The sequence below is a fragment of the Bactrocera neohumeralis genome, chromosome 6, assembly GCF_024586455.1.
Source record: "Bactrocera neohumeralis isolate Rockhampton chromosome 6, APGP_CSIRO_Bneo_wtdbg2-racon-allhic-juicebox.fasta_v2, whole genome shotgun sequence".
NCBI classification, from domain to species: Eukaryota; Metazoa; Arthropoda; class Insecta; order Diptera; family Tephritidae; genus Bactrocera; species Bactrocera neohumeralis.
This window is the reverse complement of record NC_065923.1, coordinates 51,144,041-51,216,129: the sequence shown is the minus strand read 5'-3', so window position 1 is coordinate 51,216,129 and position 72,089 is coordinate 51,144,041. Positions and strand designations below refer to the sequence as shown.

Sequence of the window (72,089 nt, the reverse complement as noted above, 5' to 3'; positions counted from 1 at the left end):
TAAAAGTGGGCGGTGCCACTCCCATCGTAAATTTTTATATCGGCTTCTATAAAGGTTTTTCATACTGTCTCAGGTGTAAAATTGTATGTCCCTGTCGTATTTAGTTATTGATTTATCGCACTGTTAACAGTACCGTTGTAAGGGGAGTGGACGGAGTTGTCTTCCAATTTCATCCATTTTAACTGTGTCGGTGGGGATGCTTAAGAGACTTGTTCAGATCGAATTTGGTTATTGTGGTAAGGAACATGTGTACCAAGTTTCATTACGATATCTCAATTTTTACTCAGGTTACAGCTTGCTTTTATAGGCTGTAGCAACATGTTGCAAGAGTTTAAAAACAACCACCAGTACGTACATATTTCGTTGAGCGTTTTCAATATATAAGTAAGAACAAGTAAGGAAGCAGTAAGTTCGGGTATAACAGAACATTTCATACTTTTGCAACTTACGAGAACCAAAGCCGGGTAATACCGTCAGGTGTTAGTAAAACATTCATTGTTCGAGTAAATCGAATGATTTACAATCAAACAGTTTTATGGAAAGTAACCAGTGTAATTATCCGAATTGACCCATTTTCACAGGCGGGGTAGGGATACCAAAAAGATTTGCTCTGAGTGAATTTGGTTAATATAGCTTGAAGTTTGGGAGATACATATGCACACAAAACTCTTTAGAGAGTGGGCCACTTCAACTTAAATCTTTTCAATCATAGGTGTCCTTCTGCAATTCGTTGTACTAAATATCAGCCTTATGTCTTATTGGGGGCTTAGTTATAGTGCGATTGTTCTGTTTTCATGGCTATGATCCGATCTGAAATACCAACCCTCTTGGGCGCCAATGAAAATGTGTATCAAAGTTCATCTAGATATCTAAATTTTTACTAAAGTTATCGCTTGTACGGACAGATGGACAAATAGTCAATCATATATATAGTGTCTACCAATAGGGATGACATGATTTTGACAACTCGTGGCGGCCACGTTTATTCACCGATTGTGTAGTTTGTTAGTGTGTTTAGTAAGGTTTGCTATTTCATAAAGCCAAACCTAGTTAGATTAAATTTTTGTGTTTTATTTTATTTTAGCAACTTTAATGGGCAGGTTCTGGAATCCGAGTGAAAGTGGAATCTAAAATGAATACAAAAACTAATGAATACGGTTTTGGTGCTCCGTAAAACGGGAAATTTGTTCATTTTCGTTTCTTTTCTGTCTCACAATTGAATGAAAGTTTTTAAATTATTAAAAAAATAAAATACATCAAAATAATAATAACAAACGAGTGCGTTAAGTATGCACATATGCAACGATTGTTAAGGACGATGAAGTGGATGCAGAAAAATGATTGGTTTCGGTTCATTTGAATTTGTTAAATGGCTCACCACACATTTATTTGCGCCTCGCGCACTGCGTCGAAAATCGCCCAACAAATCGGTAATTGGAGAAACTATGGATCGTTTTCGCAACAAGCTTACACTAGCGGAGAATCCGTAACCTCAGAGGCGTGGTAAAGTGCGCACCGAAGACGCTTTGCCACTATGGAACACAGTATCGATTTAGACCTGAATGAGTTAATTCGCCATTGCGCGCAACAACTGGACTGTGCCCATCTGCATTGTAGATTGCTCTGGTTTGCTAGATAACCGATGTAGTTTTTAAACATAATAGCAAACGTCTATCTTTATAACAAAGCTACATTTTTAATTATAAAAACGTTTTATTTCTGTTTGAAAACCACTTTTTTATTTTTGTCATCCTTCACAAAGCTTCGGGCCATGTCTCTATGAGTATTGAATATTTTCTTGAAAATTTGTTTTTCAGAATACTCATTTCACTCTCGAAATTCATTTTGAAAAAAATGTGGAAACTTTATAGTGAAATATAAAACTCCGCATGTCGGAATGAAAGTGGATTTGCTTAAAATTCACTCGGAGGAGTATTACAGAACCTATCTGTATATAATCCTATATCTATCTCGATTAGTGGAAACATGTTGAAGGGGTATCAAAATATACAAATAAGCATCGATGTACTCTTTGTTGCAGCGCATCGCTGCAGTTCTCTAACTCATATTTACCGTCGATATAACAACCTAGAGTAAATGAGTTGCTTTTTGACTACCCAGAAGTGGTAAAGAGTACCCAACTTATGTCAATGTGAGAGCGTCTAAAATTTCTTTATATAACTACTAATTTTTGGGAATTTAATTTAAAACACCCAATATTAAATAGGATAGTATTAAAAATTATTATGTATTGAACGATTAATGTATGAAGTAGCTATTGAAATCTTTTATTTTTTTTTAATTTAATGGTATATTAAACCAACTAATTTTTCAACTATAAGTGGAATAAAGTGAATTAAACTCATTAGTTGCCAAATAGTATCGTTTTCAATTGAATATTAAATTAGAAGCATCAGGTCGCAAAACAATTCATCAACCACTTTGAAATTTCGTGTTTCATTGGTTTTAATGGTGATCTTGAACGGCGGTTACAAATCTCTTTGTTCACAATTTTTTTGGCAGAATTTTAATAATGTCTTGCCAACCGTTCTAATTGCATCCAACTTACCCGAGTCAGTCAAAGTTGGATAGGCGATTTGCGCTCTCAATTTTAAGAGACATTACATCAGTTGGCCATCTCTTTATCTCCGTTACACAGCGAGCAAGACGTATACTTATGTGCATGTCTGTATATATACAGGGTTTGTCCGGAAAGCAATAGGACTGATTTTCACCCGCCGCGACTGTACTTCGGAGCCCTACCAAGGTGGTTAGTGTGTCCTTACCGCACTGCCAATTGGTACTGAAAACTTACCCAATTTTCAGGGCGCTGATCGACGCATTGTATTGATCCGTTGTGCTTTTGAGCACCGTGGAGTTAAGCTTTACATAAGTTAAAACACGTTTGAAGTTGTACTTCGGAGCGTGCGCGCATTGACTGTATTCGGTAGAGGGCGTTCCTAGCTAACGAACAAGCGGCTGGTTAGTTGTCTCCGAGCACCTGGAGAATCAGGACAAATATTTTCGCGCGACTGGTTTCTGTGAGTGGTGCAAGCCGAAATGCAGCATTTGTTAAATGTACGCGATGTGTGTGTTTTAGCACCAGGCCTTTTTGGAGAGTCGAGGAAGAGGTCGCTGATGAAGATCGTGTTGGGAGACCTGAGGACTTCGACAAACACCGACAATGTGACTGGTGTGCGAATCAACTTTTTCCATGAAGTAAAAATTAGTCAAAAGAATATAATTTGAGCTGTACCGAAATGTACTCTTTATTAAAACTCTTGAGACTAACTTATTACATGGTTCTTACTTTTATTTATATTTATTTGTTTAGGTTTGTTTATATAAGTTAACTTACTTTGGTTTAATTTTACTTTTTATTTCATTTTACTTTTTATCTTTTTGGAGTAATATCCAACTAGCCGAGTGAACAGCCGAATTAAAAAAATCTAAGCTTATATTATCACCAAATTAACATTTTGGAGCGAACGATGGCAGCGACGCAAAATGGCGTGTTAGTAGCGTCATTAAATTCAATGTTGGGTTTTGAGCAAATTGATAATCAATTTACAAGACATCTTATTAAAAGCCATATAAAAAACGCATTTTCGCCTTATATCTAGTACACTTTTGACACAATTCGCAGGAATTTTAGAGTCCTCTTTTGAACTGGAGTTATTAAAAATACCATATTGCCGCCCCCAAGACGTTGCGTCCGGGGCGTCGGCCCCTTTTGCAATTGGATCAGTTTCAAATCATTTCAATGAAGTGATTTGGAACTGTCATTTTTGTATGGCGAAATCTTGATAAATTTTTAAGATTAGTGGGATAATCCATTCAACAGCCGAAATCGTGTGATTAAGTGTCGGTCTGAACATGGTATTAGTTTTATTTTTGATAGCAAAGTTATCTTCTATTTATTTTAACGTTTTTTTCTAATTTGGATGCATATGATTTTTGTAGTTTTCGTTAATTTTATCTTTTTATTTAAAGTAAAAAATTAAATTTTTATGGACAGTGTTACCTGATTTGGTGAGGACAGTATTGTTAAAGCTTTTTGCAACTATTTCTTCTTTATATCGTGAAGTTAGGTTATTTCCTAATCTTTTATTTATATTTACATAAATTGTGTCACCTACATATGTCGTAATTCTTCATGCGCGTTTTGTTTTGGTTAGTAGCCTCTTCACGTTTTCTTGCCTATTTATTTCTATTTGTTTGGGATCGATTATTGTTCATTGGCCAAAGAAAAGCTCGAGAGGGTTTTTACCGGTTGTTGAATGGATTGAGTTGTTGTACTCAAAATTTATCTAGGAGTTCCTCAAACGATTCATGCGTATTTTCTGATTTGAGGCAACGTATTATTTCGGTAAGAGTAAGGTGAAATCTCTCAACTTGACCGTTCGAACAGCTTTTGTAGGGTGGAGCTTTGTGAATCTCTATATTGAATTGATTAGTCAGCATGAATGTGATTGGACTGGAATTAAATGATTTTTCATTGTCGAATATAATAACTTTTGGTGTTCCTAATAAAATTATGATATCTTTAAGAGGTTGTTTCAAATCCTCTGCCGCTCGTGATTTAATTAGTTTTATAAGAGCATATTTCGAAAATTTATCAATGGCGGTAAGAATGAGCTGTTTGTTTGTGTGGTAAATATCGATATGGACAATATGTCCGGGGTACTCAGGTATTGGTGTGCTTTGAATGGCGTGTTTAAGAGGATGACGGTCGTATTTATGTATTAAGTTTACATGTTCTGCGTTGTTTTACGATTTTTTTAACCTTGGCTCTCATTTGTGGAAAACAGAACTTTTCTAGAATTTGCAACTTGTTTTCTTCGCTATTTCGGTGGGCACGATTATGTTCATTAATAATTTCTTTATTTTGATCGGCTGAATTTGTTAAATCTCTTACTAATTTTCTAGTGATCAGTATTTGGGCATAAATCTTATGTATTATACCTAGTGTTCGTTCGTCTTTTATGAGGCCATTAGTGACCCATTGCTTCAAATATGATTTAAAGATATTGGCTAATTTTCCTTCGTTGAAAGTTACGTCAGTTGCTGGTGACGGTGATTAGGTGGGGAAAAAAATTTCAAAATTTAGTAAAGTAAATATATTTCCTATTACAATGAACTACGATTTTTGAATAATATCCAAAATTCGGTAGTTTTCAAAAAAAAAAATGTTATTAAATTCTGTGAGGAGCTTTCGTCGCTGTTCTTCAACGTCATTTTGATATGCGAATTGCGAGGGGGCAAAGATAAAGCATCTGCAACTTTAATTGATTTTCGGCCAATTTTGTACTGTAGTTCGTAATGTTATTTTCTAAAATTGCTTCATTTTAAATTAAATTTTGTTAGATATAGGCGTTATATGGCTGATGGTCTGTAAAACTCTTTAACTTTGTCACGTACCGATTTCAAAGCATATTTTTGAATATATAGAGCCCAAATAATAGCAAAAAAAAAATTTCTCTCTCGTTTTTTGCATATGCTTGCTCTGTTTTAGCCCCTTAATTCGACCGTCATGGATATATTCAAAGCATATCTTCCTGTGTTAATACTGCACCAATAGCGTATTTTGACAAACTCGTCGTCACACAATTCTTACCGCCATTCCAATTTTCCAATATTATAATATGATAAGATATTGCTAATTTCTGACAATAGTGTGACGATGATAGGTATAAGAATGGAATTTCAAACTTATAGTCAGTATTATTTCCTACATTGAGAATGATTTGGTTTTTGAATACGTTAAGCGGTACATTGGCAAATGGTATTAAATTCTGTGAGGAGCTTTCGTCGCTGTTCTGCGTCAATGTCATAGAGTTGATATGCGAATTGCGAGGGGGACGAGATAAAGCATCTGCAACTTTATTGATAGTTCCGGGTTTGTACTGTAGTTCGTAACGGTATTCTTCTAAAATTGATTTCCATCGCTTCATTTTAGAATTAGAATTTTTGTTAGATAAGGCGTATGTTAATGGCTGATGGTCTGTAAAGATCTTTACTTTGTCTGTACCTATAAGCAGTTTCGAAGACATTTCAGAGCCCAAATAATAGCTAGCATTTCTCTCTCGTTTGTGGCATATGCTTGCTCTGTTTTACTAAGGGTTCTCGAAATGGATATAATGGGTATATCTTCCTGTGTTAATACTGCACCAATAGCGTATTTTGATGCGCTCGTCGTTAAGTGAAATTCCTTATTATAATCGGGATAAGATATGCTAACGTCTTCTGACAATAGAGAATTTTTTACCTTTTGGAATATATCGATTTTTTCTCGGAAAGGTTAAGGTATTTCCTTCTCGAAAGTCTTTTGGATATACAAGTACATATGTCCTTCTTCCCCTTAAAAGGGATGTTAAGGGTGAGTTCGTCATTTTGGCGCAATCTTTTATGAAACGACGATATAAACCAAACAGTCCAGGTGTTAAAAATGACCTGAGGTATCTTTTATGGTTCTTGTACACGGGAAGTGTTTTTATTGCCTAATATAGTTTTTTGGGTTGGAACATTAAAAAAGTAACACTGAAGAAGTGACGTTTACGTAATACCATTTTGCGATACAATAAACCAAGGAATTCGACTTCTGTTTTCAAGAATTCACATTTGTCGATTTGCACCATATCATATCAGTGTTTTGTAAAGTTCGAAATATAGTTTCGATATTTTAGGATTTGCAATAACTATCAGGAATGTTGACGGTAATGAGTTTCCTATAATCGATAACGAGTCGATACGTTGAAAAATTGATGGTCATTTTTCCGAATGATAGTTTCGTAAATTTTCTTTACGGAGAAACCAGTCTTTCTTTATCGTTCTCTTTAAGGAGTTATTTGATGAAATCCACTTTTAAGGTATATCACGGAAAATAATTTACTTTTTCCTAGTTCTGAAAGTACGTTACTGATGTCGGGTATGGGATAACGATCAGGAATGTTGATAATATGCCGATATGGCTTTTCTAATTAATTCTAATTTCATCTTTTACGATGGTTGTGAATGTAAGCTTTTCGTTTGGGTCAGCAAATAATTTTATAGTTATTGCAAATAGTCATATAATTTTATTTCGTATGAATGATGGCGGATAGTTCCTTTAGGCTATCATTCCGTCGTCGAAAAATTTTAAAGGTGGCAATAAAAATAATTTTATATTGAAATCGTTTTGTTTAAATAAATTTACCATTGTATGGTAAGTTATCTTAATATTACCTGCTATTAAATTTACGTAGAATATATTTTTATTAGGAATGGGTTTTTGAACATGTTTTGGTTCTACATATGTACTTACTGTTCGAGCCAGTATCGATAAGGAATTTGAGCAATTCACATAGTGATGAATTGCTTAGTTTAAAAAAGTGTATGTCTGTAAAGTCTTCAGATTCGTTAGGAAATATCTCGTTTATAAATTTTGTTTTGTTCGTGTATTCAATTAATGTCTGTTCATAATTATCTTCTTCGTTTTCGATTTCTGAATTATTGATGCGGAAATTTAGGATCATTATTTCCGTAACGGTATTGGTTGTAAGGTCTATTTGGTTGGAATATCCTTTGAGGTATTTATGGCGAGTAAAATGGTTGAGAATTATCTCGATATTGGTTAAATGTTTTGGGGTGTGAACTACAGGAGAAAAGTGGTGGTAAGCTTGTGTTTAGCCTTTTTCCAATCTTGCTGCTATGTCTGGCCTAATCACGGTATGCGCCTATTAGGACGTTCACGGATTCACTGCCGATATCCATACACGAAATTTTATTCAAAATAAGAGACAAATGTTCATACGAGGCTTGATAGAATTGTTCCACCGTTTGGTACTTAAGTGTGCTGAGATCTCGCTTATCTGCATAATGCAGAGTCAAACAACGTGAAATTCTGTTCCAGTTTAGTTATTTTATTTCTTATAGAATTTATAGTACCAAAATATTTAGCTGTTCCTCTGATAGGTTCAAATAACTTTAAAATTCTATCACCACTCTTCTTCCAAGAGCTGTATTCGATTGGATTTCCCGAAAATTCTCTGAGGCAGGCGAACTACGTTAGGAATCTTGTCTAGTTCATCAATATTTTGCCTATATTCGCTATTAATTACTTCATCTGTTCAGTTGAGTTCGTTATGTTTAGTTTGCCTGATGTCCTCGGTGAGGCATACATTTCTCACTATTCTTCTAATCAGAGCTTCTATTATAATTCTGGTGTTGCATTTACTTGCTCTATAATTAGTGTATTAGCAGAATGGGGTACGGATGGGATATTTATTATTGGTGGACGAATAAGATTACTTGGGTTAGTCATTTTGATTATCTATTTTATTATATATTATATTCTTATTTTATTATTCTTTTTGTTTTTTGGTATATTGGTTGGAAGGTGGTGAATCGCAGAGATTTTTAGTTTGAATTTTATTATAAGGACTAGAATTTTTTTTTTTGTGGTTTTATTTTCTATTGATTTTCAACATAATATTATAATTTTAATTTATAACTGTATTTTATTTTGTTATAAGGATTATTTTGTAGAATTTTATTATAGCTCGTCAGCTAAATTTGCTTTTATTTTATATTGAATCTTGAACTTTCCCCCCCTTTTTTGGAATATACTTTTACATCATTTTTCATTTTTATTTTTTTTTTGTGTTCAACTAAGATTTTCCGTATACACTTTTTTGTGAAATGAACAACTTATTCGACAAATTTTTCGTTACTGATAAAAGACGATATTTTTTAACACTTTTCACTTAATTAGTTAATTGAATAATGCAAAATCAAAATTATAATTTTTAAAATTATATCTTACATTAAAACGTGTATGACTGGAAGAAGTGTCCCGTTTAATCCGTTTCGTCATTACTAAGGTTCCCCCGATGGGCACTTTCTCGCACGCTTCTCTTTCTCATGAATGGGTAAGAGATCAGATGGACAGTTAATTCGGCTATGTGATTGAAAAAAATCCACTGCAGGCTCCTTCTCCAATTCGTTGGGCGCCAGTTAACTTACATTGTTTTAATTTTACTTTTTATCTTTTTGAAGTAATATCCAACTAGCAGAGTGAACAGCTGAATTAAAGGTGAAACTTAAATCTAAGCTTATATTATTACCAAATTAATATTTTAAGCGCCGGCGGAGTGAGACGTCGGCTGCGACGCATATTGTTAGTGGCGTGTTGGTAGCGTCATTAAATTCTTTAATTGTAGTTTGACGTTCTTGTAGTGGGTAGCGGTAAAGATGACGTGATGCATTTGCCAAATTTTGAACCAGCATTCCTGAGCATTCTTAAGCTTAGTACAGTACACTGTATAACAAAATATTTATTTTGTTAACTTATATATGTATATTGTTTGTTAGATACATTTCCTTTGTTTTGATGTTTGTTTGTTTAGGATTGTTTCTTTTAGTGATAGGGCATTTCTATTGTTCCAAGTTTAGGTTGGGAGGGGACAGTGGGGATCTTAGCAGCGTGCACTTGAAAGTTTTTAAAGAATTGTCACGATTGGTTTAATATTTTTTTTTTAAATCGACGCAGTCCTATTACTTTCCGGACAAACCCTGTATATTCTTGGTGGACATTCCATAATTAAATAAACCGCAATTTTCTTTTACATATCATATATTTTTTTATAATTCTCGGAAATTATAAATAATTGTGTTGTTAATGGGACAATTGTCGCAGATACATGGATACATAGATGGCCCATTCACATAGAACTTTCTTGGGTTTTGTTTTACGATTCATATTTTATTAAAGAAACGAAGAAAGCAAAGGCTAAGCCAGAATGAACGCTTTGCTTTCAGTGTTTCTTTCTAAAAAAAATGGCGACTGTTGCTTGGCAAAGATGAGAGTTCCTCAATATTTTGCTTCGCATTGCTGTTTTTATGTTAATAAGCCATATTTCTCCAAATATATGTAATTCGTTTGAATGTGTCCAGTATTTAATTAAAATGTTAATTAAATTATTTTTTAATGCCTTTGTTATTTGAGTTGCAAACATCTGCTGACGGCAGGTTGCCTAAAATTAATTATTAATTGTAAATACTCAAATGAATGTAATTTCTCTAGCTACATTAATATAAACATTAGCAAAAGAAATATTGGGTAGTTGAAAAAGTCTTTTCGTATTTCTAATCAAACTTCAACTTATTTTTTTATATTTATAATAATAAATAAATAAACAAATATGTACCATTTTGCTCGACCACTTTTTGCCATTTTTCCGCTAAATCGAAATTTCGAAATTTCTGGGACGGAGCGAGCGAACCATTATTGTGCTACAAGATTTGATACAGCATCGTCTCCGTAAATTTCACAAATTTCATTGGTGGCTTGCGTGGCATTCTTCTCTTTTTTATACAAAAATTTCAAAATATAGTGAATTTTTTCATTATTTACACTCATTTTTTAACAGCTGTAACTTTTTTTTAAATTTTCCCGAATTTAAATGAAGCTTAAAATCTCACCTTTCCAATACTATATGGTATGACACAATGTGATTGGTAGCACTGGAGATATACGACTGCAACGACATCAAAAGCTATCCAACTTGAAGAGAATTAGTCTGGAAATCTAATGAAAGCGCGATAACTTGCTAAGGAAAGAAGCATTAAGTAGCCAAGGGGCTTTACAAGAATTGTTGTAAAAATAATACAATGATAACAACCTTTAGGAAAATTGTATACCTCGTGCGTACTCGGGAGACTCTGCTTTAAACCAAAATTGGTGCTCAACATTATTCTGACATTGGTATGTTACGTTATGAAAAAAGATGAAAAAACAATTTTAATTATACAGAGTACTTTTAGGGTTTACCAACTCACGTTTTAAAATTGTCGAAATCAGAGCATATCCTTTTAGGCCCTCAAATGTCGAATATGTGAACTATAGCTGACTTTTACTTTACAATACTAATAACATGTTAGTTCCATATTAATATTCTTCTTCTTTATTGGCGTAGACACCGCTTTCGCGGTTATAGCCGACTTTACCAACAGCGCGCCAGGAGATTCAAGTTTCTCTTAATTCGCAGAACTATGTCAATGTCAACAAAGCGACTGGCGTGCTGTTGTTAATATAATCGCGTAAGCGGTGTCTACGCCAATTAAGAAGAAGATGTCAATGTCGTCTTATATCTCGTACAACTCATCGTTCCATCGACTACCGTATTCGCTGTTGCCAATGTGCATAGGTCCATAAATCTTCTTCATAGCGCGGACTCATCGGATGTTGTCATCGTCCATGCCTTTGCACCATATAGCAGGACGGGGATGATGAGTGACTTGTACAGTTTGGTCTTTGCATACTCAGTCCGAAGTAGTACTTGTTGGCAAGAGTTCTTCTGCGTTGGATTTCGAGGCTTACGTTGTTGTTGGTGTAAATGCTGGTTCCAAGATAGACAAAATTGTCTACGACTTCGAAGTTATGACTGTCAACAGTGACGTGGGAGCCGACTACGAGTGTTAGTTTGATGACAGGAGATATTTCTCTTGCCCTCGTTCAGTACTAGACCCATTTGTTTCGTTTCTTTATCCAGTCTGGAGAAAGCAAATCTAACGGCGCGGTGTTGAGGTGAATATTACCAATATTATCGGCGTACTTCAGCAACTGTACTCTTAATCTAAAATTTTTAATATTAAGATCTAAAATTTTTAGATGCTCCGTTTTCAGTTTCCTTATTTTTAGTTTTTTCTATTTTTAGAATCAAACACAAACACTGCAAAAAATAGAGGAGTACATACAAAATAAGCAAATAACTATTTCATTTGATTTTTTGCTTCATTTTTTCATCGTTTAGTTACTTTTAGTTATTAGAAACAGCTCACCACAATTTCTCCCAGAACCTTGCCGTTTAAATTACTTTTTCAAAACTCACAAACCATTACTTGCGGTTGACGTAAACATATATACATCGGGGTGTATTTTATTTACAACTATAATTGCATATACTTAAATATCTTTACAATAGGAAGCGGTATTTAGACAATTTTATTATTACAAATTCAGGTACTATGTATAAGTTAAGTTACAATCTAGACATTTTTATCACATGCAAAATACTCATGGTAATGTTTGTACTAATATCACAGTACATTTTAGAGAGCGTTAGCGTTCTTTAAAACTGAATCAATCCAATCAACATATTTGCCGACTCGTGTATATATCCCCGGAAGTCCAGGTCTAGCACATCCGATTCCCGTGGAAACAATTCCAACTAATATTTTATCTTTCATAATAAGTGGGCCGCCAGAATCAGCCTAAATTGTTGATTAGTTTTTATTTCTTGTGTTAATATATACATACATATAGTACATACATACATCCACAGCTTTTCTACTTACCCAACAAGAATCTGCTCCTCCGTTTTTGAATCCTGCACATAATTGGGTGTCTGAGATTATGCTGCTGGGCTTCCCATTTATTTTATAAGATTTCTCGCAACTATTATTGTTCCAGATTTTCACAGCAACCTTTTTTAAAATATCTGCTTTGTGGCCTTCTTCTTGATTCTCATTTGTCCATCCCCAACCAGATACAATCGCTAACTGATTTTCGTATGCTATAAGAGGATTTTCAACACTTACACATATTGGCTTGACACCGTCTGTAAATTTTAAAGGTTCATCCAACTGAAGTAGAGCTAATTTACAAAGTAGATTCATAACGTTTAAGTATGAGTAAATTGAAAAAAAAATTTTGCATACCAATATCATGTTTTACGTTGGTGCATTCATATTTTGGATGAGGTATAATACTTTTAAAGTTAATGCGAGTAGGAGTCGATTTTTCGGCTGAATTACCATTAAGATATTGTGATATACTGTGAAGACCTATAACACCTTGTATCTGTGATGCTTGAAATATCTTGTTTAATCCATTGCAGACACAATGGCCCGCCGTCACAAGCCACCGCTCATTTAAAATACTAGCGCCACAAAAGTGTCCTCCTCGTCGCATAAGACTTACCATAAATGGCATTTCGCTTTTTTCGGCATCCGAGCCTCCTACAATTTTCGGACTTCGGTGGTTACAAGGTAATGATGAAACTTTCCGGATTAAGAAAAAGAAAATACCAGTAATTTTTTGTTGTATTGGTTTAAATTACTTAAGCAAATAGAGTTTCTTTGCAAAGCTGTCTACTTCCCTACTGAGTTGCTTGCCGTTATATTCTCGCAAGATGTTGTGCGCAGAATATAATAGTTTTTTCACCTAATGGTTGCTCTTAATACCGAGAACTAATGGAGATAAATATCAAAATGATCAGCATAAAGCGTTAATTTCGGCTGCCTCGAAGCTATTATAAATACTCTTCACCGAGGCATTTATTATAGTATCTATACATAAAATCTAACTACTAAATCTGAACACGGAACTGATCACATCCAAAGCCAAGTCAATACCAGACTGTCCATGCCTAATGTACATATAAAATAGATGTATGTATCTGCTTACAGAGATCCATTCCGAAATTTCAAGTGTATAAAGTTCAAAGTCCCCAGGTCACGATGAACCAAAATCAAAAACTGTTGTAAGAATTGTCTCTTATTTTTGGTATTACTTTTTTTCAGCAGTGTAGGTTGAACCTTTTACACCCGGAAGGGGAAATATTCTGAAATTACAATAATACAACGCCAAACAGCCAAGAAAGTGAGTTATCTTATTGCTGCCAGAGCTTGAAACACATTCGATTATTCCAGATCAACGATTTAGGAAAAATGTGCGATACACAGGGACCATGTTATCGTAAAGAGATGGATGGACTTAGAAGCTGGAGGAAAATAAGTATTGTTATGGGATTTTCCTAGATTTTCGGCAAGCACTGAAAATGTCTGGCACTCAGCGCTGCTGTATAAAATAAAAAATATACTACTTACACCGCTCTATATTCTCCTAACTAACATAAATTTCTACGCTAAATTATACGATGAAACCTCAGGCTACTACAAGGTGCGTTCCAAAGTAAACAGGACTTTTTGAATTTAGCGCCCCTGGTGGCGCCGTCTATATGTCGACAGGTGCGTTAGAATCTGCTATCTTTATCGATTGTCCAGTGAGAATTTCATGACATGAAGTTATTGCGTTTAGGTGTCAGTATGTTTGTGTTATCGGTGCGAAAAGGAGCTTCGAAAAAAGAGAAAACATTAAATTTTGTTCTAAAATTGGTAAAACTAGCAGAGTGCATGAGTGGTTTCAACGTTTTTAAAGTGGTTGTGAGGCCATAAATGACGATCAACATGTGGGCTAATCAAGATCCGTGATCACCGGAAATTCCATCGAAACTGTGCTTGAATTCATTAAAAATCAGCCGAAGTCATAATTGAAGTTCATGGAAATGGAATTGAACATCTCCAAAACATCGATTTATCGCATTTTGACTGAACATTTGGGCTTAGGAATGGTGTGTTCACGGTTTGTTTCCCACAAATTGACAGACGACCAAAAATTGCTCAGAATCCAACATTCGAAGGACGATAATTTGACCAAAAATCACATTTTAACGATTAACCACTCCCCGTATTCACCTGATATGGCACCGTGCGACTTCTTCCTTTTCGGAAAAATGCATTTGCCCATGAAAGAAAAGCGTTATGCAGACGTAGAGGCCATTCAAAAGGCTTGCACCGGCATACTGGCGGCCATACCGGCCAACGAGCTAAAACACTCGTTCGACATGCTTTTGGACCGTGCAAAAAGCTGTATTGCAAGCAGAAGGAGACTATTTTCAATAAAATAAATTGATTTTGCCGAAAAAACCATTTGTTCTGTTTTTTTAAAGACCTGTTTACTTTGGAATACGCCTTGTACACACGAGAGAATGGCTGGAGTGGTATTTTGACAAGAACGCTCTACAAATTCTTTACCGCAGATAAGTTAACAATGGTTACCTATGCAGACGACAATGCTCTACCGAAGCTACTGAAACCGCACAATTACAAGCTCCAGTATTTGAAATACCTCGGATGAACGAAATTAAAACGCAGTTCCGTAGTTGTCAAACTTCAACTTTTTTGTCTACCTAACAATTGAAGTTGAATTACTGCGTTTATTTAGGAAAAGTATTGACAGAAAATGGAAATTGTTTTTCAAATTGGGAAATTAGTTTGCAAGATATTTCTTACTTTTTTAAATAACATTTTTTAAATCCACATATAATCAATATTACCACCAGTATTGTAAAGTATTGAGTAGTCGCAAAAGTCTTTTCGTATTTCAAATCAAACTTCAACTTATTTTTTTTTTAGTTATACTAATAAATAAATAAACAAATATGTACCATTTTGGTCCTTTTTGCCATTTTTCCGCTTGAAACATTATTCCATCAGTGTAAAACTTTCATCAATGTAAATCGAAGTTTCCAGCACGGAAGCGAGCGAACTTCACAAATTTCATTGGTAGCTTGCTTGGTATTCTTCTCTTTTTTATACAAAAATTTCAAAATAAAGCGAATTTCTTCATTATTTTTACTCATTTTTGAACAGCTGTAATTTTTTTTCAACTGTCTCGAATTTAATTTTTTTGGTTAAATGAAGCTTAAAATCTCACCTCTCCAACAATATATGGACCACATCTATTAACTAAATACGAAAAGACTTTTTCCACTAGCCAATATATTACATCTTCCGGATTATATATTCAGAAAGAGACAAAAAAATACTCAGAGCGGTTATAGGAGAATGATAATCCTATAACAGTGGACGGCATGCGAAAAATTGTCACAAAGTTAATCAACACTATAGTAAAGCCACCGATTTATACTTACAAATATAATTTTTTTTATGATAATTTTCATTAATTGGGTATCATTGCATACAATTTTACGCTGGGCATATTTCTGCCCTTTAATCATAATTTTTGATTTCCTGGGAATCATGGTGTTGAAAACAGTTTATATTATTCACAGTTGTTAGGTCTACGAGTAGGTTCGGGTATACCCAAACATTTTATACTCTCGCTATTTGCAAAGATGAAGATCGGGGAAAAATTTTCAGGTGAACATTATTCGATGAAATCTTGAATGAATTATATTCAAATTTAGAACCTTATTATCTTATATTATTGTATATATTATAGTTTAATTAAGATTTAATACTAAATTTTGCTTCGTGTCTGTGATAGTGTTATTATTAGGGAAATGAGGTTTTGTCCAAGGTCCAGACCAATTTCTTTCATAAACTACATAATTTTTAAGAAAACTTGTTCACTGAATTTCATTAAAATATCACTGATATAGGGTTATTGCATTACTTAAGTATTCTAGAGAACGTATTTCCACGCAATTTTACTCGACATTAAGTCTGCTAGAATAACGAAAATCATTACACGAATACAGTTCTTAGAGGAGCCAATGTTTTGCAATTTTTTTTTCAACAATTCACTACAATCTTTCTCGTATCCCGTTTTTATCTCGACGTCCCTATATATATAATGCCTACCAATAGGGATGACGTGATTTCGACAGCTCGTGCCGGCATTTTGTCAGTGTGGTCAGTAGGGTTCGCCAATTTATCATGTCACATTTCAATTTGGTACAAATTGTCTAAGATTATTACGTAAATTCACGTTCTTCACAAAATCTACAAATTTACGTTCGTCGAAAACCAGCTTCTTAGATTTGGCTCATTTCTGGCTTAATGGCTTGATCAAAAAACAAAATTGACGCTAAAGCGGTGAGTAAAATTCTCGTGTGGCTGAGGAAACAGAATTGCATCTCGACCATTTGGTGCCGATTGTGGAATGGCGTCATCATCGGGCCATATTTTTTTTTCGAAATGAGACTGTAAATGACGCTACCATCAATAGCGAGCGTTACAGCCCATGTTCACCGACTTTTTTCCCGGAATTTGAGGAGATCTACGTGGACGAACTTTATTTCTCGCTGAGGACGTGCGATTTAACGTTTCTAGATCATTTTCTCTGGGATATGTTAAATCTAAGGTTTACCTCAATCAACCAGCATGGCTCGAGGAGCTCGAAGACAACATTCAGCGCACTATCATCGACAATTGACGTAAATGGGTGGAGATAAACAAATGTAGTCGTAGTGGACATTTAGCCGACATTTTGTTCAAATCATAAATGGCATAAAAATGTCTGTATTTCGCAGAACTAATTTTAACTAAATTTAAGTGTTTTATTTCAAATTAACATCGCGTCGTTCCTGTTGGTATACCCTATAGTAATGAAGCTGAAGTAATTGGTATACCGATAAGGTATAATGTCAAGTAGATGTTTAAAAATCTTTATATTAGGTACTATATGTGGCCTGGGGGAAATAATGATCTGAATTGATAAATTTTTGGCGCAAGGATACTCTGTTATTAGAAAAAGATGCTCTCTAAATTTCATTGAGATAGTTCATCTATTAACGGGTAATTTTTTTTCAAAATAATCAGGTAGTCTATCTTATTCATAGTGCTTTCATGTATCCCCACACCATCACCCAACCATCATCATGCTCCATGACTGATATTACATTCTTTTCGGTAAGTGCATGATTTTTCGGCACTCAAAATTTTCGGATTATTCATTTCAAATGCCTCAAATTTGTTTTTGCACATTACTCCAAAAATAAATGTCTTTCTACTGATAATTTCTAGTGCTTCAAGTAGTATGTTTTGGATTTCAAAGGTTTCTTCCGCAGAACTCGACCATAAAGACCGGTGGAATGGAGTGCCCAACGTGTTGTCCTAGCATTTACCACCCCTGAGATTTTCGAAATATGTTATGCTAATTTTATAGCACGTTCGGCATGATTTTTTTACACTCCACAAAACTGACCTTGATTCCATTCATTTTTTCCATATTTTTTGTTTGTCCATGATCTTTTCACTGGATTGTAACATCTATTTATAAGATAACCAATTGGATCACTGGGTTTCAACTTCATCGATCATATAAAAAAAACTCTTTGACAAACAAATACAAATTAGAAAAAGGACAATCATCAAGAAGGGCATGCTAGAGAATGTTATTGCACAAGAGTGATCATCTCAATTCAATGTCGCTCCGTTTACAAATCATAATTACACTAAATGGAAAACACAAAAAGTACTTAAAATAACTTATTTTAAGTTTTCTGCTCATTAATTTTGTTGTTGTAACACTTATGTTTTTGTTTTTCCTTAAACTTAAAAGTATTAAATACTATTTTAAAAAACTATAAATTGTTATATTATATCACTTACAAAAACTAAAAAATAAACTATCAATCTAATATATTTTGACTCTGATTGTATTTGGTGAGCTCTTCTAGTAGCTACTTTTCAACCCAACCTTTATATGGAGACTTGCGTGGTTATCATACGATTTCTGTAATTTTTGATCGGTATAAGCAGTTGTCAGAAAAATTTATTCCCAGAAAATTTGATTTATATTACTTTAAATGTTTTTGAGATATATGAATTAATCCTTTAAAGAGCTGACCCACTCCCACTTTTTAAAAAATTTGCCAAATTAGAGTTTTGTAACTTAGTTTGGAGCTAAGTTACAGCACTTTATAGGTTTTCGATTAACGGCATTTTGTGTGCGTGGTAGTAGTGTGATTCCACCCATCTGCAATATCAACATTCTCCTGATGCCAAGAAACCTTTATTTAGGTTTCAGCTTGCACGAACGGACGGATAGACAACCGGAATTCAAAGCAATCTCTTCATCTTAAACATTTATACTACATATACTATACATATATCTCCACATACAAGTACATAAATCTATCTCGATTAATTCTAGGTTTTACAACAACCGTTGGGTAAACAAAACTATTACACTTTGTTGCAGTATGTACGTATTTCCCATTTTATACCAAATAGTAATGAACTGAAATGTTCCATGGTGTAAACAAATTTTAGGTTTTGCTGTGAATAAGCAAATGAATAATTACGAAATAATAACATATGTTGTTATGTATACAACGGTTCGTGTAAATTCGTTTATTTCTGAACGCATAACTGTATCCAAATTTATATGTTGTCAAAAATTTTCCTAGCTCGTGAGCTGAGTACAATTTTGACATTCGAATTCACCACGAAAAACGTCAAAGTTCCATTTTTATCTGTCAGAATTTTAATTTTTCTACCGTTTGGCGCACTGCTTTAATCAGTAATCAGATTTGCAGGTGTACAAACGACCAAAGTTGTCAATTAAAGGTATTTTTGTAATTGTCAACGCTTCACAATCTACATATATGAAGCTGAACTGGCAGCAGAAGACTATTTTTTATAACACATATTTTCAACGATTTTATAACTATTGCATTCGACTACCTTACATCATACATATGTACGTTTGTTACATCGTACATGCCACGAAAGTGTTCTAACGATCCCCACAATTATTGTTATATTAAATTTTAAATCTCAACGTCTTAATTTCATGTCATTAATGGAACATTGCTATTTATACTATTTTGGAAATCAATTTGAGGAATCACATCAGCATCAATTACTGGGTTCCACATAAATGTTGTGTAACGTGGTTGGGTTAAACAAGAAATACGACAAATGATAAAGGATAAGCGTTTTGAAAACAAAAGAATGATCTGTAAAAACTCGCGCGGAAATATTTTGTGAACGTTGTCCAAAACTTTTTATGAAACCGTAAATTGGAATATTACAAAGACTTAATAAATAAATTTATAATGTCATATACAAGTTGGGTGTGTATTATGTCCTTAAAAATAGATTTGCGGGACTCTAATCTGAATATCTTTCTAGAAAATTTGGGTACTGTGAGTGACGAACAAGGGAAATACATTATGTTACAGTGTGAAAATGAAATCGGACAACAACCACGCCTACTTCCTATATAACACAATTTTTAGTTCCATTTGGTTCTTTAATTTCATGTGTACGAATCAAAAAGCAATTAATATAACGGGATAAAACTTGGCGCGAATAATGCCTTTGAAGTATACCACCTTATGACTAAAAATTGTATAAGTGGAACCAAAACTGTTCGATCCTCTGGGTCCCGAATATGTGGAACCAAAACGTATAGTTGACTTTTGACCGATAATATCGGTAAATGTGTGTGATATATAATTGGAAGTTGGAGAGATTTCTTTCCTGATACAAATATCTTTGCATATCAGAAATGGTTTGAATCGAGTCAATACTTCCCTTAGCATCCATATATGTAACTAATATAGATTTTCGAACTTCCGGGTAACTTTATACCGCATATATCGGCCAATATGTGAGCTATCTTAATAAAAATATGAGAGCGTGTTTTTCTAATAACGGTGGATAAAATCGGTTGAAAACTCGGCCAAAACCCCACGTAAGGTCGTATTGAAATAAGGAATTTTATTTTATAGGTACGCGAACAATTAGTTTTTAAACGCTGTGAAGAAGTATGTAGTTGCGACATTGTTGTCAAGGATAATAAATATATTTTTGTTGGACGTCTCTAAATATTGATTATTTCAGTAAAAAACTATTTAGTATACTGTAAAAAATTTGCCTCATAACAATTTAAGATCCATGTATTAAAGGAATAAGACTGCAATAGTTTTTAGATCAGAACCATATTTGACAATTTTGGAACGTATTTTCTCTATCTATCCCTCTCTCTGGATAAACTAATGTAAATGATATAGCACTATCAATTTAAAGAAGTTTTTACTTAACGAGTAATAACTGCAAGTTTAGTATCTGATTTCTAACAAACAAATATATATAAATATACCAAATTTGTTGAATTTGTTTCAGTGAAATCATAAAATATAAAAGTATGTTTTCGCAGTTTGTATAATTTAACTTAAAATATAAAACTCAAGTAATAAAAATTGTGTTTGTTTTAGAAACTATATGCTACTGATAATCTTACCACGTCCTCTTAATATGATTGTAAAATGAGTAAATCGGAAAGGAGCTGCGCCTGCATTTAACTTTCTAGCAGCTATATGTTACTGAAATCCGATCTGTTCATTGATTTGGACGTTAATCTAAAAACTGAGAGGCTACTTAGCGTAAATCAACTGTGCTCGTCACGTCAAACTCGAGCCTTTGCATGGAAAACTCTTTTATTTGTCAAGATGTTTTCTTAAAATATTCTCCTAAAAATTTAGTCAAGAGTTATTAGACTGCTTTAAAAAGGTGATTAATTCGATCACTTACTTAAAAGTTGTGGATACCGATAAAGCAATTTTTGGAAAATTCTGAAATCCAAAATACCAATTCACTTCATTGCCTTTCTAATACAAAGTGAACTATTAGAATCGATACCGTCAAGCCATTTGCGAAAAATCTTCCTGGGTTGATAAACGCATTGAAAGAAGTTAAAAATCTCAACATTACGGCAACATTAATTCCAATAATTTCGATCTTGAGGATGTGGATAAAAAAAGTCATTGGTCGATTCAAATCGTCCAGAAATATATGATATCATATAAATTTATGGAGTATATAAAATTTCATAAAATGTTTTACATAATAAAAAACTCTTGTTTAAATTGGAGGTGAAAAAAACACTCTTCTGTTACAGTAACTTAAAATATTCATCTCGGCCAAAAAAGGCAATTAAATTGCGAACGTTTTCTTGGATTAACTCAGCAACGGTGCATGATGAACCTAACTCAATTTTTGATGATGAAGCTCTTTCCAGGACTAGTGTTTATCGATAGTATGGTGAATTCAATAGTGATCGTAGACCACTCCTAGAATTTCGTAAAAGTCGTTTAAAATCAGTTGTTGTTTCGGAAACTATTGATCCTGCGCGGAAACTAATATTGCAAGATCGTCATGCGACCTATCTTGAGATTGAGACAACTTTGGTCAATAGTGGGACTAGCAGACTTTCAATATTGCATGAACATTTTACCGTAAAAAAAATTGTTCACGTTGGATCCCACATAATTTGTCAATCGCTCAAAAAAGGCTCGCTTCGTTTGTGGGAGAAAAGTGTAAAAAAGGCATGATAGCGGTGCTTCGAAACACGTCTACGACGTCTCGAATGTAAGCGATTGCAAAAAACAGCAGTGGACTGTATGAGTGTCTCAAGATGAGGCGAATCCAACAACGATTGTTCGCACACGAAACACCTCCAAGCAAATGGATACCTGCTTTTTTTTTACAAAATGTCGCAACTACACCACCATAACAACGCTGAAAAGTAAATTCCATAGTACACATTGATTTGTTTCCCAGTTGTTTTTCACTAAATCAGGAAAACTAACCGGCGAAGACGGATAATTCTTTATCACGACAATGCGAGTCCTTACATACCGACTTAAACAACAGCATTTTTGAGCGCTCAAATGAGTTTTTTTTATTCCCGTACTTAAAAGATAGACTAGTTAACGTTTTTTTACACCTGAAGACGCGTTCAGAACACATGTTTTGCAGATACCTCTATCAACCAAAGTTCTTCGACAGTTGGTTCAAAAACATGCAAGGGTTTGTGAATGTTGAATATTAAAAAAAAAACAACAAAGCGATTTCCGATGTTAAATATTTGTTTTTGTTCTCTAATCCCGAAACACAACCTTCGTTGTATCATTTGGAAAATTTTACGAAAATCTATAAACCACAGATGCACCTTTCAACTGAGATCCTCCGTTCGAATTAAAAAACATTAAAAATTGGAGAAAGGTTTTTGTGGGCGTGACAATAGTCCGATCTCACCTATCTGTCACAATTACAAGAAAAACGTGCATTAAGTTTTATCAAGATATCTCAGTTCTTACTCAGAGTATAAAAATATTTATAAAAAAAAAAATTACAAAATATTTACTTTCACAAGTAAACAATACTTTGGTAACCACAATTCATAATATTTTATCCTGAGAATCGTTTGTAATTCGTTTCTCAGTGAAAACGTTAAACAATTGTCTCCGTTAAACAAAATAATTTGAGGCGATTCTCGTAAAATGCTATCAGATGATTAAAAGCACATGACGAGACATTATTGCACACAAATAAGAACTTCTTATAACTTTTTTATTTCATCTTTTTTTTCAATTTCACTTTTGCAAAAAAACTTACAGCTAATTTGGCCACCCACACCATTTATTATTAACACAGCTAAATATATTTTCAACATCGCTCTACTATTCTGATGTGGGTTAGCAGTCCAAGAACCTGTTGCCGAACTGTCTCAACATTCTATGGTCTACACGGTTATATAACACCAGCTTATTAGCACTTCCCTGTTGAATTTCGCTCTTTACCATACGTCATGAGCGGAGAGCTACGTGCGTACTTGCTTGCTCACCGAAAATTTCAAAGTTTAAGCTGGCACAACCACCACCCACGCTGCATCGAAGTTAAAATCTGATAACGGGCTAGCGTGCAGCCATGGGCTTGTGCTAAAAGTGCGGGAACGCGAAAACACAGTTGCCGGTGTTATTTACGGAAGGGCAATTTTTGTTTACAAGCTAAATCAACTTATACTCGTTAACATGCACAGGTATGAAGGTACACCCATGGGAGAAACAATGGCCCTGCTGCAGCTACATAGGCGCCATATTGTTATTGTAACCATGTTTGTGAGTAGAGTACGGCGTTAAATTTATTTTCTTTATTTAGGTATTAAAGAAAACAAAAATATCGAAAGGATTTCCAATTGTTTCATTTTAAAGTGTTAATTGTGAATGCAAAAATATTTTCTTTACTATACTTTTGTCGGTTCTCTAATATTGCTAATGATTAGAAACCAATCACCATGTTATTTTTTATCAATTTATCCATTTGTAGATTTATGGGGGATCTACCTTGACGGTTTGAAAAAAACGTTCTGGGAAACAGCTGTTAAAAATCTCATCTTCCATCCGAATCAACTAAATAGTGAAAATTGATTTTTTGACACCTAAGCCCCCTTTCCGAAGACCAGGTCACATATATGTTTGTATGGTATGTGTCTCTAAATGATTTGATCGAAAGTCAGCTTTAAACATGTGTTTCCAAAAGCAGTGTTCTTTTGAAGTTTTGCCACAATTTTTAAAAAAGATCTTCGAAATCTGTAAATTGTTATTGACTCACTTACATATAGCGAGATGATGTTTGGGTAAGAGCTTTTGTCGTTTTCGACTTTTACAGTAATTTTTAGCATGAAAACATGATTAAAAATGCACTCTTTTAAAATTCATACCATTTTTTCAGATTTTCAAATATTCCAAAAAGCTTATGTCTAAACATATCTAGAGTTATAAGCATTAAGAAAAAACAAATATTTGGTTTTAAAGCTCTGAGGCATAAATCTATTGCCAAGAAGTCGATTACGTCGACCCGTTTTTGAAAGCAAAAGTGGTTTTTATCCAAGTTTAAAAATTAGTTTATGAAATAAAAGAAAATTGTGCAAATATCACGTGCAGTTTTTTTGCAATCAATCATCAAAGATAGGCCTGCAATTTGAACGCGAAGGAGGCGACTCCCATCGGTTATTGATCAGACTTGGTGAAGTGGGCTCTTTTCACATAATTTTTGTTAAATCTACTAGCAGTTGTAGTTTTGTTTCATTAGTTTTAATGGAAATTAAATTTGCAGAGTAATAAAGTAATAGAACTACCTGCTGTCTGACAACTGATTTTGAATAAAAAAGTGATTGTCTGCGAGCCAAAATGATATCATCAAATCAATTCATACATATCTGTGTGTGCACTAATTCAAATTTCTGGCACATAACTGTCTAACTAACACCTTAAGCTTTTGAAAAGCGGAACAATTTTACAAGTGTAAACATTGGCTCTCTGATTATTATTTTTCAATAGAACAATTTCATGAGCGCTGAAAATGTGCGGGTGTTCCTTGCCCTTAGATATGCTGATATGACGCGCTGTTATGCGTCATTGAAAAAGCGCCACAATGCAAAAAGTATCACCATAGCCATTAATATGATAATCATGGTAAATATGTACGTGTGCATATATTACAGCCGTGTACATATGTACTATTCACATATGTACTTTAGTCCATATGTACTCGTATGAACTTTTGTCTTAACTTTCAATTATGAGAGTATTTCTATAGATTTGTATACAAATATATATGTATGTAAGTGTTTACGTGATCGCTGGAAACGACCTGTACACAACGGACGACCTTCACATTGAAGCTCAATTGGGCGCGTTGAACGCTAAGTTGTTGTTTATGTCACTATGTGTCAACGCACTCCAATTACTATTTTGCCACCTACAAACCCACAAACATATAATATACTTATGTATGTATGTTCATGTATGTATTTATGAATATTCACGATTGGGATGTAGCATATGTGTGAACATATGTGGTTACGAGTGTGTGCTTTGCCGAATTGTAGACAAAGTGTGGAGTACCGATCTACCGATTATTCGCGTTTTTTAACTTCCAAAAATTAACTCACTGGTTAGTCAGCACCTCGAAGGTGTGAACAAATTGGGAATTGCATTGTTGCATAGTGAGTTCGTAGTAAAATACTCGTAGAAATTGCTGTTTGACAATGAACCTTTTGCGAGCATCCACAATGTTATGCGTTTAACTCGAGCAAAGGCTTAATAACGCATATGTTTTAAGTAGACGGTTATCTGTTAGGTATATGGTCATGCATAAATTATTGATATACATACATATGTATATGCATTTTTATCTTCTACTTTGTTCCGGTCTTCCAAACCGCTACTATCGTAGCTTATAATCGCCTTCATAATTACTCTTTAAAATTGACTTTTTTATATCCGGTTAGTTGAATTTGCGTGTATGTACCGCTCGATTTTCTGGTTGAATTTTTCCACATCAACTCAATGTATTATATCACAATCTTCACGAATGTGTATACATTGTGACAAAAGAGTTGTAAATAAATAAATAAATGTTTAATTATTCATCAATATTTATTTTGTCGCCTTCAAAGTAATCCCCACCACTTGTACCAACGATTTTTCCAGTCCTCGAAACACTTTTCACAAGCACTTTTTGGGGTGTCTTTCAGCTCCTTCAACGAATTTTGTTTTCGTTTTCCGATCGATTGAAAACGGGTTCTACGGAGCGGCAATTTCAGTTTGAAGAACAAGAAAAAATCACACGGATCCGGACCTGGTAAATACGGTGGTTGATCGATGGTACTCATTGCGTTTTTGGCTTTAAATTCGGTTACAATCGTGGCGTGGAGAACATGGTTTTTTGCTTTGGGCTTGTTTTTTTTTCCTTCCATTCAGATTATTGTTGACTAGTCTATTGGAATGTGGGATCGGAATTTGCTCGATCAAGCATGTTCAAAGAGACCTGTTTCCTCTTTTTGAAAAACTTCAGCTTTATCGGGCGGAGTGAAACGTTCTTTTCATACCTAAAATATCCATCATCCATTCACACGCACTACCGAGAGGTGTCGTTTGGCATCTATCTAACACTTGTCTGACTATTTTCAAGTGCCATATCCTTCACTTTTTTAATATCTTCATCAGTTGAAGAGGTCGAACGAGACATCTCTTCAACGAACGAGACATCTCTACCATTCGTAGGCTTGTGTTTTTAATGAAACTGAGTCCTCGTAAGCCTTTTTCATCATTTGGGAGAATTCCGTACTCGAAATTTGGTTAGAAATACAAAATTTGAGACAAATTCTTTATTCGATATTTTTATCCATTGTAATCGCGACGCACTACTGACGTGTACCAACTTAAGGGGCTATACCAGTGTAACGCATGAAAAATTAGGCGGTTTTCGTGAATTTTTTTAAAAGAAAGTACTAATTGAATGTTTCGACGTTCTATGGACGTAATAAAGTATATTTTTAGCTATATTAAAGATTTTTTTTTTACAAAAATATTAAAAAATAACGGAGTTATGTGCTGTCTGCGGAAGTGCCGAAAAAAAGTGCTGGCATGATTCCGGTCGAATGAGTAGCTGAAACAAAAAAACTCAAAATGTTTATTAAACTTAAATATATTTTCTATACAATGAACTACGATCTTTGAAAAATATCAAAAATTAAGAAAATGGCGTAGTTTTGAAAAAAAAATTCGTTTTTTTACGAAAAAAATTGTCGTTTTTTTTAATGTCAAATTGTCAATTTTCAACCAATCAAAAAGATAGTAGTCCATTGTATAGCAAATATATTCAAATATAGCAAATATATTCAACTATAGCCAGTTTTAATTTGAAGTCGATCGGTCAATTTCCCGTTGAGTTATGATGTCAGCAATTTAGAAAAATGTCGTTTCGAGAAAAACGCGTTTAAAGTTTCACTTATATTGTATAAGTTTGCACCACTGAGCGGTCGCTGTTTAGAACGCTGCCATACAAAAACTATTCAAGATACAGGATATTTTTAAATATATAAACTTTCGAAAAGGCAAAAAAAAAAAATTTTTTTTGAAAGTGTCACACTGGTATAGCCCCTTAGGCAGCTTGCTGTTAACAAACTGGTTGACAAATTGCGCTCATATTTGGCAGTAATTCAGGACAGTCTTATCATGCCTTCATTGTTGTTCCCAAATACTTGAACTTGGCAGTGTTCTCTATTAGGGTTCGTCGTCGAATTTGTGTAAGCAATTTCTTAGATTAAAGGTTGTGAATTCTACTCACCTGCCAAAGAAACAAAAACGCTTTTGCATTGTATGTGGTTACAGTTTTAATCTCGCAAGCCATGGAATGTTGGGCGATCTGATATAGAAGGCTATTTTTCTGAGATTGTCATGAAAAACACTGTGCGTTAAACTTAATTCCTTAAATAACTGAAAAAAAATCCAAATTTTTTTTTGTCAACAATAATTGTAGAAACTTTGAGGTGGAAAATAACTACTCGAATTCTTTAAAATTTTCTTTTTTAATATAATGTTTTAGCGAAGCATTTCATCTTCAACTTTAATCCAAGATACGGACACAACAGCAAATAATCATAAAATAATAGTTACAAAGTAAATAATGATTTAATTTCAGGATTGTTTTATAATTAGGGTACTCAAAACTTCTCATAAGGCATCATAAGTCATAAATTTTTACATTTGTAAAAAAAAAAATTAATGCGCGTATCTTCTAAGCCATTCAAGCTATAATAACCAATTTCGCTACGGGCAAATCTTTTTAGCCTCCAGATATTTAAAATGTAAACTCCAGTTCGAACTTTTTATCGAAAACATCCATCAAACTGTTAGATATATTCTAAAAATTCGGCTAATAGTAGTAGTAGTGTCATAAATGGGTTGAATCGGATCAATAATTCTTTTAAGCCCCATATACCTGATTTTCGAACTTCCGGCTGATATATCGTCAAATATGATTGTTATCTTAATGAAATTGACAGAGCGCATTTTTTAAATAACGGTGCGTGACTTATTTAGTATATTTATAAATTTACATGAAAATATTCTAGGGTATACGTATCTGTGCAATGTCAAAAGTTTGTGCAATCAGCACAGACCTATATAGTAATTTCCGAATATCATCGTTTAAAATCGTTTAGGTTGGTCAAAATGTGTGATACTATAGTGAAATTACAAACTTTTTTAAAAATTTTGTGGTTTAGCGCTTAATATGAATGAATTTGGTTTAGACCTTAGTCCAAACCCCATCTTTTTGCCACATTTTTTTAAGTTTTGCCAACACCTGAGGTCATTTTGATCTTAGCAAGTTTTAAGAGCTTGAAATGTTCTTTTGCACTCGAATTTGCTTTTTCTTACTTGTTCGTGTTTAAGACTTATTGAAAGATACCGGGTTTTCCAATAGGAATGATATGATTTCAAAGGGTCAATATACATGTGTAAACTTTTTGTCGCAATTTGTTGTCGTAATAATCGTCATTTTCATAATAGTGCTAATATGACAAAGAACCGCTCGAAGTAATGAAAATATTGCTGCCGTTCAAGCAAGTTTTGCTGATTACCGAAATTTGGATGTTGAGAAATGATTTGGGTTTGCATCTGTATAAAATTGTTCTCACTCAACAACTGAAGCCATTGGACCATCGTAAAAGTCGTGAATTTGTTGATTTTGCTTTGGATTAACTTGAAAATAGTAGAGAATTTTTAAGAAAATAATCTGCTAAGATGAGGTACTTTCATATGAGTGGTGCGGTAAATAAACGAAACTGGCGATTAAGAAGATGGCTAAGAATATCCAAAAATTATTCAAAAACTACCATTACATTGAAGCTGGTGTTATCGTTACTGTTAGAGCGGTATAGATCGATGATAACCCACTTTTTATGGCCTCAATTGAAAGAACTTGATCTTGACAAAATCTGCTTCCAACAAGTCGAGGACGAGACAACGGAATTATTGCTAGAAAATTTTATAGAAAGAAATAATATAGAAATTTTATTTCAAGAAGTTGTGACATTAAATGGCCTCCAAGAAGTTGTGATGTAACACCAATAGACTACCTCTTGTTGGGTTATTTGAAGTCATAGGTCTATAGCAATATACCAGACTCTCTTCAAGCCGTAGAAGTCAATATTGAACGTGCTATTATGACATACGACTTGATTTAGTGGAAAAAGCACTGTGTTTATTGAATTCGTTCCTGTAAAAGAATTTGTCGAGGCCATTTCAAAGATCTTATATTCAGTACTTAATTGTATCGATTGTACTTCACATTAAATAAAAAAATATTTGAATTTCCTTAAAAATTAGAAAACCATTAATAATAATTAATATTATATGCATTGTATTAAAAGTTAAATTCGATGAGTATAAACAGCATAATGTGGAAAGACCCAATGGATTTATGAAAATATGTTGGAAATATACCATGTTACATATGAGTAAAAGAAAAGTGCCTATTCATTAGGTACCCATCGGTTTTGTTTATAGATATCAGTTGCAAAAATAAGCATACTTCAAAAATCGTCTTAAAACAAAAGACAAAATGTACATAAAAGTGAAATTGTTACTAAATTAAGCTAAAGCAAACAACAGTTTATCACATAAAGAAAATTATTTATAATGTAAGCCACCGGAATATTGAAAAAATTTCGTTATAGGTATATGTACATACATAATAGGTTGCCAAAAAGTCTTGCGGTATTTTCGCTAGTTGGCGCTGAAAGCGCGTAGTTCTAGTTTTATTCGTCGCATCGGGTCATACTATACCTTTTTGGAAAGCTCATTTCACGCGCTAACACGTGTTCGTCGTTCGTGAGTTATAGCGTCGCAAAAATGCATCTCAAGCCGCCAATAAAATTTGTGCAGTTTGTGGACCCGATACAGTTTCCATTTCCACCGTACAACGATGGTTTCAACGTTTTCGTTCTGGTGTAGAGGTGGTCGAAGATACGCCACGCTCCAGAAGGCCTGTCGTCGAAAATTGCGATAAAATCGCTGAATTGGTCGATAGAGACCGGCATAGTAGCAGCCGTAGCATCGGTCAAGAGCTGGGCATGAGTCATCAAAAATTCATTTCAATTTCAATAAAAATAAAATCAATAAAAATACCGCAAGACTTTTTTGATAACCCATTATATGAACCATATGACTTTAAGACAAGAAACAATTTTTTAAGTTCACATTATTCTCAGCTGATGAAAATAGATACATGAAATAGATTATAGAAATTTGTTGCATAAAAATTATCTCGAAATGAAATGAAATGAAAAATATAGCGAAGAAATTGATGTTTCCAAAACGAGACTAAACTTCTAATTGCAAACGATGCTCACTCCTTAATAATAATAATGAAAACATTAGAAACAAATAAATAAATAGAAAATGTAAATTTTTAAAACACCTCATCTACTACACAAATGAGATTTAATTTATTGCTGCAAAACATAATGTAAACCAATACTTAATAAGCTTTTTGTTTCATAAATTAAATTATAATATTTTGGAATGTTCATAAGAGTCATTTGGATTAATAAAAAAGATGTTACCATTAATTCAACATTCTTTATCATGTTAAATTCAGAACCAATTAATGTGCAATTAACTCAAAAATATATTTAAAATACTAAATTTTAAATTTTAGTTTCTCATTTTCAAAAGTATAGTCTATACCAATGCAAACCAAACTGATTTTTTCCGAAATTTGACAATATGTGTGCCCATTTATTTCACTGAGCTACAAAAAAGTATAATTTTGTGATCTATATCTGAAAGTAAGCTACCGAAAACTGAGATGCAATTATTTTCGTTAAGATCCTGTAGATGTGGAAATGAATTGGCGTGCGAATATCCCTAGACTGAAAGCGTTTAGTTTCGCAGAAGCCGCAAAATACATGCTTGACATTGCTCTTCCTGGGTATTTTTATGTGACGATGGGGCTATGACTAAAGTTACCAGAAAAAAATTTGGTTAATGAAACTCAGCCCGATTTAAGTGATTTTCATCAATTTGTTAAATCATAACCCAAGAAATGTGTTCCGGAAAATTAAATATTTTAAACGAATTACTAAGAAAATGGTTTCTTAAATAAAAATTTTATAATAAGTTTTTTGGAAATTGTAAGAAAATGTGATAATAACACTAAGTCGAAAAGCTGATTTGTAAATTGTGCACAGATATGCAGTATATCATAGACTCTTTTTTCGTTTCGAAATTATTTATGTGATATAAAAATCCGTCCGAATGACTACGGACCACTGTTTTTTCCACGTTAAAATGGATAATTCTGTATGCCTTGAAAACGTTTAAAGGACTTGGTACTCGGTTTTCTATAAAATTCAGTAATGGACACCAACCTGCAACGAGGTTTGGGTCAAAATTTCAACTAAAAAATAGCGAGTTTAAACAAAAAAATAATCGCAATCAAAAGCTAAGACTTTATTGCACTTATTACATCCATCCATCCCTAAGTTTCACCAGAATAGTTCGTAGAAGAGTATATTGCTTACCTTAAAATTGTTTGGAATATGCTTTCTTTAAATAGTATTTTAGAATTTTAGAATAAATCGATACTTACTTAAATCGACTTAATAAAAATTGCATCTTTTCCGTGAAACTATTTTGTGTATATTGCTTATTGAAGATATGGGTGTTTTGTTTGGTTTTAATTATTGCTCGAAAGCCTGCTCAAATAAAGGGCTTTCTGAGCAACAATCAAAATTATACAAACACCCAATGGTTTAAACACATTATATACGAAACTCACTTTTATATAAATTTAGAATGGGTTATTTCAGTTATCATTAAATAGAACAAATTCTCACAGTAGAATCGCACGATATTTGCGTCGAAATGTGACACATTAGAAAACGTCCTAACGGTATGAGAACCGAAAACTAACTGCATCCGGTGTTTTCACTGACTTCCGATTTCCGCTGTGATCCTCAGCAGCATACAAATCACCACTGGATTGCTGCGTCGGCGCTGTGACCGCTGATTTAATTGTTGGCTTCGGCACACGAAGATTATTTGCATTGTCACACACATCTTCGAGCCGATGGAATGTCCTCAACTACCCACAATCGCTCAAGCAGCAACAAAACAAATAGAGTCCAACACACATTAAAATACACAAGCGCTCTCGTCCCAACGAAAATATTGCACGATTTGTGCACTCATTGTGTGTGCACATATACATATATTCATACGTACGTACATATGGGTATGCGATAGTGGATAGTGAGTTTCCGACTGATTTTTTCTTTGAGTGTTCGTGAGAATTTCGGTGGGCTGACTTCAATGAGTGAAATGATATAATGCTTAACTGCTATAATCCTTCTTTTGATTTGTTGTAGGCGTTCCACCCCTTTGCTTTTTAATGTGTTGTTGTTTTTAAATATTGCATTTACTAGGTCCGGCAAATAAAATATTGTAATAACTTGTGGGAAGCATACAATCGGATATAGATAAGGATATTTACATAAGTGCTGGCCAATAAGAACTAGTTTGGGCAGTGTACACGCCTATGTGTAATAACACCTAGAAATATTCCTCAAGCTCTCAGTTATTGTTAAATTAGCAGTAAATCGAGACAAAATTTCGAGTGCAACAAATGAAAATAATGTTGCCTTTCGAAAATTTAGTGCATTTGAATCAAGTAGAGGATATCTCTCTATATTTCTTAATTTCAAAATTTATTATAGTTGTACCTATTTGTATAATTTTCCAGTACTCTTTGTATATACATACATATATACGGTATATGTTAGTTCGCATACCTCTAATCTTTGATCTATTCTTTAATTTATGCTAGAATTTTGCGCCTGGAGTAATAGGATTTATGTTTTTAATCTTATGTCAATCAAACATAAACCCAAAAACTGTATATGTCATTTACACCTTTAACCCTTTGTCCCTCTCAGTTGACATCGTAATTGTAGCATAACACTCGGATGTCCCCCCCTAAGGAGACATTCAAGTTTATTAGTGATTACAGCGAATTAAGTTATTTCCGCGCAACTTTTTGGGACATGCATGTTTCTCTGAAGTTTTCTCTTGAAACAGCAAAAGAAATCACATTCAAATATCGTAGAATTTCTAAGAGATATATACAAGAACCACTTTGAAACAGCGTTAAGGGGAGTTTTTAGAATAAAGATCGATAAGCGAACCCAGCACGGCACTCTATAGTGTGATTTATATTTAAAAATAAACAAGCCTAAATATGGAGGAAAATATTTTCATAGACGATTTCAATCTGGTTTATTATTACTATATATTATTGTCAAACAAGCACCAACCCGCAGCCAAGGCACATTGGGAGTGTTTTAAAATGTATTATACTCTGCAAAATTATTTTTAAACAATAAAATATTGATTTTTTTTACAAAGAAACAGTTCTCGATCTCAACCAATTCATATCAGTCCAATAACATAATAACACGTTACTTAGTTCTAAATTATAATAAGTTGAACTGAGTAGCTGATATCCAATGTCCAAAATCATGCAGAGTGCAAAGGGTTAATACTACTTTCTCCCAATTTTTCATACTTTTTGTGAAAGAAAATCAAAGTAAAGGTCCAACTATAAGCCAAGAGTGAAAAAGGTAGATTTCACAGGAACTAAAATTTTTAGGAATGCTGTCTTGTTAAGGCGTAATGGAGTCAAAAAAACATTGTTTTATGTTTTTAAAGCTTGAACTTTGTGGAATATATTCTTTAGAGAATTTGTCAAAATATTAATTTCTTTTAGAGATATAGCTATTTCAATGACACGACATCCAAACTGGTTGGGCTGAAACTGGAAACTTTAAATGTATTTTTCTCAATTTTTTTATTTTTTAAAAAGTTAGTCATGTCTTCTATATCTATCACGCTATAAAGCAAATTTATTAAAAATTTAGGCAAGTAAAAAATGATAATTTAACTTAACTTAACGAATTTTTAAACTATTATTTTTTACTAGCATTTATTTAGATATTTGGAGGACTCCGTCGTGACAGACATGGCGTCCCTATAATTGATATGTTGTTTTTTGTTTTTTATTTCTTGCGACTAATTGTTGGGAGACTTGTTAATTACCTTTGAAAATTCTCAATTAAAGCTGCTGCAACATTGCCTTCGCATCACAAAATATATTGAATTGTTTATAAATTAAAACTTGGCTGTCTGACTGTTGTTGATTTTCGTAGGTCGGCAAAAGTGCAATTCCACTAAGCATATCCAACACATTGTGCACCGCGACCGCCATCACTGTCAGCTACCATTAAACAAAACCATTATTTCAACGCAACGATGCTGTGACTTTTAACGTATTGAATTATAAATGAGGTCAATTGTTACGGCAAGTGAAGCTATGTGCCAGTACACAGAAAGTAGTCCTTGTGCCTTTACTGCATCAGCGGTAGGAAGTGTGATGCATGTCGTCGATTTTAAAACAATTTCTGGTTTTGTTTTGTTTATCCACCTCAGTCTGTCAACTTGTTTACTGACATCACTGCCGAATGCTAGGAGTAACTGCCAGCAGGTTGCTCCTTTCTAAAGCAAAACAAATATAACTACCACGAAATCATTAGCTGACACGTTTCTTCGACTTGTGACGTCTTGCAAGTTGTATCCCGCAAAGAGTTGCAAGGACCCCACCCCCGCATGAGTGAGTGAGTTACCGATGAGGCTGACACTCTTTGAATTCGGCGATATTTAGATTTAAATGTCTTTTCCGATATATTATGGCATTTGTTATGGGTTTGCTGACAGAGCTCATGGGAATCTCTTGCCTTCGTAGAAAACGGATATTCATACAATGTTCAAAAAAGTATCATGCCCTAGGTTTCCGAGGTAACTAATGGTTGAATGACGTTATACGCAAACACACGTATTACCAAAATTATTTATATATGCGTATTTGTATATATATTCGCATGCTCCATAATCCAGCACTATATGTTTGCCATCCCCTGCGCAAAATAAAATATTTAAAATCTAAATTATTTACTCACCTCGCTAACATACTATTCACATACAGCGACAAATAGTTAAAATAACAATTTTGAACGGGCTTGACTTCAGTTTCAGAAGTATGAGTATTCATATTTTTTAAATAAGTTTTTGCAATATCCAAAGATGTCATGTAAAATATACCAGAATTATAAATGTAAAAGTTAGAGGAGAGTTAGTGGAAAATCAAGTTCTTTTATTATACATAAACATTAACTTTGGTTGCATCGAGGCTATAATACCCTTTACAAATACAAAATATTTTGATCGTCCAGTTTTTATGGCAGCAATATACTAAAGTGGTCCGATCTGACCTATTTCTTCCGAAAATGCATAGTTTTCTTGTTATAGCAGTCCGACAGATGTCGGCAGTTCCGATAAATTAGTAGCGTTTTGGAGAGAAAACTCGTATCTAAACAAAAAAATCAGATCGATATCTCAAAAACTGAGAGAATAGTTTGCGTATATACAGACAAACAAACATTGTTAAATCGATTCATTTCGTCACTCTGTTCATTTATACCATAATTCTAGATATTATTTAATTGAGTCTATAGTATTTAAAAAATATTAATTCCTCATACTGAAAGTTATATATTTCTTAACTACTTGATATCGGATGGTAAAGTGAAATAAATTTGGTAATGATTTGTGCATTATGGGATGGTCTCAGTGTGAAATTTTCGAAAAATCGGTTTTCGAGCATTCACCGGTTTCTACTCTCAAAGCAAGGGTTTTGAAGATATCTTGTTCTAATTTGGAGAGAATATTTTAAACATTAATCGCTATCACGCTATGGAAGCTTTTAATTTTTTTTTTAATTCTTCCTATTTTTTTTCTACGAAAAACTGTCGAAAAAAGGGGAATCGATACTTTTTGTACAAAAAGCCGCCATTTTGTCAAATTTCAGAAAAAAAAGAAAAAAAGCTTCCATAGCGCGAGAAGGACTTTCTGCAGACTAATATCTTTTTGAAATATTTGTTTTAGACCCAATCGTGGACACCGAACAGGACCGTTTTTGTTTACGTGTCATTTCAACAATTTACTTAACTATTATTCACCCAATAAGTAAACATAAGAAAAATCATTTTGTATTCGTCATGAATCTAATTATTTACAAAAAAACGAACCGATTACTTAATTTTAACATTTTCGCAGCTTTACACTGAGACGATCACTTATCACAATTACATTGGTTTATTGAACATATCTCTTAACCCACTTAAGCTATAATTACCAAATTCGCTCACGACCAATCCTGTTAGCTTTACACCATAAAAGTGAATGAAAACAAAAAATAACGGTAACGGTAAAAACGACTGAAACTGTGATAAATCAAATATAAAAATATATAAAAATATGCATGAGCAGGAATGGGTGTGGCATTCCCACTTTTTAGAATCCCGTATCTCTGATAAATGCATATAAAAAAACCCAGGTTGAGTATGGAATTAGTAATAATTAAAATAATTCTGTTGATTAAAATGTATGTATGTATGTATACAAAAATTTTTAAAAATAAATAATATAAGATAAGGGTTGTACTCAATTATGATAAAAACGCAGGATCTCCCAATAAATCTGTTCTATAAAAAGCAGACGTAAGCAAACAACTTGTCTATATGAAAAGAATTTAGAAGAAAGACTGTTTTCCGTTTTCCCGCAATATTGATAAGTAGCATACACACTTTCTAACTCATAAGGCGTTTTCTTAAGAAAGGGACGTGTGATCAAACGTACACAAGCGTGTCTGTGAGAATTGTTACTTGGTCCAGAGAACATAAAACATGTTTTATATTCTCTGCTTGGTCTATAGAAACTTTAATAGAAATCTCTGGTAGCGCTGTTGGCTAATTAACCGATTGCTGACTTACGGGCAAGAGTCTTGGTTGTTAAAGAAACTTAAAAAAAGTCACAAATAGATGGCGCTAGTCAGGGATGCACATATAATTTTGAATAATAAGTTTTTGTTCTTAGGGAGCAACTTATTTGTGAATTTCTTAAACAATTGAATGAATAGATTAAATAAACAGTGCTCAACTTAAAATACAGAAATTTTATAATGATTAATTTTTTTTATATCTTATGTGATTGTTTTTAAACTTTTAAAGAACGACTGTTGCATAGATTACCTTCAAAGAAACTTTGAGTTTAGAACTGGAAACATAAACGTTCCCATAATTCTAAGTAGAATAAGCCCGTGAAGAATTGTTTGATAACTTTGCCTACATTCAGTATTTTAGTTATAGTTTAGTCAATACATAAATATTGAAATAATAACTGGAAATTTGTCCAGGGGTTTTGTTATATTATTAATGACAATATAAAAATATTATACTTTAATTACCATGAGTTTTTTTGTAGCAATAAATTTGATATGCTTGTTATGTCAGTTCGTTTTTACTTCTTACCTGTGACATTCGAATATTCTTTATATTTATTTCGATTATAAACAGTTCACAATGAGAATAGAAAGATCAGCTGTTGTGATCTGTCAAAATAATCAACGCGCTGTCTCTATCAGTAAAAGAATCGCACAAGTGGATTTATATTGTTTTAAAGAAGATTTTTTGCTTTCTTATTGTGAAAATTTGCTTTTTTATGCAACTTAACATTCATAGTTTTTGTGTGGAAAGTTGAATTGCATAATTCTTCACTGGCTAAAATTATTTTGTCTGCAAAGACATCCGGATACTGCCGTGCAACAACTTTGCCAAGTAAGCAAAATGACGAAAAAAATTTGGTTTATGTTCGAAAAATAATTTCATTTCAGGAGTTAAATTATTGCGTCTGCCACTTCTCATAACTAGCAAAGGTTTGGAAAATTGGACCAGGTAAGTGAATGTTTAAAAGTGTTGTCAAAATATAGTTCAAGAATGCGTAATATTTGTGCTTTGTGTGATTTAACATTAGGGCTTCATTTGTATATACAAATATATGCATATATAATATATAGCTCTGCCTAAATGCGAATACATATATAATATTCTTCGCAAATCAAGGTAAAATCGTCCATATCAAATAAAGTGCTATTTAGGGCTAAAATATGTTGGAAGTGCTAAAACATGAATCTAATATGGAAACATTTTTATATAAAAATATTAAGAATTGATTGCTTCACAAATTGCAATGTAGTTGAATTTTATTATTTTCTATTTCGAAAAGTCGTTTTATTATAATCCGTATAAAATCTATTTTTTCCATAAAATGGTTCGTAAATAATAATGTTTAAATTATTGATTTTATTTCAATGTTTTGTGAATATAATCATGACTCATACACAACAAAATTATATTCCGACTACTACCACAAACGAAGGTAAAACACCAGCAAATGAAGAGGTTTATAAAAAATCTAAACACTTTTCTTTCTATCATCGGTTTTTAAATAACGGATTTTTATACGATGATCTGGGTATATTAAGTTTGCCACGAAGTTAGTAATACCCAGAAGGAAACGTCGGAGATCTGCGCTGTCCATCTGTCCATCCGTCTGTCTGTACATACGCGAACTGGTTCCTCAGTTTTTGAGATATCGATTTGGAATTCTGCACACCTTTTCTCCCAATGAAGCAGCTGCCATAAAAAGTGGAGAATCAAAATCATTGCATTATTTGCACAATATCTTTTCGAAATAAATTATAAATTAACAGTACAATCTTCGAAGAAATGTTCCGATCGGACATTGGAATATTTGTTTTTGTGAAGGGTATTTTGAGTGTGTATTTTTTCTAAAACTTTGGTGTACTAAACCAAGCAATATTGTTGTGTAAAGAACTTCAATAGAAAAGACAGTCACACAAATAAAAAAAATTAACGTGGACCAGTAGTCAACATCTTTGAATGCTATGCTAACTTTTAATGCCAACAACATAAATTAATGAATTCGATTAAATGTAATATAAAACAATAGAGTTGAATTGTTTTGAATTTTGCCCCTTACTTATGCGCCTGAGTATGGAAAATATAAAAAGTTTGGAAAAGTTGATTTTTACCTTTGCCATTACTTTGTTATAATTGAGTGGCTTGACGCGAAATGCACTTTTCATGTAACTGTTCCTCAAAAAGCTTAATTGAAAATTAAATATTCAAAAAATTGATATGGCGAATAAGGGCTATCTATAGCTGTAAAACGTCGAGAGTTCAGAAATATGTTTTATCTCGCCACTTGTCAACCGCGTTGATGTGTTACACACACATACATGCACACAATTATACTGGATCACATATAAACATACTTATTTCACACTTCGCACTCCACATTTCGGCATGTTAATGTTTCCTTGAACTGGGTATGGGATGGTGACAGCAGCACAGGTATTCCACAAAATTGTTCATACCTTTCCGCGTGCAAATGCATTGATATGAGCGTATGTAGTATCTTTAAAAACATTTATCAAACCATTACCAGCGCTTTGGCTTTTAACTCTGAGAGGCATATACTTATATTATGTGAGGTGGAAAGGGTTAATATAAGTTTAAATTTAGCCTTTTCGTCATCCTGATAGGAAGTATACATTGATGTACATTTCTTCCAAATGCAAATATTACAACAGTTTTTTTTATATAAATAAATAAAATATAAATAAATTTTATGCACACCAAAATATAATTTTTTGAGCCAATTTTTTGGAGTATGAAACATCAATATTCTGCAAATTTCGCTTAAACGTATAATTTCACCATTTATTAATGAAGCCTTTGCTAAATATTGAAATTGCTTATGATGCAATCACATCAAAACAATGAAATGATTTAAAATCTGAAACTATTCGTGCTGAAGAATTTAATTGCGATACAAAAATGTTAAACTGCCGCTAAAGAAACTAACAATTTTCTAGCTCAAATTAAGCTATACAATATTCTCTAGGAGGTAAACGCTCTCTATTCCTACCATAGCTAGTTGCTTGCTACCAGAATCGATCTGTATTTTATATGGCCGAGTGCTGTTCTAGTATTCTAATAAATATTGGATAGTCGAAAAAGTCCTTCCGTATTTCTAATCAAATTTTAACTTATTTTTTTTATATTTATAATAATAAATAAATAAACAAATATGTACAATTTTGGTTGACCACTTATTGTAATTTTTCCGTTAGAGACATTATTCCATCAGTGTAAATCGAAATTTCCAGAACGGAAACGAGCGAACCATTGTTGTGCTACACGAACTGATACAGCGTCGTCTCCGTAAACTACACAAATTTCATTGGTGGCTTGCGTTGCATTCTTCTCTTTTTTGTACAAAAATTTCAAAACATATCGAATTTTGCTGTAACTGCTCCTTGACAAAATACGACGACCCAATATTTGTAATAGAGGTTCTAGTGTCCGAATAGGGTCGGCGTATTTGTATAAAATGTTATAATGTTAAATTTTTTTATATATTTTGTTGAGATACTAATAACTGTTCCGTCTTGTTAAATGATTTACAAATTTAACAGCCTTCTTCCTTTTTAGATTCAGGTTTCAGAGATTCAGGCTTAACTAATGAATTTTTTTCGAAAACACTCACATAGTCCTAAAACTCTTAAGGGCGTTATTCGTCCGTCTGCAAATTACTGCGCATTATAAATTCGAGTTCAACGCAGAACTTCGTGAAAAACCGACAATTTATAGTAGAGGATACATATGAATATGTGCTTTTTGAGTTAGCAGTGACCAGTGAATAATTTTAAATTTTCTTGTGAAATTTGTGCATGCGGTAATATCGTCTCTTGAGAGAAGGGAGAATTTCGTTTTTATGAAACGAAATTACTTTATGCAATGTTTCGCGATTCAACGCCATTACATCCAGCGCCGTCGTGGACGCGCTTTGTATCCGGACAGTCAACTTGACAGCATTTCTAAAATTATTCCGAAGCCTTTCGGTTAGGAAAAACATTAATATAAATTTTACATATCTTCATATAATATTACTATGTACATTAAGTACACATTAAGGTATATATTTTCTTAAATTATTAAAATTTTCCATTGATTAGTTAAGATAGAGTCAACAATAATGCTTTCCTACAGAATGTTTATGCCAATGTACTACAAAAAAGTTGAATCGTAGCCACAAAAGCAGCGAAATTCTCAATTATGGGGCATATTGCCATTTAATAAGCTTTCCAATCTTATATGTAGGTAGGTAGGAGTGGTGCCCTTTTGTATTTATATGTACATCGCAAAGTTTAAATTTTTTTACTCTCGCAATATGTTGCACGGAATATAATAACTATTAAATGTAACGTGTAAAAAATGAAAATTTAAGTGTACATTTTCTTTATATAATGTTCAGGTGCCAATAAGAAGAAGAACCGCTCGATGTAAAGGGGTTTCCAATAGGGATTATATGTTTCCCAAGTATCGTTTCGGCCATTTTTAATATGTTATGAAGTGTAATTTTTTTCATTGTATTCAGTAATGTTTAGAATTTCATCATGGAAAGATATACGCAAGAACAACGTTTACAAATTATTCCATTTTATTAACAAAATAATCGTTCTCCAATATCTAACAATCTAACAAAATAATCTTATTCGATCCTCACTTTCCTCTGAGTGGTGTGGTAAATAAACAAAACTGTCGATTCTGGTGCGAAGAAAATATAAAATTATATTACATTCACCCAAAATGATGGTTTGGTTTTTGGTCTGGTGGGATCATCGGCCCGTACTTATTTCGTAATGAAGCTGGTAATACCGTTACTGTCAATGGAGAGCCGTATAGATCGATGGTAACCAACTTTTTATGGCCGCAATTGGAAGAAGTTGATCTTGACAACATCTGGTACCAACAAGATGGAGCTACCTGCCACACAACACGTGCAACAACCGAATTTTTGCGAAAAAAGTTTGAAGATTCGATTATTTCAAGAAATTTTGACTTTGAATTGGGAAATTTAAAAGTCGATTGGGTAAAAACTGTTTTTGATAAGTTATTTGTCTCGCCAATTTGAAAACGTAGTTTTGAGAAAAATGCGTTTAAAGTTTCAGAGGTGGAATAACAGAAGAATATGTGGGCTTACTATATATGCTTAAGGGGTTTCAGAGGTTCAAAAAAATTATATTCTTCCAATTTTTTTAATAGTTAAAATTATATATTTTATTTATAATATATGACCTATTAAAGATACACATCTAAATGGTATTTTCTGAATTCTTTATAAAAAAATTTAAAAATCAGCCATTGGGACTCATCTCCCTGGGCGCCTCAAAAAACCTGATGTCGCCGTGGACAGCATAACTCATCATTGGTTCATCTAAAATCAAAAAACCAAATGTATAAATCTCGTGTTTGAACGAAGGAAAAGAAAAAAATTTTAATTTGAATTTTTTAACGAACTTTAAACAAAAAATCTAATTTTTAGATCAAGTTTTCGTCATTTATTAGCTCGAAAAAATTAGTTGTAATATAAAAAACACAAATTCCTTCGTTCAATTACTAGATAATGTTATTTTAAAGATGTTTGCAAAATTTGAACAAAATCGATCCATAACTTTTCGAGAAATCGTGTCCACCGACTTCAAAAACACAGTTTCGAGAAAAACGCGATTGACGACGGCGCACTTAGCCTAGCATCTCCGAAACTATAACTCGAATCAACTTGAAAATTGTTATAACCTCCAAGGGAAAAATACATTTCCACTCTTATTATTTACAAATTGTCATATGCGTTTAATCAGATATCTAAGTATTTTTAGGTAATTTTACCAAATATATTATCTAGATAAAATATTTTTAGTGAATTAGTTAAAACCTATTTTGAAATGTTTTAAAGGGTTTTCTTAATTAGTGCGCAGTGCTTTTGAAAAAAAAAAGATTAATTAAATATTGAAATTTTTAAAAATGAAAACAAAAATGCAAGTATGTTAAAATATTTAAAATTTCAAATCGATCTAAATAAAATTTTAAGGGATAGACTCTTCGGAAGTTCCGCCCATCAGGCAACGTCAGTATAGCGTTTTGCTTTAGACGCGTTTATCTCAAAACCCAATTTCTTAAGTCGGTTAACATGATTTATCAAAAAGTAATGGAGCAATTTTTTTGAAGTTTTGAAAATACATACATATATATGTATATATTATATAATTTTGTAGCCTTTGAACGAAGGATTTTACCAGTTAGTGTGTTCTTTGTTTGTCCAAAATCTGTTAAAAATTCTAATTTTAACTTTTTTCCGTCGTCCAATAACCAGATTGCACTAACAAAATATTTCTTTTTTTTTTTGAATTTAATGTTAAGGGAGATGAGGTACCTACAATTGAGTTTTCGGAATTTTTAATTAAAAATTTCACAAAATAGTAAATATTAACAAGTAAGAAAGGTCTGAGTTCGGGTACAACCGCACATTTTAGACTCTTGCAACTTGCAAAAATCGCAGCCGGCTAAATATCTTCAGGTGTTACAAATATGGGAAAATGTAGCTAAAGGGTTTAACTTCATTATTCGACGAAATCGTGAATGGATTACAATCAAAGCGAAAATTATTCTAAATCATCCTCAATCGATTTTATCTATTTCAGCCAATACCATATACTACTAACGCATCACATTCTAATTAAATACTATCTGGGTTTCATTAAGGTACCTCACATACCATCACCAAAAACATTTTTGGTCATTATTCATGCAAGGTTTTAATCCGTTATATTAATTGGTGCTTTATTTGTCTGCCGCATGTGAAAGAATCGGATGGAATTTTAAATTGTGTTATATGGGAAATAGGGGTGGTTGCACTCCGATTTTCTTCATTTGCACTGTGGCATATGGATATCAGAAGCTTGTGATGTATGGAATTGGGTTAATATCGGTCGAGTAGATTCCGACATGTGCGGGATGCGATAGATACCGAGAGCTGAAGAGGGAAGCGAGACGCATTTGAAGACAAACAAATAAATTGAAATTTAAGTGTGCTCTGCCCAATCCCTAAAAATAGAGACCCCACAATCTGCGCCAACTACCGTGGGGTAAGCCTCCTCAACATCGCATATAAGATTCTATCGAGCGTATTGTGTGAAAGATTTAAGGCCACCATCAACAAACTGAGTAGAGCTTATCAGTGTGTCTTTAGACCTGAAAAATTAATAGCTGACCAGATGAGCCAAATCTTGGAAAAGACCCGTGAAAGGAGAATCGACACACACCACCTCTTCGTCGATTTCAAAGCTGCTTTCGACAGCACGAAAAGAAGCTGCCTTTATGCCGCGATGTCTGAATTTGGTATCCCCGCAAAACTAATACGGCTGTGTAAACTGACGTTGAGCAACACGAAAAGCTCCGTCAGGATCGGGAAGAACCTCTCCGAGCCGTTCGATACCAAACGAGGTTTCAGACAAGGCGACTTCCTATCGTGCGACTTCTTCAACCTGCTTCTTGAGAAAATAGTTCGAGCTGCAGAACTAAATAAAGAAGGTACCATCTTCTATAAGAGTGTACAGCTGCTGGCGTATGCCGATGAAACTGATATCAATGGCCTCTTCAACAACCGCGTCGTTAGTTCAACTTTCTCCAGGTTGGACAAAGAAGCGAAGCAAATGAGTCTGACAGTGAATGAGAACAAGAAAAATATGTCCTGTCATCAAACAAACAGTCGCCGACTTTCTCCCACGTCACTCTTGACAGTCATAACTTCGAAGTTGTAGACAATTTCGTCTATCTTGGAACCAGCATTAACACCAACTACAACGTTAGCCTGGAAATCCAACTCAGAATAACTCTTGCCAACAAGTGCTTCTTCGGACTGAGTAGGCAATTGAGAAGTGAAGTTCTCTCTCTACGAACAAAGAACAAACTCTATAAGTCACTCATTATTCCCGTCTTGCTATATGATGCAAAGGCATGGACGATGACAACATCTGATGAGTCGACATTACGACTTTTCGAGAGAAAGGTTTTGCGGAAGATTTATGGGGATTTGCGCGTTGACCACGCCGAAAATCGCATTCGATAGAACGATGAGCTGTATGGATTTACGACGACATTGACATAGTACAGCGATTTAAAAGACAGCGGAAGGAAAACACTCCAGCTCTGAAAGTATTCGACGCAGTACCCGCCGGGGGAGGCAGAGGAAGACCTCCACTCCGTTGGAAAAACCAGGTGGTGAAGGACCTGGCTTCGCTTGGAATCTCCAATTGACGCTACATTGCAAAAAAAAGAAACGACTGGCGCGCTGTTCTAAATTCAGCAGTAACCGCGTAAGCGGTGTCTACGCCAATGTAGAAGAAGAAGATCCCGAAATGAGGATTTGAACCTAAATGTTTTTGTGTTTTTAATTTTTAAGAAAACCGTAATGTAGGGTTATTTTCCTATTTCGCCTATTTCTACACTATCGTAAGAAAAGATTTATCTTGTGCAAATTTGGGTGATATAACTTTATTGGTTTGGAAGATATATACATAAAACTTATTAGTGGGCGAGGACATGCCGTTGTACCAAATTACACTTTTGTATCTTAATGTGAGGCGGCTTAGCTACTGCAATGTTTACGGTTTAGTTTTTTGGCGTTTGTGGGCGTGGTAGTGGTCCAGTTACGCTCATCTACAATACCAAACTTCTTATGGTGTTAAGGAACATATAAAGTTTCATCAATATATCTTAGTTTTTACCCAAGTTATGTATAGCTTGCATGGACGAACAGATAGACAGTCACCCAAATTTCAACTTGTCCCGTCATTTGGATCATTTATATGTTTTTAACCTCGATTAGTTTAACGTGATACAACCGTTAGGTGAACAAAATTATTATACTCTGTAGCAACATGTTGCTAGAGTATAAACAAAAATGGTCAAAATACCATTTTTTGAATCTACGAAACTCACCTATTCCCTTAAAGTCAAACGGAAAGTCAAAATGGCTGGAAATCGCTATATTGAGTATATTGGGACTAGGAGAAAGTGACAATGCATTAACTTTATATTACTTCAATGTATTCGAGAACATGTTCCTGAACTATTTTATAAATATAACTCAAAAATAGCCCAATACCTTTGGTATATAGTCTAATATAAAAACTGTGTATGGGTGTTATAGTATATCCAATATTATATCTTCACTTAATGTTCATAAGATATCTTACACATTGAGCGGTGTATTCGGAAACAGCCAACTGGAAAGTTAAAGTACTAATTGTAATACCCATATAATGGGAGCTAGACTATTACCAAAAAAAAAGACGGTTCTCACGACAGTCGGGTCTATGAAACCGGAACGGTCTATGAACAGTCAACTAGGCAGCATTCGGTCCATAAAACAACAACAACAAAGATGGTCTTAGAGTTAACTTACAGAGAGACAGATATATGTTATAAAGTCAACCGGATGTTCAAAAATCTTTATAATGGGTATTTGAGACCTAGGATAACAATCAACCTGATTTTATTCATTTTAGTTATTAGACCTACAAATTTGGATCTGATTAACTGTTATGTAGATAGAGATACGTTCAAAAATCTATAATGGGTATTTTTTTTAATATTTTACAATATATTGATCGATCTTATTTTTTTAATATTTTACATATTGATCGGTATACATATATTGTATAAAGCCATAGGCAAGTTCGAAAATGTTTATATTACAGGGTCCGACAAGTGTAACCAACTTCAGACCGTTCGCGCAGCTGTCGCACTGGAATCAGCTGTTTATAAATTTGCTGAATGACAGTTCGGAGTATTGTTCACAAGTGTACAAAAGCGTTTTGCCAAAAGTGAACGCAAAAAAGTGATCAGCGATGGAATTCAAACATAAAAGTATGATTCTTTTATATTTAGCTGGAAAATCACAGCCAGCAATTGTTCGTGAGCTCAAACACCTTAATGTGAATAAAGTTTTTGTTTATCGCACCATCACTCGTTACAATGATACTGGTAGCATCGCAAAACGCCATGGAGGTGGTCATCACAAGACTGCAACGTCACGTGAGATGGTTCGGAAAGTGAAGAAGCGACTTGAGCGAAATCCACGACGAAGTGCCAATCAAATGGCTAAAGAACTGAAAATATCCGACCGCAGCATGCGACGCATATTGAAAAATGAGCTCAAGGTCAAGCTTTACAAGTTCCAAAAGGCCCATGATCTCACACCGAAGCAGCAACAAGTAAGACTTGGGAGAGCGAAGCAGTTGCTTCGCTTGGCCGAAAGCGTTCAAATTCCGAACATTGTGTTTTCTGACGAAAAAAATTTTCCAATTGAGCAATTCGTAAACTCTCAAAACGATAGGGTTTACTTGACCGACCGTTCATACGAGAATCTAAGTCATCGGTTGGCCACCAGGAGGCAGCACCCGCCACAAATAATCGTTTGGACCGCTGTCACCGCAGATGGGAGTTCTCCAATTGTTTTCATCGAGCCTGGCGTCAAAGTAAATGCGACATATTATCGGGAAAGTGTTCTGGAGGTCTTCGGTCGCAAACCATGGACGTTTCAATAAGACTCAGCACCGTCTCACAAAGCGTGAGTGAACCAAGAATGGCTGAAAAACAACGTTCCGAACTTCATTACGACCACACAATGGCTCTCGAATTCACCAAGTGCGAATCCAATGGTTTATTCTCTCTAGGCCATTTTGGAGAGCAAGGTCCGAAGTAAAAAATACACCAGTCTCGAGATGCTGAAGAAAGCCATTGTCCGTGAGTGGGCCAAAATACCGGCAAGTCACATTCGGCAGCTTGCGATTCGTTTTTTGACCGTCTCAAGGCCATAGTTAAGGCAAAAGGTGGTCATATCGAGCAAAAGTGAATTGGTCCTGAATTTATGATTATTTTCACACATTTTGTACTTTAAAATAAATAAAAATAATTTTCCAAACCGAATTTATGGCTTTTTTAATTGGTTACACTTGAGTGCCGGACCCTGCAGGTGCAAAGTTATGGTTCGATTTTCACAATTTTTAGGCCCGATATCTTCATTGGTATTTGAATTGTATACTGTGAAGTGAAGTATTCTAATGAAACTCAAAATTATGCTATATGGAAAGTAGATGTGGTTGTGGCCCGATTTCGCCAATTTTTACGCTGCCACATATGCATAAAAATGTGGTCTTGTGGACTAATATATGTACATATGTAGAGATGTTACTAGGTTTCACCTAAAGATATTTATTTAGTGAGTTATTACTTTTAGAAGTTTTCAATGGTTTTCATATGGCGGCTTATATGAGCGTGGTTATCATTTAATTTTGATTGTTTTCACAGTGTGCGAAGAGGCACTAAAATGACTTGTTCTCAGCATGTTTGGCTTAAATAACTTGCTGAGAACAATAAATAAGAGGTTTGTGAGATATGTACTACGGACCACTTCCGAATTTAAAAAAATTGCAGGCAACAGGTGCCTCTCAATCGCGGTTTTGTATCTTGATTTATTTCTTATGGCACTTTAAAGTTTTTAATGGCATTTTGTGGGCGTGGTAATGGTCAGATCATGTCTATTTTCAATATCGTCATTCCTTTCTTGCCAAGGAACAAGTTTCACTCAAATTATCGCTTGCACAGATATACGGACGGACAATAATTTATACATATACATACGTATATATATAATTCTATATCTATCTCGATTAGCTTAAGGCGATTCATACAACCGTTAGGTGAACAAAACTATCAATCTCGGTAGCAATATGTTGCGAGAAGATGTTAAATTTACTTGCATTCTCCAAACGCATAAAAAATAAAGACAACAATTACATTGAGCATTTATATCCGGCGCACCACTCACGAAAAAATTACATAAACCACTTAGAAAATGGCAACAAAGGCCTAATATAAAATGGTGGTCATGCAAGTATCGAACTGAAATATTTCTATTATAGGGTAACTGTTAAAATATGCATGCGTATCTGCATTTCAGTACACGTACATTAGATGCATGGATGTAAATAAGTAAGTATATATGTACATTGACAACAAGGGATGACCAATGCCGATCGAAATGTGTAACAATCCAATGAGCGTGCGTGTAGCCTTTAGTATCGCGCAGCACATGACACTAGCATACAGTAGGAAATCCTTTGTAAATGTATGCAAGTATACGCTGCGGTTCATTGGACGGAGGGTTGATCAATGTTATAAAATGGAGAAAGGTCAGTGGTTGGAATAATAAGTTGCACTTTAAGTTTGAAATCAAGTTTTTTTATGAAGCATAAATTAAAATTTATTATCTTGGAATAATTTGTAAAAATATGATAAGTATGAATAAGACAAAATCAGACATTTTGACAGTTTGTTCAGTAAGTAAAGCCCAGTAATATTTATGCAGCATTCAACAATAAATAAGAACACCATTAACGAAGCTAAATAATTTATTCGCAATTTTCAAAAAATACTCCATTAATCTGTATGAAGACCTAACTTTTATTTATTATAACTGCTTTTTGTAGGTAGTTTAAAATAAGTTTAATAAACAAGAGATTAAATACATGCTACTGCTGATTTTTAATTAGTGTTACACACTCATTAAGCTTCTCTCCAGTTTATTCTACCAGTTTTTGTCTAAACTTTGCCTTTAAACTACGATGTTTTCAATTTCATTAAATGCACTAAAAATTTGTTTAAAGTATGCTAAATTTTGTTAGCAAAGAGTAATTTTTCGATTATTGTAAATAACAATATTTATAAGGCTATAATTTAATAAATATCCGTAGAGCCAATAACAAAGCTTTATACTGCTATTACCAGAGTTGAGACAATGGATATAATAAGTAGTTATATTATTTGTTATAATTTATTATATTGTATATACTATACATACATATGTATGTGATTACATATCGTCATCTAAAATGCAAAATAACATTACATCACTTTTCATAAGTCTACAGGCGTAGGAAAAACGATATATTAGAAACCAAACCACACATATGGAAACAAAATTTGAGTTTTGGTTATGAAATGGTTATATATCGGTTATAAAATGATTATATATCGGTTATATAAAACGGTTATATATTGGTTATATCTGATAACCTGGGATGTTAAAATTTTATAAACATATATTACATAATGTATGCAGTAAACTGTAAGCAATAAAAAAGACAATTTCGATTTTTTTGATGATACGTAGTTTTGCATTTCAGGTGACAATATATAATGGTAGTAATAAAAATAATATTCTAGAGAAGACTATTAATTTCCAATGTTTTCTTTTTTATATTTATTACTATTCATTAATTATTATCATTATTCATCTTTTTTTGGTTTCATCAATTAAAAGATGAGAAATTTAAGTAATACTGTTTTCAGAAGGATTTTGATTGAATCTGAATGAATGAATATAACATAAAAAAGAAATTTGAAAATCATATACACCATTTCTAGAATAATCCATAGTGTTTAAAAAATAATTTGTGTTCTTGATCACATTAAAATCACATTAAAAAGGCTTTTTGTTATATCTATAGAGACAATTTTCACTAAAAAGTTTTCATAAGAATATAATCCTCAACTCGATCAGCTAAAGAGTTGGGCGAATTAACGAAAAATATTACCTTCCAATAACTACGACAATCACTTATCAATGCCTTAGCATCAAACTAATTTAGTCAAAAAAAAACTTATTAATTCACATATCTATAGGCCACCGTTATATTTTTGAAGTGAAAGGAAATGCTGACGGCACGAGTTCTAAAAATATCTTAATTAAATATTTGGTTTACATCTTTCGTGCCGAAAGCGCCGAAATTATTTGATGCGCTGCGGTGAGGATGTGTCTTAAAGTATGTGCTCCATGTACGTTGCAGCAGTTCATTTGATTTTCGTTTTAGCGTGCAACGTTCGTTTTCCGTAACCGGTTTTAATTTGATATGTGAAAGAATCCATTGGTTTTTCAGCGTTAGTAACTCCTTGGCGAGTCGGGTTTCCGTTGCGTCTACCATGCGCCTTTGGTGTGGCACATATAGTGGCTCGAAGCTGCGCATGCGCAACTTCATTTCGTCGATGTGCAGCTTACAACGTTCCGCCCGTTCGTAACGTAAGCACTTATTAAGTGTTTCGATTTCACGATAACTTTCGTCTGTGGAAATATTGATGACTGCCTTGCGTGAGATAAGTTTCTGCTCAAGACGTGCATGGTTCTGTTCCATGGCAAATAGTTTCTCTTTTATAATATTGAATGATTGCGCGATTATATGCTCACGTTGGCATATTAGCTTGTCGAATTGTTCTATATATTCCGTAATTTGCGTCAGAGCTTCCTCTTGGCTGCGTTGCACCTTTGACAAGTTCCGTTCGGCGATCTCTTTTCGTATTTGCATTTCGGAAAATTCGTTCTGTTTCATTTTCGCCAAGTATTTCTGTGTTTTGATTTCCTTATCCCGTTCGGTCAATGAGTGCTTCAAACTCTTTATATCCTCCGAATGTTGCTTTAATTGCATTGAGCGTTGCAGCAGCGTAGTAGCGGAAGAGCGTACGAACATCGTATTTTTGTTTGCGCTGCGCACAGACTCATTCTCCGAGATGAAAATAGTGAGCTCATTGATTATTTCGTCGAGCTGCTGAATGCAATGATGGAATAAGGCAATTGGTGTTGGTTTTTCCTCAGCAGCATATTTTGTACAGTTCGTAATAATGATTTTCCAAAGCTTTTTATGTTCGATGGCTGCGTCGCATAGGCGCTCTCCATTGGCGGAGAAGCTGCTTGTTGATATGTCCTTCGTTGCATCTTTGGCTGTTGCTATTAAAATATTAATAAATCGGCCGAAATGTTCATTCGTAGTTAGTATATGCTGTATGCGCTGAATTTGTTGTTGCTGCATGGCTGAAATATCAACTGCAGCAGCAGGAAGTTTCCGTTGTAATTTGCGTAATTTTTGCTTGAATTGATTAACGTTTTCCATTAGAAATTGCATGGCCCAAAATGATTCGGTATTTTCATCTCCCAACTGTATAATTGTGTGCAGTATGCCAGCATTAGTATTGATGCAGTCCAGGCACACATCCAGTACTTCCACTAGCATAACGTAGAGTTGTTGTTCGTCTATTAACTCGGCAAGATTTTGCGAGCAAATGAGGTTGGTGTAAAGCGTATTGAAAAATGATAGAGTTCGTTCCACCGATTCCATGGGTGTATTTTCATCGAGCATGTCACCTTTTAGGCGTTTAATCAATTCATCGATAGATTTCTCCTGCGTTTCCATTTCTCCGCGATAAATAGCTGCATGTGTGCACACCTCATAATCGCAGTGATTCAAACCGAAAATTAACTGTTTAATGACCAGCTTAAGGCTGCGCAATACATATAGGCATTTGCAACGGAAAGCGAACCGGTGTACGGAGAATCCCTCGAATATAGTGTTTTTGGCAAACTCACAGGATGATGGAAACTTTTCATTAATTATGTGGCAAATAATCTCGATTTTCTCATACAAACGCTGCAGTAAGAGCAGCACCAATATGATGTCATATTCGCAGCCGCGCAGCATGATCTCCTCGGGCACAAACGCTAGAAGGTGCCCAATGTGAGCTTTGCACAGTTTGAGTTCAATTGCATTTAGCCGCGAGTCGATGGCCCTTTCGCAAGCCTTCGTCACGGAGAACATTTGATTGAAGTCGATACTTTGAGTTTCGTCCTGATTGGAGAGGGTGCTGCTGAGATCATCTGATGTGGAAGTGCCAGTACCTGTAGCAATGCCCAATACATTTGTTGGCGGATCTTTTGAGAGTATATTGTTATTTAATGTTTTGACAAGCTCTCTAAATTTCATAATAGTTACGTCTCGATCATATATTGTTTCTAGCGTATTATTCTTTTCCTCTTGCAACATTTTGATCGTTAAATTGAGAGCATCAATTTCTTCACGTAAATCCAATTCTAGTTCTTGGTTACCTTCAATAATTTGTTCGTGAATCTCTTCCAGGGCCTCGAGCTCTATTACTTCCTCCTCCAATAATTTGACACGCTCTTCTAGTTCTATTTTAGATTCTGCTAAGGATGTAACCATCGATTCCGCACCAAGTGCAGCGTCGACTTGTTCTTTTAAGTCGATTATGTGCATTTCCATTACATCGATGCGCTTCGAAAGTATCTCCTTGGTTTTCTTAAGTTCTGAGATTTCGGATGTTTTCGTCTCCAATTCTTTTTTGGCCTTTTGTAGGTCTTGCTTTTCGTGTGTCAAAACATCGCGCAGTCGCACAACCGTCTCACGCAGTCGTTGATTGTACTGTTCGAGACGTTTGATTTCTGTCGCTGACGGCTGTATTATTTCTTCCTTCAACCCATTATCTGTACGTACGCCAGTTGTAGCTGATGTTGCATTATCATTCTCAGCTCTCAAGATTTCAATATCTAGCATCAGTTCTTCAACACGCTCATTTGCTGTTTCCAATTCTATTTGCAGCGTTTCAACACGTTCTTCTGCCATTTCCTTATCCAACGTGAGCAGTTCAATGTTCTCAGCCACTTCATCCAGTTCACGTTTATACATGGTCTTGTGTTCGTTAGCCTCCCTCAGCTCTTGTCGACAGCGTTGCAGTTCCCGTTGCAGCATGCTATGCTGCTCCATAATTTGAGTTTTGAACTCGCTTAAGTGCTCCTTTTGCAAACGGATCTTTTCGAGTTCGTGCAAACGCCGTTTGTCTTCTAAGCGTTGACTCTTCAACTCATTTAATTCGTCATTTAACTTGGCATTTTGTTCCTCCAAATCCTTATATCGCTGTTGTTGCCGTTGCTGTTGTTGCAATTGCTCTGTGGGGCTGATTGCCAGAGCACTGTGCGATCCATTGTTGAGGTTGAACACAGTGGGCGAGCGTAATGGGTGACCGGGTGTGAATTGTGTATGCAGTATCTCCAGAAAGCCCGTTTCCACAAATGCTGAACGCTGCCTTACACAACAAAATGACTCTGAAGGACTAACTGTAGTTTTACTGCGCTTTGGTGCCGCCACTGATACGGTTGCACCCGTAAAGGATAGTTCCAGTTGAGTATTGGAGGAGATAACACGCTGATTCGCTTGCAACGGCTGATTAATTTTGGTTGCCTTCAGCAGATTTCCATTCGAAGTTGCTGTTGTGTTGATATTAGGTGCTTCCGTATGCACAGTTGTTGATCCATCAGACTTTTGACTCTTAGTTTCACTCTTTTCCACTGCTTTCCCGCTTGCTGGCGTTGCTGTTGCAGATTTTTCGCTTCCCGCTGGTTTCACGCCACTGCTTTTGCTAGCCTCTAAAGCTGTTGGCTCTGTCATTTCATCGGTTTCACAATCCCGAATTAAAATCAATTGTGCTGGCCGTACGAAGAGTCCACAATTAGCAGGACATTTAAAGTAGGTAGTGCCCTTGACAGTACCATTATTCTTGCCTTTATCTTTTTCGTCCAGCACCACGCCTATCCACTTGCCCGGTGAGAAACTGGTCAAACCCACGTACGCTATTTGCCCACGCAGATTTCTACCCACAATTTGCACATTTTGGCCAATTTTAAAACTGCGCTCGGCCATTTTACTGCATTATTTTAACATTTTCGCAATTTTAACTGTTTGCAGGAATCTCTTTTCACACAAAACCACGAACGGCAGCAGCGTATACAGCAAAGGAAATGAAAGATGCTCGTCAATATGGCGGATAACCGCCACCATAGTTGTTGTTACACGTCCCACTACACTCAAACACCTACATGCGTGTGCATGTATATATGTATATATGCACATTGGTGATATATAAATAAATGTATTGCAACCCCCTCTAACACAAGTGGAATTGGCATTGGAAAACTTTAAAATCGTTGAGAGAAACTTTAGCGTGTGCATATTGCAATGACTGTATTAGTTTTATTAGTAATTTTATGTAACCAATCGAGCAGCCTAAAAGTATGCTTCGAATAATGCATTAAACCATACAAGCTAGTATTTGACAACTATCGCAACTTACCAGTTCACTAGCAGGCATTTCAAGCAATTCAAATCGCTTTTAAACTTAGCCCAGTTTTGGCAACGGCGCGTGAATGTTTATCGTTTATTATTATCCGCGGCACTTATAACAAACCGAACGCAAGCCACTGTTTGTTAAATTAATTTAAACTTGTTTAAGAATACCTTTTGGCGGTTAGAATGCCGCTTTTGCAGCTGTTCACTTGATTATTTTACTATTAAAATTAGGTTTGCTGATTTTTTGACTTTTTTACACTTTAAAATGTAATTTGCGCACACGCGGAAAATTCATATTTGTCTTGCTTTCGTAGAGCGGTGGTCGGTTGTTGGTGTTGCACATAGAGGACAGCGACAAGCGTTGTTTCCTGAGTGCACGAGTGCGTCTGACGTTTCAAACGTCAACTTTACCGTCAATCCAACGATTCACTGTTCCACGCCACGAATGTAGCGGCGACTTTTTGGCGAGAGTTTCTGCGTAGCATGGTGGTGTGAGTGTGCAACTTTGGAAATTTTAAAACGGCCTTTCGCGTCATTTTTCCCATCTGCGACGTGTGAGTTAACTTTTGCGACTACAACGGCGCTGGCGAGTTTACTTTAAAAATTTCGAACGCACAATAAAATCGAAAGAATACACGCATAGTAAAAAATCTAAGCTCCCAATTGTTTTCGTTCGTGCATTTGCGAGATTGCATTGAATTGTTGTGTTGTTTTTGTGTTTTCTTTTTTTATTGGAAGTTATACGAAGGGGTGAACCCTCAAATCATCCCTTCCAGAGTTTAAACTAAAAAGCGAATGAACGAAGAAAAGGCCTTCAAGAGGACAGCGGTGCGGTGAAACGGGTTGTTGCTGCTATTGTGTGGCATTGCGCGAGATGCGTATCCTTTTTTTACCTCAAATAAGACACACACACAAATGCAATAATATGCAATGCATACTCGTATAGCAGTGCTATGACAAGCACAATTTTACACGCCACACACTTCCATGCGTACCGATTCCACCAGCTCTTCATACAAACAAATTTGCCGGAATACGAGTACATATGTATATGTGTAAGCCTGTTGGCACACGAGGAAATCGTTTTCCATTTCGCCTATTTTGTTCCGTTTCCTTTCCCGTAGCTTCATGTCTAAGTGACAGATTGGACGGTTCGTAGTGCCTTTGGATTCCTGTTTTGATTTTAAAGTTAAAAGTATTAGTATTTCAATCTGCTCCTCTCAAAGTGCAGTGGCAATCGAATAAACACATACAAATACATACAAACTCAAGTGCAAATACACGCAGGTAGTGCACGAAGTTTTGCTGAAAAATCTAATTGGCTATAATATTTGATTTTTCGATATTATGGCCAAATTTCTAACTGCACATCACAACAACAGCACAAAGGACAATATTGGAAAATCAAACATTGCCTTTGCTATAATGCAAGAGCGATTCGCCAAAATGTCACAGGATTAACCAGTTGTGTTGTGGCATGTAAATATGTTTAAGACAATATTGAGTTCAAATTTGTGCTTTTCGTGGAAAATATATTAATGCAGTTGCACGTTGAACAGTTAGTGTTTTGAGTTATCGCAGCTGTTGATATATGTACATATGTTGTTACCGCATATGAGCACACATATATATATGTATATATTTGCAATTGATTTTTTAAAATATAACACATATATTTAATGATAATAAATTTTGCTTAACATATGTTTTTCTCTTTCTTCTTTATACAGCTCCTGGCTCCGACATAGAAAGGCCTGCCCTTGACCACAAAAAATCTCTTGCAAAACTACAGCATTTCTGTCTGCTTGTCTGGATTGTAGCCTTCCTTTGTTTGATATAAATAAGAAGGGAATCAAAAAAGACCAATATGGATAACAACGAAGACTCAGTTGAATGCCCACTTTGCATGGAGCCCCTTGAGGTCGATGATTTGAACTTCTTTCCTTGCACATGCGGGTATCAAATATGCCGATTCTGCTGGCACAGGATACGCACCGATGAGAATAAATTGTGTCCCGCATGTCGCAAGGAGTATACGGAGAATCCCGCGGATTTTACGCCGCTAACTCAAGAGCAAATTCTTGCTTTCAAGTCGCAGAAGAAACAACGCGACCAAAAGCGTAAGCAAAAGGTACGCGTGACTGAGAACCGCAAGCATTTGTCGAATGTCAGAGTGGTGCAAAAGAATTTAGTATTTGTCGTTGGTTTGCCGCCACGATTGGCCGATGCCGAGGTACTCAAGAAGCATGAGTACTTTGGCAAATATGGTAAGATCCATAAAGTTGTGATAAATCCGAGTACCGCATACGCTGGGGTACAGGGTCCGTCTGCTTCGGCCTATGTCACTTATGTACAGAATAATGATGCTCTGAGAGCCATACAAAGTGTCAATACCCGTAATATAATAATAGATGGCAGACTTATAAAAACTAGTTTGGGTACAACAAAGTATTGCAGTCATTTTATGAAGAATCAAGTGTGTCCCAAAGGCGATTGTATGTATCTGCATGAGTTGGGTGATCCAGAGGCTAGCTTTACGAAGGAGGAAATGCATCAGGGGAAACATCAAGAATATGAGAAACGCTTACATGACGCATTAGTTGTGAGTTCAAACAGTGCTAATACGAGCGGTTCAAGTGAATCAGGTCAAGCAAATGGTAGTGGTGGTGTGCCTGTGTGGGGAAGTAATAGCGGTGAAAGTAATCACGGCAGTGTTAACAAAAATGGTAAAACAAATTCCAGTTCGCCTCCGCAGGCGACAACTTCGTCTGGTGTATCCTCACCCTCATTACTAGCGGCGCCTAATGGGGCTTCGCCGGAAAGCGCAACAGATCCTTGTCCTACCTTGTCACATTCACCAGTTAATAGAGACCCTGTAACAACGAGTTCTGGTGAGGCTAAAAATAAAAAGGAGAGGGGTAGACACGAAAAAGTTAAAAATGACAAAAGTGCAAAATCAAAAAATAAAAATAGTTCAAATGATGTCAATAAAGGTTACGTTCTTAATGCACAGCGGGAAAATAGCAGTCATAATAGTGATGTCAAAGATAGCTCGGAATCGTCATCTGCTGATGGTAATGCGTCAATATTCGACAGCCCCGTCCAAGAAGGTAACGTTACACCAAATAATATTAGTTGCAGTACAACAAAGGGCAAAATAAGTAAGCCGAAGGCTTCGAAGAAAAATGTCGACGAAATCGACATTAAGCCAATTGAGGACTGTCAGAATAATTTTGGTGGAAACGAGAGTGATAAGGTCGAAAGTGAAAGTAGCAATAATATAAATACAACATCAGAACTTTTCGAAAGTCCAGAAGTATCAGGAAACGAACTAACTGATAGCAAGGAGACTGAAACTAGCGAAGGAGATGATTTGTTGGCGGATAAATCGTTTGAAGATACTAGTTTAAATACTGAGGAAAGCGAAGATCTTGTTAATACAAAAGCAGCACTTTCACAACTAAATCCATTCGATAACAAGTTAATGCCATTGTTCTCTCCTGGCACAACTCTGCAAAATCCAAACAGTTCAGAAGACAAAGTCGAAGACTTGTCCAATCAAATGAATAATGTAAAAATATCACCATTGCCCGATTTATTAAAGGGCATTGAAGAGCAGCAGTTTCAACAAGTACATCCTCATCAACAGAAAGAACTGGCACGACTACTCGAATTACACAAACAAAATAGTTTATTTGGCAATTTGAATTTATTACAGCCTAATTTACCACCAAGTGGTGTGCAAAACCATTTCGGCAGCTTATCTGAGATTGGGCAATCGCCACTAACAACTTTGGAGCACGCATCAGAACTTCTCTTGAGTCAAAATCTGTATGGCATAAATATGTCGAAATTTTTTGATTTTCATAAGAATCAGCAATTACAGTTGCAGCAACATTGCGGCAACAATGATCAGCCTCTTATGAATGGAAGCAATACGATTTTAGAAAATACCTCGAATCCCTATCAGTTTATGCAACACTCGGGTCTAACGGGTTTGCAGCAGCAACAACAACAACAGCAACAGCAGCAACAACAACAGCAGCAGCAACAACTTCAACATCAACAGAACCAGCAAAAACATAGGGCTCTTGGGCAACTTGACTCAATGTTGGCGTTGCAACAACACCATTCTACCATACAGACGCCACAACATAATTTGCTGCAAAATCACAGTCGAATGCAAAATGAATTTTCCAGTAATGCCTTTGTTGACGACGATTTGGGATTCGATCCGTTCACAGAAACGCAAAAGGGTTTGGCTGAGCTGATGGAAAATGAAATAGTTAAACCACAGCACCCTAAACCCAACATCAACACCATTCGTGTAGGCGCCGAAACCAATATGATGCACCAACACCCACTACAACATCAACAACACAACATTGATAATATGCAACGTGCTCGCATGCCCCCACCGGGCTTTAATCATATGAATTCGTTTGGATTAAATGCACCACGAGAGCACAATACAAGCAAAATGATGCCATTCCCAAATATGGGAGTAGGTAATAGGGGACATTTAAATGATATTCCACATTTGTCCGTTTTCAACGCTTGGGATTCACATTTGCAATCGCCACGACATCAATTACCAAACTTTGGTGAAATGCAGGCACATCAAATGAATCAAAATAATCGAAATGCCGGTAATTTGGGTAATGACTGGACTGCAATGGATCCGGCCATACTATCTTTCCGGCAATTCCCATCGGGCCCTCAGCCATCTCAAATGCTTCATCATCATCAACAAAAGGATTTGTTTGCTCCACATTTGGCACAACAACAGCAGCAAAACAGTTTCGGCAACCAAGTTCATGGCGGCGCAAATATGCACATGCCAAACAACCAGATGAACCCCCAGTCTGCCGCTCAAGCGCAGGTTAATGCTAATGTTCAAGGAATGTTGGAATATCTAAAAAATAATCAATTATTTTAAGCGACAGGAAATTATAACGAAATTGTAAAACTATTGCTTTTAAACAATAAATCTATCGCTTGCTTATCTTTTGTTGGTTTAATAGATTTAATACTTTTTCATTTAACACTTACAGTGGTACGATTACGTTCTGTGCACTTTTTAGTTTCAACGCTTTACGGCTCCAAATACTTTTTTTGGAAGGCGGCAAATAACGGATGATCCAGGTAGAGAATCAATAGCCTTTTTTGGAAGATCACGCTGTCATGATATGGGTATGTAAACAAGCAAAATTGCCGCGTTTGGGACGAAGAGCAACTTAACAAGACGAATAGTTGGATTTATTGAGAGAACACTTTGGTGAGCAGATAATTTCACGTTTTGGGCCGATCGATTGGCCACCAAGATCGTGTGATATCACGCCGTTAGATTTTTTCCTATGGGGATATGTAAAGTCTTAAGTCTATGCTGACAATTCCGCTTCGATTCAGGCTTCTTGGCGCAAAACATTAGGAATTAGCGGAATGTTTTTACAAAAATACGGTTTTGAAAAATATGTAAATGACGTATTATGAAATTTCGCACTTTAACCTCGAAAGGGATCACTTCTTTATTTTGATAAATTATTGCTAAATCTTGTTTGCTCTATAGCATACCATAGATCTTGTGCATTGTGTATGTAGGTTTGTGTGCAGGAATGTTTCCGAACGCACAATTTATTTCGGTTCTCACGACAGTCGGGTCTACGAAACCAGAAAGGATTCAGATTTCTACACGACGATGTTAACTCAAAATTATGTGAGACATATTTTATGTTGCTACATTATTTCATACTTACATATGTGTTGGAATTAATGCGGCCAATGAGCTTTTCAGAGAAGAATACTGAATTCTTTAATCGGCGTATAAATTTGGGTATCCTATGGAAGAAGATTGTAAGCGAATATAGCTATATTGGAATAATAATCACTATATTTAGCTATAAGCAAATACGATAGTTAATACCAAATTATTGCACTTGTCAGGCTTCAACTGCGATGACGATTCGATGCCGATATTCAGTGGATTTGTATGCGGCATTGTTTAGTTGTTCATATGTATACTTATTTTATTCTTATTTCTTCCAAATTTGTGGTTCGAACAGCGTTGTGGGACCTTCCAAATTATTTTCAATAGGCTTTGTTTTTGTGGGGTCTTGCAAAAACCCAATCATCCCATTTAGCTAATCTGCTCGATGTGCGAAATGAAATTCTATCATAGATTGGTTGTTTGTTGTGATGATAAGCGAAACGATCGCACAAACCCTATCCCATTGATGCTGCGTTGTGTTGACTCATTAGACTTAAAAAAGAGGGATTTTTTGGGAAAAAATTCAATATTTTTGCACAATCCTTCAATTACTTTCGGCTTGCGCATACGAGGGGTGAAGATAGGGCACACTATGAATTGCACGCACAAGGCTCAAATAACCCAAAACATAAGGGAGGTTTTGCTCTTTTACTTCTTTTTCCTTTGCTAATGTGTTTGCTTGTGTGTGAGTGTTGTAAATAATTGGAGAAATTGCTTTATCACAGGAGAATGTGTGCGTATGTTTGGTAAAAACATATTTACTTGTATCAGAGTAAGACTTCGCTGTAGCTACTTAGCTCTTTGACTGCAGAGTGTTAGCTTTAGTTTCAACTTACATACCTTCATGGCAGATCAGACTACTTGACTGGCATCGATTTAAGACACTCTCAGAGTAAATGCCATAGAAGAATGCTAATGCCGAGCACGCTGTAAAGAAAATATTCTTACAAAGACTGCGCGCGGCCAACGAATGGCAAAGGGGTGCGCAGTAAACTTACACGTGCACATACCAAACTGAATGCAGGGAAATTCTACTTGCAGTTTGCTTGGTGCGTTACGAGTGCGCGCGCATGCGCTTAAAAAAACTCAGTCGGGCAGCTGCAACTCTTCCATTCGCGGCAGTGCAAGCGAACAATTAGTGAGAAACTGCATAGCTGTGTATGTGAGTATGTGTGCTTGTGTGTATGTAAAAAACCGATTTAAGTTCGCTTGGATGCTGGGCAGATGTTACGGCTGTGAAATCCGGTTCATCAGATCGCGTTTTACGCAAACTCAGAGATTGTTAGGGTGACTGAATTTAAAAAGGGTACGAAATGGCAAACCTTTATTTTACAGTTTTTTGTTGATTCACGGTGCACGATTTTTGGTGGTTGTGCCGTGCAGTTGGTGTTGCTGCCGCTGCAAAAAAGGTAAGATCCGTGTACAAGAGAGCAGCACCTCGTTTAAAAAACGACACAACAACTTTCAGAATTTTAAAGCACATTTAGAAATGTTGCACAGCCACCAGTTGTGCCGTGAATAGTAACGGTTTTGTAGTTTTAGCTTGTATGATGACTATTATTTTTTATACCGTATCAATATATTGCATTATTGATTCCACAGACAATGCATGCATCTTCTTACCTATGCATCTTTTGTAGGGAAGCATTGTCTTTGCATTTCTAGTAAATTGATTGCATTTTTTTTAAGGCTTAGTAAAAGTTTAAAATATTTTGAAATGGCAAAGTACCAACAACGTTTACTCATAGTTTGATACAATTATATAATACAAGTAATGCTCCAAGTACTTATTTTGTGACAAAAAAGCACAGAAATTTTACATAATGGGTTGATATTTCAAAAAAGTTCGGGGTATTTTTATTGAAGTGATTTTTTATATCATTTGCATATTTTTCAAATTGTAAATGAATTTTTGATGATGATGGAAATGTTTATATATTATACAGAGAAGGCATCAGATGGTCAAAATAGCTTTATATTGGAAGAAGGCGTGGTTGTGAACCGATTTCACCCATATTTCGTACATATCATCAGGGTGTTAAGAAAATATTACATACCGAATTTCATTGAAATCGGTCTAGTACCTGAGAGAACGAAAACGTTCAATTTTTAAAAAAACTGGGTGCATCGTTGTGCGGTGGAAATTTAGTGTTTCTGACGTTTTTTGTTAGTCGGTTCCATAAACTAACCTTTGTAAGGTGGGCGTGGTTATTATCCGATTTCTTGCGATTTTTGCATTTTTGAAAAAACGACTTTGTAGACTTTGGTTGACATAGTAGTACGAGATATGTACAAAAAATATGCCGTATTTTCCAAAATTTTGCTCCAAATATGTTTGCGATCGCCAAATTTCATTTTAATATCTTTATTTATGGCTTAGTTAAGACGACAATCAATCAAACATGTTAGCGCGTGAAATGAGCTTTCCGAAAACCTTCTTATAGTCAAGGAATACGACCCGATGCACGAATAAAACTAGAACTACGCGCTTTCAGCGCCAACGGACAGACAAAAATACCGTCGGACTTTTATATACAACCTAATATATTGACTTACAAAAAAGTTATGTGAACAAAATTTTAATTTCTCGTTAAATGAGAGTTAAAAAAGTATTTTGCTAAGTTGGTAGAACTGTTCCTAACTGTCCCTAGTTTGTTTACAACAGCTGCTTAAGTCGTTACACCTCAGAAGTGCGTTGCGATTTTCACAATGAATAAAAATATCGAACAAAGAATTAGTTCAAATTTTGTATTTCTAACCAAATTGCGCGTGCGGAATCGTTCCGAATGTTGACAAAGGCTTACGGTGATTCAATTTTATCAAAAATACAAGCCTACAAAGTCTTCTAAGATGGTTGAGAGATCGTTGAAGACATGCCTCGTTCTGGACGACCTTCAATCTCTTTAACTGATGATATTAAAACAGTGAAGGATGTGGTGCTTGAAATAGTCAGGCAAGTGTTAGAGAGATGGTAAGACAGCTCGACATCTCTCGCGAGTCCGTTCGAATGGTTTTAGTGGATGTTTGAGGGGAACGCGTTCTTGCTGAATTGTTTTCAAAAATAGTACTGCAACTAAGTCTCTTCAGTCCAAAAACTCATGAAATTGCTGCTCCGTTGAATTCGTTTTCAGTCGATCGAAGAGATAAAACAAAATTCGCTGAAGGAGCTGAAGGCCATTCCAAAGAGTGCTTATGAAAAGTGTTTCGAGGACTGGATAAATCGTTGGCATAAGTGGGAATTAGTTTGAAGGCGATAAAATAATTATTGATGAATAATTAAATATTTTGCATTTTATGTATAATTTTCGGAAACTTTTTTGTCACAATTTACACAAAAAAAAACTGACTAAAAATTCAGGTACTTTGTTAGAAGACACATAAAAGTTACCTCTCGGACAGTTAAGGACGATTTAAGTAGTAACATGTGTATAGCAAAAATCAGAAAACGTTTCTATATCTCAATTTAAAAGTCAGCAATAATAGTTATAGTGGATAAGGATGCAGGACCATAAGTAATGGTTTGGCACTGCTTGTCATACGGTAGGGCATGGCGTATATATTGCATGTACATAAGTCTCAATGAACCAAATATATCCAACTAATAGAATAGGTAACGCTTTTGTCTACAGAGGAAGAAATTTTACAGAAATTGGCTTTTCAAAAAGACGAATGATGTAAGATAAACGAAGAGGAGTGTAAAGGATTTCTCTAGACACAACAATACAACACAACACAACAATATTCGCGAAATAATGGATTGCGCTTTTCCTTGACTTGAATCCCAATGAAAACGTCTGAACAGAAAAAGAGACATGGAGTAACATGTTTTCATAAAAATATGGAAAAATTAAAAATTCCTGTGGTACGAGTATGTAGAGACGCAATCAGTCAGGGTAATAGGAGCATGCGATTAACGGACGCCATAAATAACGGAACGAAATAATACATTATTATAGCTTACGATTGATTTTTTTTAGATAATTATAAGACTTTTTTATTTTCACCGTTTTGTTATGAATCCGAAAACAAGGTGAATTATACATTAATTGTAATTATTTTTATAAATCTACCAGCTTTGCTCTTTCCAAATTTATATTGGGTACACAACAAAGATAAAGAGTTATGTACATACATATGTATATGTATGTATGTATATATAGTAAATCGTCAGGATGACGAAATGGGTTATGGACGTCCCCTAATATTTCTTATGTATATTTACAAGGTGCGTTCCAAAGTAAACAGGACTTAAAAAAAAAACAGAACAAATGGTTTTTTCGGCAAATTCAATTTATTTTATTCAAAATAGTCTCCTTCTGTTTCAATACAGGCTGTGGCGTAGCTAGGGGGGGCGAAGGGAGCCGTCGCCCCGGGCGCAACGTCTTGGGGGCGGCAAAACGATCTTCGCTGTTTTTTAAAACTTCGGGCAAAAATTCCTGCAAAGTCTTGTAAATTTAGTATCAATTTCCTCAAAAACCGTATTGTGAGAATTTTGGAACTTCAGAATTTGCGTGGCTTCTAGTTCCTAAATTTTATATACATATGTACTTAATATCGAAGATATTTTGTGAAAATTCACTTTTGTTCGAACCACCTCATGAAACTTGTAAGTAGGTATATAAAGGGGGGCGGCAGAACATCCTTGGCCCCGGGCGCCCGAAGCTTTTTAGGTCCAAAAGTTGGTCGGCGATGTTTTAGCTCGCCGGTATGCCAGTATGCCGGTGCAAGCCTTTTGAATGGCCTCTGCGTCTGCATAACGCTTTCCTTTCATGGGCAAATGCATTTTTCCGAAAAGGAAGAAGTCGCACGGTGCCATATCAGGTGAATACGGGGGGTGGTTAATGGTTAAAATGTGATTTTTGGTCAAATAATCGTTCTTCGAATGTTGGATTCTGAGCAATTTTTGGTCATCAGTCAATTTGTGCGGAACAAACCGTGCACACACCTTTCGTAAGCCCAAATGTTCGGTCAAAATGCGATAAATCGATGTTTTGGAGATGTTCAATTCTATTTCCATGATGAATTTACGCACAGTTTTGATGGAATTTCCGGTGATCACGGATTTTGATTGGCCCACATGTTGATCGTCATTTATGTCCTCACAACCACTTTGAAAACGTTGAAACCACTCGTGCGCTCTGCTACGGGATAGGCAAAATTCATCAATTGAAACGTTTCGGTAAAAGTTTTACCAATTTTAAAACAAAATTTAAAGTTCTCTCTTTGTTCGAAGCTCATTTTCGCACTAAAAACATAAACATACTGACACTTAAAACGCAATAACTTCACATCCAATCTATGAAATGTCATGAAACTGGACAATCGATAAAGATAGCAGATTCTAACGCACCAGTCGACATATGGATGGCGCCACCAGGGGACGTTAGATTCAAAAAGTCCTGTTTACTTTGGAACACACCTTGTATATATCTTACAAGTTGCTAAAGTTATGTCAACCAAACTTTATGCAAACACTACTACTCAGCACTGCACCATACATAAAATTTCCACTTATTAGTACTGAATAAAATTAAAATAGCAAATATTTATAAATAAAAATAATAAATATTACCTATCCTAACCACGTATCAGTTATCAACTGATAGCTTTATAATTTACTCTTCTACGAAAATTTTTAACAATCATTTTAAATATTAACCTCAAGTCCTATAAAGTTGTCGTTTTTATTCGTAAATCACTGCTTACTACAATATAATTTAACGTAGACTTTAGCCACAGCATATCGAGTTGTCTACATAAAAATATGAACAAAACAAATCTTTGAACTTTCAGTAGAAAAAATCTTCTTTGTATCAAATTATTTAAATTTGCATAGTCCTTATATAATTGAACGTAAAAAAAACGTGATATCACAGTTTATGTAAAATAAAAATATTTATATAGTATAGTAGTGCGAAAAATTTAAAAAATGACTTTAAAGCTTTAAATCATAGAGCAATTAATATTTAATTGATTTTTTTTAACAGGGGTCCTGGAAAAATAGTTTATGCGGTCCTGGCAACGTTCAAATACTAATCTTTTCCAAACTTCTTTCACTACCTGCCAGGAATCTGTCGAAATGATAAGATTTCTTTCAGTAAAACTTCATTAATATCGATTCTGAGGTGTTTGATGTGATTGAGGTCAGGAAGACAAACAGAGTCATAACTTCAATTCCGTTGACTCTGCACCTCTTCTTTGTCATTATCTTATTGTTATACCCATATAAAATATGTATTCCATCTGATATATGGTAATATTATCTCAGCTAAAATGTGACATATGATCCCGACGCTTTCAACTCCAGTTTGTCGCACTACTATCCCCTAAATGGTTTTTAGCGCCATTTTTGACCGTTTTATTGTAAGTCAGGAATTAAATTCGGTGTAAGGGGACGACAAACAAAGTTTTTAGAACTTTTACTATCCAATAATTCAATTTTGGATTCATCTAACCACATTATATTTCGCCATTTAGTCACGCGCCGGGAGGCATGCTTTCTTGCAAATTATACTGGGATGTGTTGCTTTTTTAGTAGTACTTGTTAGTTCAATACTGATGCTCCTGGTTGACGCAAATGCATTAATTTTGCATTGGGATCGCTTGCAATGGCTTTCACTATTCGGTGTTTCATTTCTGTTCCTATAATGTAAGGCATTTGCTACAATTTCAACAAAATATCCTTCGATTTCTTGAATCTTCTTATAGATTTTCTACCTTCTTTAATTATTTGTATAATTTCTCACTTCACCCCTGTATAATGCTTTCCTCTACCCACTGAAAAAAAAAAATCTAAATATTAAATTTACAAAAACTAAATCGATTTGCTGCTGGATTATGAAACTCTACTTACTTCGCTATTTTGGCGAATATTCTTAGGGTAAAGACTATTTCATTTTAGAAAGGAAATGTTTAATACTCCACTTTTTTATAGAAGTAATGTCAAGGGTCACAGAGAACTAACAAAGCTGAAGGAGAATAACAATCATCACAATTAAAATTTGTTTAGCATTTTAAGGAAAGTACCCCGTTATATACCTTCGATCCATAGAAGTTAATACATTTGTCTTATATGAACTACCATTATTTTGTGGAAAACTGTATATAAATGAGTTATAATACTTTTTTCTGCGTTTTATATGAATGAACCTTATGTATTCCTTTTTAAAACACTTTTATTTTTGCGTCAACTGTTTGAGTGGCACTGTGGTAATGTGATCAAAAGTTTGAGCATCACTAAAAATACGCTTAAGAGTATGCAGAGTTTATCTAAAGCAGATAAAGTAATGAATTCGCAAATGCAATAATAACCTAAGACATATACCAGAGGGGGTTAGTTTATAGTGGTATATGTCTTGGGTTATTATTGCAGCTGATAACCTAACCTCAAGATCGTAATTTAGCAATGGTATCGTAATCTATTAGCAGAGAACGTATATATGTATATTTATCATAAACGTTCTCTGCTATAAATATACGTTCTCGCAAGTGCATTCATATGAATTCTTTTTGTGCATACTTATGAATACAGGTGCAATTGAATACACTTGAATTAAATTACTTTTCCAAAGCAATATTCGTGTTTAATGTGAAAATAAGGCCTATTTTTTAATTATTTCTTGTATTTGATATATTTATACTTATGTGTACACCTCATTACATACATACATATGTATATAACAAGTTGTCATAATATATGAAAAGGTGCGTGGAGTCCCTACGCGCGGATGAAGTTATACTTCTTAGTGATATTCCAAGAAATGCATATCATTTTATATGAAAGAAAACTAGTAAAGTTAAATTCACATTTTATAAATTTATTATGCACATAAAAAGAAGAATAAAGCAAAGTCTAAATGAAGGAACTTTGACTAGAAAAGTAGTTCTGTCTCTTCGTTGCGGAAGAGAATATGCAGCGTAATCATCTCTCTTTTGTAATCCATCAACACGCGTTGAAGGCCCACCAGTTATCGGTGAATTGACGATCGTTGATTCATCAGTAGTTATAGATGCTCCCGCAGAGATTGATGGAACAGCAAACGTTGAATCTTTTTTACGCGCTCTCTGATATTCCGCAGCTGTTTTCCTCTTCTTCGTTTGACTGCCAGCTATCATTTCCAATTTCTCCTTTTCCCGCTCTGCTTTCTTTCTTGTTCGGTATTCACGATAATATTGTGCTGTTTTCCCCGAGCATGCCTTTGCCAACAAGTCGTCTTTTCGCGACGATGGCAAAAGCCAAAAATCATAAATTGCACAACTTTCTGGTGCTTCTCGCAAAAATCTGCGTCGATATGTATTCACGATCATACGTATACATACATACATATGTATTTACGCATGTTTGTAGGCGAAGCTGCTACAGCGGCAAGGGGTGACAATGGGCGGCCATTACTTTACTTATGCCATAGAACTTCTATTGCAACGAATATGGAAATGACAACGAAATAATGCAAATATGCATATTTCTAAAGGTCATTAATTTCTTTGAAGAAATGAATGATCCTGAAAAGTATAGTCTTAACTTTTCAACGGCCAACGTAGAGCGTTTCAACCAAAAGAAATTCATTCATTAAAATCACCACTCAGAAGTTGTTTTATCCGTTGTAAGCGAACGATTTTCGAAGAAACATCATTTCTAATATGCCACAAGACAAAATTAGAAATGAACTTCTTAACCTCACGCTGTCAGATAAAACGAAAATAATTCGTCATCGCGGGTCGATTTCCAAAAAGTGTTTTTTTTTTTTTTTTTTTTTTTTTTTTTTTTTTTTTTTTTTTGAAGAGATGTGGGGGGGAAATCTTCTAAAGACACCCTGGCGGGTAGTGTCGGATTCGCTTGATGCGCCTACCGACTAAAACCCCCCCACACTGGTTGCCAACCATATGGTTATGAACCTAGAAGATAAATTGCGGGAGAAGGAGGAAGATTCAGTTGCGAGCGGTGGTGGCCCTCAAAAGAATCTGACGCTAATAAGCGAAGCTCGAGGTTTTGGTTAGGTGGGAGCGGAAGGATTTGTCAGGATACATGGCCTTCTGAAACGGTCGGTTTTCTTGCACCTGAGAGTGGCAAGACAGTTGATGCTGGGGTTTGCGTGGGATGCAACTGACGCCCGGAGATTTGCAGCGTAAGAAATAGCTGCCGCTTGAATGGAAGGGAGATTTGTTTCCACTAGGATCTGTTTGTTTCTAACATACCACGGGAAACTAAGGGCTGATCTGAGTAGACGCATGTATGTGGATTGAAGCCTGGACAGTTGTCTGGGTGAGGCAGAGCCCCAAATAGGGATGGCGTAGGAGCAGATGCTTCTAATGATGGCATTAAAAGCTCGCTTTTTGGTGCTTTGTGAAACCTTTTTATTGGTGAAAAAGGGTTTTAATGCGCCGAAGGCGCCATTGGCTTTACCTCGAACTGCTGAGATTTGTTTCGTCCAGGTTAGCCGCCTGTCGAAAACAACACCGAGGTATTTCGCGGAAGGGCTCCATTTGATGGGGAACCTATTTACCAAGATTTTTGGTGGAATGCGTTTCCTCCGTGAAAAGAATATTGCCTCCGATTTGGTTGTGTTGATGTCGAATCTCCACAACCAGTACCAGTCGAGGACGGTGGGGATGAATTTATTGAGGGCGGATGTGCTGAAGTTAATTGTACGGGAGGCGTACAAGAAGGCGACATCATCCGCATATTGTGCTGTGAGGATTTTCTCCTCGGTTGGGATGTCGTAACAATAAATGTTGAACAGCACTGGGGAGAGTTTGGACCCCTGAGGAACTCCCGCCGTGATCGGGTGAGCTTCGGAGAGCTCACCATTCACCCTAGCAGTGATTTGCCGGTCAGACAAGAAGGATTTAACTAAGCCAATGAGGTATTGTGGGAAATTTAGTTTTATAAGCTTGTAAATAAGCCCATCATGCCAGACCCGATCGAATGCTTGTTTACAGTCAAGCAGGAGCATAGGGATGTGTCTTCCTTTGTTGAGGTTGTTAGCGACAAATTCGGAGACCCGCAGAAGTTGGTGTGCGGTGCCGTGTTGCTTTCGAAACCCATGTTGGAAGTCGGGAAGAATTTTCTTTTCCGAAACAAATTTCTCCAGTCGGGAAAGAATTATGCTTTCGGCTACTTTGCTGAGGGTGCAGAGTAGGCTGATGGGGCGATGGTTTGCCAGATCGCTTAGAGGTTTTCCCTGTTTGGGAAGAAAGACGACTGTGGCGGCTTTCCAGGCCGGGGGAAAATATTGGAAGCGCATCATCGCGTTTATGATGTTGTTTAGGGCAACAAGGTGTTTCCGCGGTAAGATTTTCAAGACGCCGTTACCGATACTGTCGTGGCCTGGAGCTTTCCGGTTTTTGAGGGAGCGGATAGCCTCGGAGACTTCTTTGGGGGAGGTGGGCTGAAACTCGACCGTCTGGAAGGTTGTGCTCCGGACAGTTGCTGACACTTCTTCGTGAATAGAAGAGAATTTTTGGAGGCTTGGAAAGGGGGAGCATTGGTTTTTTAGGGATTGAGCAAAGACGTTGGCTTTGTCCTTGTCTTGTGGATAAGAGATCCCGTCTTTAATTAGGGCGGGGAGGTGAAGTTTACGATTTCTTAAGGATCTGATTACCTTCCAGCAACTTTTAGGGTGCTGTTCGGCTTCAGCGATGTAGGAGTTGAAGTCTTCAGAACTTCTTTGGAGGAGGAGAACCTTTAATTCCCTTTGAGTGGAATTTAAAGTTTGGCGTAGCGGGGGGAGTCTGTGCTTTTGCCAGAGTTTGCGGATTTTGTTTTTCCTGGCGATGAGTGCTCGGATACGTAGGGGAAGATTATTTGGGTTTGTGGTAGCTTCTATTGAGGAGGTGGCTGAGATTATTGAGCTTTGGATTTCCTCCGTTAGACTTGCGACCGCCTTATCAAGATCAGCTATGGAGTTGATTTGGGTGCAAGTGAAACTGGAAGTTTCCAACAAGAATTTCAGGTGGAGGAAATCGGTTTTGGTTTTTAACCGAGGGGAAAGTAGAGGGCGATTCGCGAGCTCCAGGTAGACCGGGGAGTGGTCTGAACTGAGCTCCGGGAGAGTCCAGGGATCTCTGTTGAGGGTCACGTTTTTTGTGAGGAATAAGTCCAGGGTGCTTGCTTGGAACCTGGGATTTGTAGGGTGGTAGGTCGGTTCGGAGGGAGCTTCGATGTTGAAGTTGTGTTGGAGAGACATTCTCCAAAGGGTTAATCCATTAGTATTATTCGTAGAACGATTCCAAATCCTATATTTAGAATTGAAATCGC

The 72,089-nt window shown here is 35.3% G+C and overlaps 3 protein-coding genes and 1 pseudogene across 8 annotated transcripts; 1 reads left to right on the top strand and 3 right to left on the bottom strand.

Moving 5' to 3' along the window:
• Positions 1–11,929: 11,929 nt before the first annotated feature.
• Positions 11,930–55,153, bottom strand: LOC126762016 (trypsin-1). 2 transcript variants are annotated; one of them, XM_050478493.1, is made up of 5 exons: positions 55,070–55,153; positions 27,496–27,644; positions 12,700–13,041; positions 12,337–12,635; positions 11,930–12,252 (listed from the first exon to the last, which is right to left on the bottom strand). In XM_050478493.1, the coding sequence occupies exons 3-5, from the start codon at positions 12,971–12,973 to the stop codon at positions 12,091–12,093; spliced, it is 735 nt and encodes a 244-aa protein (XP_050334450.1). In that variant the 5' UTR covers positions 12,974–13,041; positions 27,496–27,644; positions 55,070–55,153; the 3' UTR covers positions 11,930–12,090. The 2 variants fall into 2 exon arrangements, with proteins under 2 accessions (XP_050334450.1, XP_050334451.1); XM_050478494.1 differs by lacking the exons at positions 27,496–27,644; positions 55,070–55,153 and adding an exon at positions 22,978–23,057.
• On the top strand, positions 37,722–60,090 carry LOC126762008 (alpha-protein kinase 1). Of its 5 annotated transcripts, XM_050478469.1 has the most exons (3): positions 37,722–37,942; positions 37,999–38,059; positions 56,796–60,090. In XM_050478469.1, exon 3 carries the CDS (start codon positions 56,933–56,935, stop codon positions 60,002–60,004), a length of 3,072 nt encoding a protein of 1,023 aa, XP_050334426.1. In that variant the 5' UTR covers positions 37,722–37,942; positions 37,999–38,059; positions 56,796–56,932; the 3' UTR covers positions 60,005–60,090. The 5 variants fall into 5 exon arrangements, with proteins under 5 accessions (XP_050334426.1, XP_050334428.1, XP_050334427.1 ...); XM_050478471.1 differs by lacking the exons at positions 37,722–37,942; positions 37,999–38,059 and adding an exon at positions 55,511–55,619; XM_050478470.1 differs by lacking the exons at positions 37,722–37,942; positions 37,999–38,059 and adding an exon at positions 56,231–56,352.
• LOC126762006 (dynactin subunit 1-like) lies at positions 49,492–54,788 on the bottom strand. Its single transcript, XM_050478467.1, has one exon. It carries the CDS (start codon positions 54,637–54,639, stop codon positions 50,842–50,844), a length of 3,798 nt encoding a protein of 1,265 aa, XP_050334424.1. The 5' UTR covers positions 54,640–54,788; the 3' UTR covers positions 49,492–50,841.
• Positions 60,091–69,409: 9,319 nt separating the features above from the next.
• On the bottom strand, positions 69,410–69,585 carry LOC126763823 (small nucleolar RNA U3; annotated as a pseudogene).
• Between the last annotated feature and the right edge of the window lie 2,504 nt (positions 69,586–72,089).

Excerpts from the sequence above, each read along its gene's own strand:
- LOC126762016 (XM_050478494.1), bottom strand. The coding sequence starts at position 23,035 with ATGTTGAAAATATATTTAGCTGTGTTAATAATAAATGGTGTGGGTGGC. Across the intron at positions 12,636-12,699 it reads CAACGTAAAACATGATATTG|CTCTACTTCAGTTGGATGAA; the intron begins GTATGCAAAATT and ends TTTGTAAATTAG. Across the intron at positions 12,253-12,336 it reads GAGGAGCAGATTCTTGTTGG|GCTGATTCTGGCGGCCCACT; the intron begins GTAAGTAGAAAA and ends TCAACAATTTAG.
- LOC126762006 (XM_050478467.1), bottom strand. The coding sequence starts at position 54,639 with ATGGCCGAGCGCAGTTTTAAAATTGGCCAAAATGTGCAAATTGTGGGT.
- LOC126762008 (XM_050478469.1), top strand. The coding sequence starts at position 56,933 with ATGGATAACAACGAAGACTCAGTTGAATGCCCACTTTGCATGGAGCCC.